At 40.5% G+C, this 60948-nt stretch overlaps 1 protein-coding gene across 5 annotated transcripts; it reads left to right on the top strand.

Moving 5' to 3' along the window:
* Positions 1-1615: 1615 nt before the first annotated feature.
* On the top strand, positions 1616-41129 carry CERK (ceramide kinase). Of its 5 annotated transcripts, XM_055808794.1 has the most exons (14): positions 1775-1905; positions 3171-3302; positions 11149-11262; positions 12428-12550; positions 14545-14670; positions 15201-15264; positions 19071-19216; positions 26368-26442; positions 26523-26675; positions 27484-27589; positions 30195-30265; positions 34742-34947; positions 37270-37478; positions 38413-41129. In XM_055808794.1, exons 2-14 carry the CDS (start codon positions 3287-3289, stop codon positions 38510-38512), a joined length of 1509 nt encoding a protein of 502 aa, XP_055664769.1. In that variant the 5' UTR covers positions 1775-1905; positions 3171-3286; the 3' UTR covers positions 38513-41129. The 5 variants fall into 5 exon arrangements, with proteins under 5 accessions (XP_055664768.1, XP_055664767.1, XP_055664769.1 ...); XM_055808793.1 differs by lacking the exon at positions 3171-3302 and having other exon boundaries at positions 1616-1905; positions 34745-34947; XM_055808792.1 differs by lacking the exon at positions 3171-3302 and having other exon boundaries at positions 1617-1905.
* The last annotated feature ends 19819 nt before the right edge of the window (positions 41130-60948 follow it).

Here is a 60948-nt window from a genome sequence, read left to right as displayed (position 1 = left end):
GAATTTTTACTTCTTCAGATAGCACGGATCACAGCATAAGAGTATTGATTCAGGTGACTGTGGGCTGTAAAAGATTAGATCTAATTTGCCCAGTGGAGAAATGATAAATAAGTACCCCTATGTAATATTTTTAAAATTACAGCTTTATATTAGCGATCCATTAGCTCCTGGAGCATGTCTGTGGAGGTGAACAGCAAAAGTCTCTGTTGCATTCTGAGTACAGCATTAGGCTGTGGTTTCCACACAGCTGTTCTGGCTTGCTGAAGTGGTTATGGATAGTGGAAATGAAATGTGCTAGATATGGTACAACCCGAAACAGAAAGGACGTTCCTGGCCCAGGGATCTTACCATCCAAGTGCAAGAGGGATGATAACAGATGATGTAGCTGGCAAAATGCAAAGAACCAGTGAGATGCTAATGACTGCTCAGCAGTGGATTTGGCAGACTAATGTTCACAGCAGACTTTTGCAACGAACAAACTTTAGCCTCAGACACTTTACAGGTGCTTGTGGAGGGAAGGATGAAAAAATGTAACAACCGACAGAAACAAAATGTTCCTTGAAATTGTGAAAGTGTGGCATATTTAGGTACTTTCAACAATAAAGGGGGGCAATGGCATGTCTCTCAAAGCCAGAGGAAAGGATGTTGCAGTAATTGAGATAGACCGTGACAAGCATTCGTGGATACATAACTTTGTTGACAGTGCCTAGCTCATTTGTTTTCAGAAAATGAAATGTGAGTACATTACAAGGTTCAGAGCAGAGCTCATGTGCAGAAGCTTTCTAGACCTGCAGCGGCTCTGAGCAAAGCCAGCTGGAGTGTCTCTGGATGGTCCTCATGAAGCAGCGAACTGGCCCCGGGCTGCACCCCCATAACAGAGCAGTGACATTTTCCTCAAAACTCTATAGGAAATACTTAGCACCACGAGGCTTGGAGTATGGTCAGAGCAACTGCCACTGCCGCTGGCCTGTATTTTGGGTAGGATGCTGGCGGTTATTGTGGTAAGGTTCAGGCACACCCTGGAGGAAAGACAGCAAAGAATTAAGTGTTTCATTATAGTGAAGTATCTTTTAAGTGAGACCCAAAATGTTCTCATGGGAAAGGCGGCAAGGTTAGATGGAGAGGTTTGCGGTACCAGACGTTTGTGGCAGATATACTCATTGCCTTTGCACTGCCTTGATAAGGACTCGTGCACCGTCACTGCGGTAGGTGCTTGAGCCTCCCGCACAAAAAAAAAACAAAAACACGAAAACAGCCCAACCACGTTAGGGTGCGAACCCCGCTTTCTTCGGGGAGCCGTGCCCGCGGCCTCGCTATTTCCCCCGCGCCGGCCGCTCCCGGGGCTTCGGGCCGGCCCAGCCCCCGCCGCAGCGGCCGCGCACGTGGCTCCCGGCGGCGGGGCGAGGACACAAAGCGGGCGGCGCGGCGGGGTGCGGAGGGTCCGCCGCCCCCCCAGCGCCCCGGGCAGCCCGCCCGCGGGGGCCGGCGAGGGTGGTCGCTGCCCCGGCGCCGCCAGCGCCCCGCCGACCCGGCGCCGTGCGCGCCGCCGTGCCGGGGAGCCGTGCCCGGGAGCCGTGTCCCCGCAGGCCCCGCCCCGGCGGCGCTGGCGTAGGCGCTGACGCCGCGGCCCGCCCCGGCCGGCGGACAGGCCGGCTAGCGGCGGGCGAGGGGCGCCGTTAGCTGCCGGGCTCCCCCCGCGGCGGCCGCCCGCCCCGCTAGGCCATGCGGTAGCGGGCTGCGGCGGGCCCGCGCTCTCGGCGGCCATGGAGGAGCTCCCGGGAGGCCGGCGGCCCCGGCTGGTTTCCACGCTGGGGCTGGGGCAGCGCTCCTGGGAGGTCACCTTAGACGCGGAGCGGGGGTGGCTGGCCTGGCGGGACCCCCGCCCGCCGCGCCGCCGCGGCGGCGGTGAGTGGAGCGGCGGGCCGGGCTGTGGCGGGCGGGCGGCCGTTAGCGCACCTGCCGCGGCCTGGCGGGGGCCGGGGCCGCCTGAGGGGCTGCCTCCCCTCCGCGGCGGGGCAAGGGCGTTCGCGACGTCCCCGGCGGCGTGGGGCAGCGCCCAGGGCGGCTTCGGGCGCGGGCGCCGGCGGGGACGGCCTGCACCGGCCCTGCCTGCTGGAGCCGGGTCCCACGGCGGCGGCGTGCCGCGCCGGGTGCGCTCAGCCTTCGGCGCCGAGTGTTTCCTGTACTTGGGCGCCTTTTCGCCCTGCGAAGGGCGGGCGGCAGTGGGCGGCAGCCGGTGCCCGCAGCAGCAGCCGCCTCCGGGGTTCAGAGTCCGACGGTGAAAGAGGACGGGTCCGGGCCGGGCGGTGCGGGAGCGGGGCAGATGCAGCCGTGACAGGACTGTCACCGGCGGCCGGGCGGCCGTGCTGAAGGGCTCGGGCGATTAATCGGCTTGCGCGTTTCGAAACGAAGCGGAAAGCTGCTCGCCGTGAGCCGCAGATGCTGCGTGCCCCCGCAGCAAGGTCCCTGTCGGACGGGGAAGGCAGCTCCGGCGTCCGCTCGGGAGCGGGGCCGGTGACCGAGGGGGGAGCGCCGGCCGGGAGGGCGGGGGCGTCAGCCGGACCCCGCTGCTTCTCGGCGCTGTGAGCAGGGAGCAGCGCGTACTTTGTAATCCCGTATTTAAAACAATGGGAGCAGGACATGAGAGACTTGCAGAACTCTAAAAGCAACTTTTTTTAGTTACATGACCTAGTTGTGGCTAAAAAACTCTTTCATACTGAGGCAGTGTTTCAGGCGATTGTTATTTTTCAAGTAAATTGGGTTTTTTGTTTTGTTTTTTTTTTAAAGCTCTTTCTAAATGGCTTCATGGAAATTTCCAACGGAGATGTAACTTTTTCAAGTTACGGTTTTGGAAATATTTAATATAAGCCAATAGTTTGTAGTGGGGTAACAATGCTGTTGATAGTTCCCCTTTTGTGCAGTTAGAATAGTGCTGACCGACAAAACTGCAGCTGGGAGGTGTTACTGGTGAAAATACCTGACAAAATTTCAAGATAACTTCAGAAAAAGTCTGTATATGCAGTATCTCAAGCTTTCTACTACACTTTAGGTGGTATTTTATCAGTCTTTGGCCTTGGTTTTTTTATATAGTAATTATTCCCATTATTAATATAGCCCTATTAGCACGATACGCGAACATCTGAAAATGTGTGATGTCCTTCTTTTCACAGCAGCTGCCGTAGAGTGGAGAACTGCTGTCATCCCCATTTTAGAGGTTGGAGGAACTGAAACAAACTAATAATAGAAAGGTTGACTGGAAGTTTAGCTGAGGAAAGTTTGAATATAGATGTCTCCAGCCCCAGGCAAGTTCCCAAACTTAAACAGTTAAATAATTTTTCCCTTCTTACCATGTACCTTAAATATTCTCCTAATTTTATCATACTATCTTATTGGCCTAAGACCTTTTGAAAAAAGGTGAGGGGGAAAAGGAGGACAACTCAACAAGAATTGTAAGAATTTGATGTTGTAGTTTACATAACTGAGAACTGGTCATGTTTAAGTACATCGCTTATTATTCATGATAACATAAAAATAGTTTGTTATCTTTCCCCTGCTATTGTATGGATACAATTTGATACGATCTAGTTTTTATCAGCACTACTGCTGAAAAAAGTATTTGAAAACTCCTGAACTTACCTCAAGAAATCTTGAGCTAAATGAGCTTAAGACTTTGAACACCAATTAGTTCTGTAATTCTGCCAAGCTTAATATATTGTTGTGAAAAATAAGCTACATGCTTTTAAAAATGAAATAAAATTAATCTAGAGAAATGTGGATCTTAAATTATAAACTTTCAAAACCTTTTGGTACAGTTGCTCTCAGTAGGTAAACTAGCTCCTGCTTTAGAGAGAATTTTGTTGAATTGGGTAAAATCCTTCTAAAAATGCTTTTGCAAAATTAATAGTTGACTGATCTGTAGGACAGAGCAAGTTCAATGGGAACGCCGCCATTCTACTCTGTGATGGCTTCTTTTAGACCGTGCAAGTGACGCAAAATCACGCTAGATCTCTTACTAACACTCCAAAGTTTCCAACTGCTTACAGTTGTAAGTTGTTGTAAATTTTTTATAACTTTTTAAGTTGTAAATTTTTTTGCCTTACTCCTGGTAGGCCAAACTGGGTGTGAACCTGACCATCGAAGATTGTTCCAAAGTGGATGTCAGAATGCTGGGAATGATGCAAGGAGGGCAGGATGGATAAAGTAGACTCTTTTTGAGGCAGTTTCTAAAGCAGTACTCAGAGATTCCGCAGGAGGCAAGTCTGGTTACTGAGTGTGGCTTCTGTCCTGTAGTATAGCTATTTACAAGTTTTTGAAAAATATGATGTGGACTCAGAACAGAAAAGCGAGGGTGGCAGAAGAAAAAGAAATGTCTAAGTATTCTGGAGGCATAGGTATAATTTATGTAGAGAGCAATACAATAAGTTATGTACCTGCTCTTTTTAACACCCTGATTAATTCATGCGTTTCCTGCACATCACAGTTTTATATTATTGCTGCCCTGTTGTCTTTAAGTTCTTCTAGGACCTGGGATGGCTCATTGTGTTCTCTGCAATTATTTTCAAAATATGAGCAGCATACATGACTATATAAACACACTTTATAATAGGGAAGGTGGTTAGTTAGAAACATATAATTTCAGAGGAGTTGCTTCACCAAGATTGGTATCTTTCTACCATTTAGCCTTTGACTACGTGACTACTGTGCATTATGCCTATATACAGACTTAATTATGTAGTATAAAATTTGCTATATTTTTTGTTTTAATAGGTAGTTATTACAGTGAAACAGTTGTCTTTAAGCTGAAAAAACTCAGAGCTGCTTATTTTCTGAGTATTTGTTACTGTCTTGGATTTAGCTACATAAGTAAAAATGGTTGGTATATATTTTCCCAAGGTTTTCAGATTTTGGCAGGTAAGGAACTAGAGCCCTAGTTAGGTATATTGCAGAGGTGTTGAAATATCTGCCTCTCCCTGTTGCATCCAAATCGAGGAATGGATAGGAAACACCAAAGTGTTTGTGCTACTGTCCAGGAAAATATAGTTTTACAGAATATGGGGAAATTCTTGTGTTTTCTTATCTTTGTACAATGATATTAAAATACATGTATATTTTTGAACAGTGTTCTGTCAAAAGGCATTTTGGGAAGAAAGAAGTATTAATTCGGGATAATTATTTTTAATTCTATCTTTGAGAAGATACCAATAACAAAAAAAATGTTTGTTCAATTCATGGTATGTTTTTAAAACCTTAAATCCTAAATACTGTTTACTTTCCTTCTTACTGTTAGATCTTGTTTAACAGCCTCATACTTTCAAGTTTTGTCTTGAGTGTAATGAGGTCCCCGTTTCCTGTTCTTTGGTTGGACTTGTTTGAACTTAGAGGGAGAAGTTTCGTGTCAGATTTTTCATGTTTTCTCTGTTGCTTTTAGCTAGGCACCTTTTTTTTCCTAGGCATGCCTTCATCTTCAAATGTTCTGAAGAGTGTTATTTCTCAACCTTTTAACGTTTCTCCATGATATTTGCTTGTTAATGATAAATAGTGTATGCAAAGCTGGGCAGATAAGTCATTTTATTATTTCCTCATGTTGATGGCACAATCAGATTTTTCTCAAGTAACACATGATGAAATTTTGTGTACCAAATTGCGTAGCAGATTATATATTGCACGTATGTACTTACAGGTATTTTAGAAGTATTGGCTCAGACTGTATTGTGCCTGGTACTAAAACATTACAGATACAGAATGAGATCCTTTTGTCGTTTTCCTGTTTTTTTTTATTTTTAAGTACAAGCATGAAGGGGATGATCAGACTAGATACTGAACTGTATGCCTTCGTGCCTTCACTTGTGTGCACTTTCTTTTAACCTTTCTATTTCTCTCTTCAGAATTCTCTCTCAGCATGTCTCTTTTCCAGCTTTCCCCCCACAACAACAACTTGAGGAAGCCTCAGTACTAGCATTCACAATACTGATGCCATTCTGATGTTGTGGATTCTAAAGAAAGCTCAGTTTCATAAACACAGTACTGAGACAGCAGAGGTGGGCCTGCTTGGAAATAAGGTCTGTCTGTCTGTCCAGCACCTGTAGTGTGTTGGCACATCCTTAGCAAGGTCATTTTTCATCGATTGTTTGCAGCTGGCAATGGGCACATATAGAAATCTGAACCATGTTTTTCTCTGGACAGTTCCACTGACTACATCGAACAGTACGATGTGGGGAATAATAGCTTTAGAAGGCATTGTTTCTTTGGAATGCATAATCTTCTGGAAGATACGTTATTCAAATATAGGTGCATACTATGTTAAACAATACATGTTTTTCAGCATACACCTTTTAGGTGTTTTTGGGGTTTTCTTCCCCTTAAGGTGTAGAAGTGCATCTTAACTCTTGCTTTACCATTTAAATATTCATAGTTGAGTTGAAAAGATTTCATTTGGAAACTAAAAAAATAATGGGAAAACATTCAGTAGTATGATTTTAAATATGCAAATTGATCCAAGTTCAAATTGCTGTGATTTGATTCAAATTCAGATACGTTGATGTGAAGCAGCAATGGTGTGTCTGATCGTAGTAGGACCTGATCTATTTTATGTTAGTTTACAAAGTACTTGAAGAATTATGTTGGGGAAAAAAAACCCAAACCAATTTCACTGTACATGGCTGTATGTTGTGAGATCATGTCCTTCAGATGTTTCCCTGACTCTTCTACAGTTTTAAATTAAATCGTTTAGTCATGAGGTCTGTTTTCTTCTCCCTCCCATAGGATGTGAATTCTCTGTGATTCTGTTCTGTAACCCTATCCACCATCTTCTCTTATTTTGGTCTTTGTTAGACTACAGCTTTCTGTAGTGCATGGGCAATATAATGCAATATAATTTCCTATAGAAAACATTCTTGTTTTCTTGCTTTTAGGTGAAGGCAAAGCTTAAACTTAGGGCAAGATATCTTACCATTCATGAGCTCTGTAACAGTAACTTAATTTTCAAAGTGACTGAAAAAATACTTTTTCCTTAAATCTGCACCCCAGCTTTCTATTTTTTTATATTTTTAAGTCACAAGAGTATACTAATACTTTAAGTAAATTGTGAATACCACTCTATAACTATGGGTGATGCTGTGATCAGTGACATTTTTATTCTTTTGCACATGTGTGTTGCTTTGAGCTAACATATTTCTGAGCGAGTGATCTGGCCTGTAGGATGCGTAGCTGGCAGTGACAAAAGAACAAATCTTGACTGTGTTTCTGAGTGAGTTTGTTTGTAAACTCAGGAAGTATTCTGTGGCAGCAGCAGACAGCAACAGCAATGATGCACCAAAAGGCCTTTCTTAACACAGAATAACACGCTTCACAACTGCCAGCTACTTTTTTTTTTTTTTGCAAAGAAAACCACTGTTATTGTGCTTACCTTGGGTATTTTCTCCCAGTTGCTTAATGTGGGCAAAAGTAGTATGCATCTAATGCAGTATTTTACTGATTAGTCAGTTTGCACTTCGAGAAAAGTTTCTGTTAAGACTGTAAGAGCGCTGTGACCCAGAATGAGTGATGACTGGCACAGCCAGCATGCTGGGAAGGCTGTCACCTGTACATTGGTGTTTTGTTTGGGTTTTTTAAAATTTCTTTTTCTTTCCATGCCCCTTCATCCAGCTGCTCTGGATGGATAACTCATTATTTTTAGTGTCATGTATGCTAGACGTTGAACAAGGTGAGACGTGAAAACATAGATGTGTAAAGATCTTTAAGCTTAAGAATTTGATACGTACTTCAGTATTTCTGAACTTGGAATTCAGTCTCTTGAGTTTAGATGTGTATGTTGAAAAAGTCATGGTATTTTGCCTGGAGTTTTGTCAAGGAACTGTTGTGTGCTACTTGGTTGAATATTGTATTGAGCCAAGTGAAATTCTTGGTTTGTTCAGTATGTTCTGAGCCTGTAGTTCAACTTTTTAAAGTAATGTTGATCTAGTAGTGCTGGTGTAAGTACCATCTTTTCTTTTCCTTTTTTTTTTTTTTTTTTAATGTGGCAATAAGATTTGCCATATTTTGGGAGAAATTCATATAGGTGAAGACCTAGACCTTTATGAGTGAACACAGTTATGCTAAATCAGTGAAAGAAGTGGCTCCTGCTACTTGGTAATAGGTAAATGCTACAAAAGTAGGTGTGGGAAAGGGCTTTGATTAGTACATATGTGAACCTTGTCAACCTCTCAAAAGAGGCGGGATGACCTTCTGCTTATTTTTATGTGGTGGGTTTTGGTGATTAAATGGCAGATGAGGGCATTGTGTTTATAGGAGAAGGACTGTACTGCTTGTACTGAAGGTCTCTGATTGCTTCCCACTGGAAACTTCTCCCTTCTGGGGAAAAGGAAGGGTGGGACTAAGTAGTTCATTTGCTTTCTGATTAAACAATATGCTGTATAACACTAAGTTGAATAGTGATAGTCATATTTGGGCTGATAAAAATTCTTGAACTCTATTCAAACACAAATGCCACTGCATTCAGATTTCTTTTTATAAGCTGTAGGGAGTGTTCTGAATAGTATGTTTATATTTGAGACAGCTTTGTATCTTTCTGGCTCTCTGTAATTGCAGTATCAGGTAGTGTGTGGTTTTGACTGTCTTGAGTATACTCGTCAGGGCAGTGGAGTTGCTTGATGCTTGTACAGTACTGAGGGCCACAGCTGGCATAGCTGGGTATTCATAGAATAGAAACTTCTCAGACTTTCACCAAACCCAAGGATTTACAGAGGGAAGGTGAGATGGAAGGTGCGATCGCTCTGTTCTTTGCTTTGTTTTTTTTCTCTGCTCTCCCCCCCCACACCCCCGCCTTGCTTTTCAGGAATCTGTTTTTTCAGATATGTGACTCTTGTGGTTTAAGATTAAAAAAAATGCGCATACATAACTAAAACATTTACTTTGTGCTTTTTGCCACATCTGTGAAGAGATTTTCTGGAAAAGTAGAACTTCCAGTCATGCAATTGTCAGGGAGAACACATCTGAAGAGTTAGGAGAGCTTAGTAGAAGTGGTTTCAAGGTCTAGGGTTGTTAATATAAGCTGTGTAATATGTGCTAAAATATGTACTCCAAAGTAATGCTTTGAGTGATACAGATTTGGCAATGCTTTTCAATTTGTTTGCTGTTTGTACAGTTGGGCAGCTTTATGTAATAGAAAAGTCCTAATAAAACAATGACTTTTGCTGCTGCTCCTAGCATATATGCTGATAAGGATCTAGTATGTAGAGCTGTTTCCCCCAATGTTAATTAAAGCAGTGTCATTTAAATTTTGAGCTACTTGTACTTTGTCAGTTTTGTAGCATATCCTTGAGCAACAACAAAATTAGTTACCACTTAACTGCAATCTTTGTAAATGCAACAAGCTTTCTTTCATATTCTGGTGTGTGGATAGGCGGCATAGCCATTAGGAAAATTACAACTAAAAGAAGTTCTGGGAAAGAAAGGTTAAAGAACATGCTCCCTTTCCTTAATTTATTGTTCCATCTCTGGTCTGTATTTTTTTAGTGTTGGATAAATGGATAATCTTATTGAGATCTCATAGCAGATCTTTTTTCTGAATGTTGGGAAGACCAATGAACTGTTACTATCCAATATTAAATAGTTGATACAGTCTTACATGTATATGTATGATATCTATATCTGTATACAAGTAAAGTGTTTTTAGCGACTTCATGTCTGCTGTTGGATCTTTTTAAAGACATTCGGTGACTGCTGCATTTCCCCATCATGCCTTAAATATAGTAAATGCAATTACTATAAGCTGAAATTTGTTTTGTAAGTAGTTAAAACATGTGAATACAGCCAGATTCCTGAAAGACTTCGGAGGCTACATTTCTTTAGTATCAAGCTAAAAACCTGTAGGAAGATAAAAATCTCTAAAGGAATACAAATAAAGTCAAATACTAAAACACATGGTAAAGGAAAACAAAAATCATGTGTGTAGTCCACAACATGTCAATAGAAATCACAATAGGTGACAGCACTGTTAACTAAAGGAAAGAAATAGGACAGGGGAGAAGAAAAACTGAGCTTGTGGCAGATGAATTGTAGTCACCACTGTGATAAGTTCAGGAAAATTTTTTGCTTATTTTACATTCCTCACAGTCACCACCATGGTACTTCTGCAGAACAGTGAGGAAGATGAAATGTAAGATAAACCCCAGTAACAACAGTATTAATTTCTGTATTTTGTGTTTAATGTATCTTTATATCTCTCTCTTCTCCCCACCCCCATTTGAGAGAAATAAGTATATTATACTTGTTACTATATAAGAGATTGTAACAGTAGAATATTATGTAATTGCTTTGCAGGTGTGTATCTATACACAGAGCACTTGCTTATCCATGAATACAATGCATTTTCAGTTCCACTTTTTTTTTCTAGATAAGGTAAAAGCAGAGAAATTTTGAAATCAGTAATGAAAATGAGACAAAATCCCCAGTTTGATGGGAATTAAGACTGAGAAGATACTGAGGGACTGCAAGTGAAAAAAGAGTGAAGGTGGAGGGCATAGTTTCATAGTGTAAGAGCAAGAAGCCTTTAATTCTGAAAAACACTAGTTTTGAATTTGATACAAGGGAAATATATTTAACAGTACATATAACATCTAGGATTTTCTTCTTAGGAGATCCTGAAGTTTTAAAGCTTAGTGGGATTTAAAGTCTTAAGAATTCATATGAGTGCCCTTCTTTCACAAGCCAGCTGCTTACTTGAGAATAACAAATAGCCTCAGTAGTCTCTCTGTGCTAGATTTAGTTGCACATTCTTTGAAATAGCTTGGGCTATTCACTGTCAAATATCTGGGCTAGGTGTCATTGAAAGGGCAATTTCATTACTCTGAAATCCATGTTGCTGGATTTTGGCTTCATGCAAAAATGGTCTTATACTCAGAATACTTAATTTTCTGAGAAACCAGACATTTAAAATATTATTTAAGGTAGTTCATAGGTGATTATGGGTTATGTGCTTTGACTAGAGGATAAAGGAAATTCAAAATATTCAGCAAATTTTTACTTATGCTCTTGGTTGTGCTTATTGAACAGCTACCTTAATTGTATGTCTATATCATATTATGTGTAGAAATAATCATTCTGCTGCTGTTTTAAGATGTTAATGTGTAGGATCTTGTGTTCATACAGAAAACTATTTTGTACCAACCTCTGAGATCATTGCTGTAGAAGAAACTGAACTTAATGAGAAACAGCGTAATATTGGCAGATGGCAAAAAATGGCAAAGCCACATGCTTTCACAGGTAAGACAAATACAGTCTCAGGATGCTTGTGCTAATTATTTTGTTGGAGGTACTTTAGGGCATACTCAAAATGAATCTTCAGATTCCTTTTAACATTTTAATTATGCATTTAAAAAACCCCAAAACATCCTCACCCTGCCAAAAAAAAAAAACACAACCCAAACCAAAACAACTCGGAAACAAAGGAACGAACAAAACTTAGCAAAAATCTGCCAGTTCACATTTAAAGATTCTTATTTTGGAAAATAAACCCCTTCCTTTAAGAACACATGCTGTGTTTAGTTATTTAATGAGGGCCTAACAAATGTCTTATGTTTCTGCAGCAAGACACTTGCTTTCTACTACGTGATAAGAAAGTCAAGGGAGAGGCTAGAAAAATGAGTCTTAAACGTTTGAGAGTTTAAAAAATTATCCCTAACCATCAGAATGTGTGCCTGTAAAGGTTCTTTGCATTATTGACTGCATTCTTAAAACAAAGTGCCAGAAATAAATTTCTGTTTGTTTTTGGGAAGAGTGGTGACTTCTGTGCCGCAAAGCTGGGGCAAATGCGATTGCTCCCATGCCAAAATTCTGCGTTGTGGAGTACTTTCCTCACATGTAGTCCTTCAGTAACAATGATTAGTGATATTGTAGGTGGAAAGGTAAGAGTGCTTCTTGTCTCACCAGCCTTGTCCTTAATGCACAAAAACCCTCAACCTCTTTTCTGAAATTTCAGCTTTATGAAATTGAATTCACCCTTGTTGGTTACATGGGAGCTGATGTGAGGGTTTGGTTTATCCTCTTAAGCTTACGGCATTTTATCTTATGTAGACATTGCAGACTTTCAATATGGATGAAATTATATATCAGCTCAGTGAACTTCTATGTAAGTACGTCTATAATCAGTTTGTGGAAAATGGATTCTATTTATTTTAAAAAGAAGCTTATGTTTGGGTATCTGCTGTAAGGTAAAGACCTAGAGCAAGTGTTTTCATTTTGACTTTCAACAAATGTCCTGTTCATATTCTCTGAATGGCTCTGTTTTTTGCAGAAATGTGTAGTGGGGGTGAAATACCACTTTTTTTTCCAAGGGTAGATATTTTGAAGATCTCTCTGAAATGCATTTGCTATTTCACAGGACTGTGTCATTGTGCCTTTTTATTTTTATTTTTTTTAATTTAAATAGTGTATTACGTGAAGAAAGACCGCAATCACCGCTGGCGGTGTGGTGACGTGACGTTTTCATGTGTTGATGAGTACTTGTATGATCAGTGGATGCAGGCGCTCAAACAATTACTTGAAATGCAGAGTAAGTCTGACTAAGCTACAAACATTTGCAGCATCATTTTACAGGCTTGTATACCAATTAATGCTGGTTTGATATATCTGCTTTTTTTAACTCTTCAGAGGAGCTTACATTCAAAAGTTGAGGGAGCTGAAAGCTGAAGTGTCTCTTCTTCACTAATTCTGTATCTCACATATTTGACAAGTTGTACCAAGTGTTTTACTGTATAATCAGTCAGGACTACAGGTGTCATAATTTTGCCCAGATGTAAATTATTTTCACAAAATATGAACACATTAGAAGCTTAGAAGAAGCTTTAAATGACTGTAGCTTGGGAGAAAGAAAAGAGCACATGTAAGCTCAGAGATATGAGGTACTTGGAGATCTGAGGACAAGGACTGCAGTGATCGTAGGATTTGTGTGTGGCTTTTTGTGTGTCTGTCTCGCCTTTCCAGTCTCTTTCATCAGCAACATGCCTTCTGTAGTAAGAGTTCCATTAATTGTTTCTAGGACTCTTGTACATCTATTTCTTGGAAGACTAAAAGCAGTTCTGCAGGAGTTATTCCTGAAAGAGATACCTTGACAGATGTCAGGGAGCGGCAGGAACAGAGCAACTCCATGGCAGAAGGGAGGTCAAGGATGACCATATCACAGGCAGTGTCCCCACCAACCAGGGTAAAGTCCCGCTGTATTTGAGGGGTGGGCAGAGTAGGGATGGGGTTAGCAGCAGGTTTGATTTACAGCTCAGATGAGCTCATCGGGTCTATCCAGGGAGGCCAGACAGGAGCAGCAGGAGATGGAGATGGAGGCGGAGGCAGGACTGGACATAAATTACCTATAGCATAGGTCTGAGGTCCATCTGAGACACCAAGCCAGAGAAGGGATTGGATACAAGTATACCTATGATGTGACTCAAGCAAATACTTAAGACTCACAGAATAAAAATGGCTATTTAACAAAAAATATTCTGAACAGGTATTGGAAGCATACATCTCACACGTACAAAACAAAAACGTTATTTACACAAGGTATGTGGCTTCCAGTAAAATATTTTGAAAAATGAGGTTTGTGCACATTCAGCACGCCTGTGAGAGATGTGACCTGGGCGGTTATCTTGATTTGAGTGCAGGTGTTCGTTCTATTGGTAACAATTTCAGAAAAGGTGTCAGACGTTCTTAGAGAGGGTGAATGGTGCTTTGGGTGAGTGGCAGCTTGAAACCATTCAAAAGGTGTAGCCTGGGTGCATTTATTATGCAAGTGTGCTGATTTAATAACTGTTTATTCTTTCATTTTGCCATCTGAGGAAGTACAAATCTTGTAACAGATCTCTCTGTTCTATACAAAAAAGGAAAGGTCTCCAGGTGCAGCAAGAAGTACTGTTTTGTGTATCTGTTAGTACAGAGGTGTAACAATTGTTTCATTGCTACCACCAATGTAAATCCATAACTATTTGAACAAACTTGAGATAGTGATATCAAAGGTATTTTCTGCGGGGAAGGAGTTATGCTATAGGACAAGCGCTTGTGCAGATATAGTTCTGTGAGGTATTCTTACTGTATCTTTATCACAAAAAGGAAATACATTTTAACTATGTTACCAAAGCAAGAACATTGTTTAAATAAATTAATGTAAAAGTATTTCTATATGTGCTTTCACTCATAAGTGCCTTTCCTATTGCTGCCCTTGGTTTGTCTTTTGTCGTTTATGCCTGTGATACTAATGCAATTTAGTGGGAAGGTACTGCAAGAATAGTACGCTCAAGAATGAGACATGGGGTCTGATGAAATGATTCTGAATTTCATCTGCTATCTTATTACCAATTTGTTCAATACTGCCAGTATCCTCAGTATAATAAAGAGGACAGATGAAAACAGGGTTTTATAGCTCTTTCAGAAGGAGTTATAAAAGGCTTACATGCTGTGTTCTCTTTGATGTTTACATGTTTGGTTTTGTATAGCTTGTTGAATTTTTGTTTTGTGTAAAAAAAGTAGTAAACAAGAAATTTTTCTTTACTGCAGGGTCTAGACCAAAGCACTTGCTTGTGTATATTAATCCTTATGGAGGAAAACGACAAGGGAAGAGGATTTATGAGCAGAAAGTTGCTCCGCTTTTTAGTCTGGCTTCTATCTCCACTGATGTTGTTAGTGAGTAATGAACATTTTCCTTTCTTAATAAATGTAATATGAGCTCTTTAAAACATATCTGAGTATCTTAAAGTTTTTTCTGTTAGTTTCATTTTCTCAGTAAGAAAAGGTATGTAAGTGGTAGAGAAGGAGTGTTTTCTAATTAAAGCATAGGTGGCCATAAAATGGCAACCTAATATCAATTTTCTGCTTACTAAACTAAAACGTCTGGTACTTCTGAGCTATTTGAGCTCTTCATTTATAAGATACTGCCTTTTTTATTTCTTTCAGTTTTACTGTTAAAACCAGTTGTTCATTTGCACAATTTTTTAGTGAAATATTTTTCCGTATGTACTGCAGTGCATGTTTCTTTCAATTCTTTCCTTGGCATAAAATTTTTTTGAAACACATTTTATGGGCAGGCTGTTTATGGTCACATTGTTAATAGAATTGTGGTTATTAATCAATTAATAACACTTTTATAATCATATTTATATACAATTTTCTAATAATATTTTTATAATAGTAATTTTTAATGTGTTTATTCATAGTAACTGAATATGCTAACCATGCTAAGGACAATTTATTTGAAGTTAATATTAATAAATATGATGGGTAAGTAACTTCATTTGCCTTTTTAAAATTCTTTCTCTAGCTTTCTGTAATTTGTCTGTTCTTGTCTCTAACTTGAGTAGCCTTCATTGCTGATATGTTTATTGCCACATCTGAAAGTTCTGGGGCATATTCCTTTGCATAGGAGATCCTATTTAGGAGTATCAAATTAAAACTAAACTGTTTCAGTAAACCAGTTCAACACACGATACGTTCAAGTGTAGTATAACAATATTTGCATGAGATCTGTGTTGAAAAGGTGAATGTAAGATTAATTCTGCTCGTCCAGATGTTGAGCATTCTATAATGGCTCGGAAGCTACCCTGAAGTGTTTTGTGGTATAGGTGTTCTTGACACATACATCAGTCCAGAACACTGCAACAGTGGCATTCAGGCTGTGTGTAAAACCCATGAACTGTTTAGAAATGTTTGAGAGGTCCTCTTGCTACAGGACTGTTCAAATAATGGCTACATCATTTGGCTTTATTTGTGTTTGTTCTGTTGTGGAATTGCTATTTTAAAAGAAGACCTAACTGAATGGTGAAATTGCATTCAATTATTAAATCTGCTGTAGAAGCAGAATATTTTAATAAATAAGTTAGTCATTCCAGTTTCCAGTTCATGACATGAGACAAGTTACATGACTCAAAATCATGAAAATGTATGTGGTACCGATGCAGATAAACTCTCATAGCTATAGTATTTTAAAATAGTATGTTGTTGTGCTTGTTGCCATTTAAACTGGTAAGCTGCAAAAATAAAACACTTTCTGTCTTTTCAGAGTACTTTTGCTAGGCGAGCAGATCTGTATGCATTGTGTAAGTCAAGTGAGGCCATGACGTTGACAAATCGTGGTAGTAAGAACCTACATTCACAGGCTGAGCTCCTAGACTTCACCTGCCTTAAAATGAGTTGAATTTAAATAAGCAGTTTTGACTATTCTAGGATTTTTCTTAACAATGCAGAAATGCAAGGAAGGGAAACTTGAGATCCTAGAAAAACCTAGTTAGTCAAATCAAATGAAAAGGAAAAATCTGAAGTGATTTGAAATAGATAGTACTGGTAGTTGATGAAATCCCAGTACAGAGCAGAAAAGGAAAGCAAGTGAGCCCATGTCCACTCCTACCAAACTGTTTTTTACAACAAGAGGCAGTGACCAGTTGTAGTTGTACTTGAAGTGTTTTGGCAGATTCAAAGTCTTTTATTGCAGGTTTTTTTTTTTTTATTATTTTTATTTTGGTTTGGTGGGTTTTTTTCGGTTTTCTCTCTAACATGACTGAGCTAAAAATTTGGCCAGTGCTGCATCTTTTTAGAATCTCATGATTCTTCTATTCCCATTCTGGGCCTGAAGGGCGGTTATCTTGGGAACTACAACCTATCTTTCCAAGCCTGATTTTTGTCCATCATGTACAGGTCTGTTTCTGTTGTGAACAGTGATGTTAGTATCAATATAAGAGCTCCTTCCTACTTTTTAAATAAAAGATCACGTGGTTATAGGGAAAGAAGATTTTTAAAATGGTTGAACCGCATGCATGTATGTATTTCTTAAAGACTGACTTTTCTCATGTACAGGAAAAGCTTCTTTGGATTCCTACATCAAATTGTTGTTCACCGGTTCTCTTAGACTGGTTCTAATGAGTGGCTTTCCCTTCGTTCAGTGATGGGTTTCTTCATTTAATCTCCAGATTCCCTATTTGGCAAAGCTATACCTGTAATTTTGGAACTAGATGCAGGATTTTTAATAACTGCTTCGCTGCTTTCCAAGTGTATTTACTTGAGACAGCTTATTTAAACTTCTTACGCATGTTTCCTGTTCTTGCTGTTTTCCCTTATAAGAATTTCTGATGGTGGGTTTTCTAATGTAACAGCTCAGTGGTAGAACAGCTTCCCTATAAAGACAGTTAGAATATAACAGGTTTTTGTACGTCATTGTGCAGAACAACTAGAGCATGCTGTAACATTGTGCAGGTAATGACCGTGTTCAGAATAAGTCTGACATGTATGAATAGCTCTGCTTCCTTATCCATATGCCTGTTGCACAAGCCTTTGTAAAACTGTTTCAGGTTGTTTTCCTAGTTCTTGAGTTAGTTCACAGTATGGCTGAGATTAGAAGGGACCGTAGTTCTTTTAAAACTCATTTGTCTTGTGGACTTGCTTCTCCTGAAGTCCTTTAGCGTATGTAGTTAACTGCTGTCATCTGTCTGAAAAGTGAAATGCTTGTCCATTAGAAAAATAAACCCAAAATGTAAGAATCACTCTAAGGTGATCTCTTACAAGTAGTTCTTCACTAGGGGCCTTCACACATGTGACTTGCACATTGTTGATCTGATGTGTCCAATGAATTTGGTCATGCTGATATTGTGTATGTAAAGTTCTTTATCTGTCAGTAGTTACTTTTGATTTGTATAGACGTTCATATCATTGTCATCTCTGAGCCTGGACGTATTATTTGTTATAAATAGAATACTACTGAGACAACATTGACCTTGAACTGATATGGAAATTTTTGTCCACTTAACCACTTTCTTAGAGTCTGCAGAGAAAGATGAGGCACACTAAAGTTGAGGAATAACGTAGTTAAGCTATGAGAAGAAAAATTAATTATAAAAATTAAAAACAAACATCCTTTTCGTCCTTCTCTCCCAGTTTCTTAGGTCTTGACTTAGAGTTGGACAGTGTGTACTTTTAAGACTGTCCTCTCCATTCATGAAAAAATGACTGGGTTTTTTCAAGCTTTCCTTCTGCTGAAAATACAATAATAAGTGCATTTTAATCATCAATACTTAAAAATTAAATAAACTAACTTTTCCTATGGAAAAAAGTGCTCATTCTGCAATATCTGTTGCTCGGTATGTGGAAGAGTAAGTATTAGTTTATGCATTAGCAATGATTGCTATAGATAACAGTAAACATTCCTAAACATGCATGCTGGGGACTACATACATAACTTTGGATTTGTCATGTGTTTCTTTTAAAGTGTATTTCAATTAGTGTTTCAGTTAAAGAATGTTTATGCTTTTAGAGTTCAGGGTGTGCATTTGATTATTGCGCATGAAATGTATACTGCTGTAAAATAGTCTTTTACTTCCTAGTATTTGCTTGGCTGTGGACTCTCTGCTGAGCTTTAACATATTGAGGATCTGTGTAGCTGCTGCACCAGCTCTGACCTGAATTAAATTTGCAAAACAAAGTTTTGCATCTGGTAACATTTAGAACTCTGTGTTTTATTATGAATGGTTATGTAGAGATACATGACTTCTGTCTGTTTGATGGGCTTTCAGCATGTTCAGAAGAGCATGCAAGCATGCACTTTTCTGTTTTTTGACTTTCATATAATGTATATACCTATTAAATTAATAGTGTAAAATATGATTCTGCCTGAAGTCATGAATATTAACTTAATTTTCCCTTTTTAGTAAAGGTACCCTATTTCCATTTTATTTACTTAGAAAGCTGTATGTACAGTCCTGTTCAGTGTTTTCCTTGTATAGTGAATTTCCACTGATACTTGTCTGTCTGCGCACAGCAATAGAGGATAAAGATATTTTTATTTTTTTTAGGTTTCATTCCAACTTTTTTTTTTCTAACATGACAGACGTGTCTAGGTGCATTTGCAGTTGTGTAGCTTGATTTTTTTTTTTCTGCTTTTTGTTAATTGCCAAGTTGACTGTGGGCTACTATATCCTGTAAAGATGGAGGAGGAGAATAGAACAACTATTTTTGATGTGTCCAGTGCATGCCCTAAGTAGAACACTTGCCGTGTTGTTTATTGACTGTTAGTGTGCATTCTAATTTGTGTTTCCTGGCAGTGTTGTTTGTGTTGGTGGGGACGGCATGTTCAGTGAAGTGATGCATGGTCTCATTGGAAGAATGCAGAAGGACTCTGGCATAGACCAAAATAATCCCAAAGCACCATTAGTCCAGTGCAATATAAGGATTGGCATAATTCCTGCTGGTAAGAAAGGGTTAACTTTCAGTCTACTTTATCCATTTATTCTTGAAATTTCTTTGCAGTCAGAACTTACTGAACATAGGCTGAAGTGTAAGATATGAGCAATGATATTGCATAAAGACACCTAGCTAAAGCTGTTTATATCCTGGTATAATCATTGATCACATGCAACTTTATTTGGGAAGGATACTTTGTAAAGGAAATCAAATCTTAATGTTCAACTTTAGAATTTAATTACTACTTTCTTTTTTTTTTGGTGGCTTATTGTGTGGTAATACAATATAAGATGTTGAAAATAATACCTTTGTCCATCTGAACACATTAATTTATGAAATTTACTGAACAGAGACTGACTTAAATATTTTTCCAGTTCCAAATGCTCTACAAATGTAGTTAGAATTGTAATGAGAACCTCCCACTGGTCTGGCAAACTCCAAACAAATGCTAAGATTTCTCCTTTTCCACTCCCCCCACCTTCCCTTTAGTTGTCATCACAGAAAGCATGAATCAACTACAGCTGAGGAACAGTCCTCGGGTTCCAGGCCAAGTTGCAGGGTTTGCCCCTTTTTAGAGGTGCTGTACCTTCACAGTTCTCACTTTTTCAGGCAGTCCTGACTACTGTCTTTGAGAGACAGTAGTCTTTGTCTACTTTGAGAGACATTTGAGAAAACTCATTCTTGGAATTCAGATCTTTGGTGATAACATAGTTTTTTGTTGGCTATAGGTACTCTTTGGATCAATCTCGCTGTTAAGTCTAGTGTCCTGGGTTTTACCTCACCCTGCCCAGTTGGTCCCCAAGGTTCCTTCAAAAGTGGACTTACAAGATGACCCTCTCTTCCAGGACTGGCTTCAGTGTTACAACTCTTTTTAATAGCATCTGCAATTTTAAGGACTCTGTGGAAAGACAAATGGACAATTTGGTGTCTTTTCTATGCTGTTCGCTTTTTCTTGTCAGATGCTTGAGCTCTGAATTAAAGAACTGGGATATGAAATAAACATTATGAGCTTCTGAGTAGAACTAAACCACAGATGTTATGAGAAGATTTAGCACAGGTTGTAAAAATACACCAATGTAAATAGTGTATTTGTACCCTCAGGATTTAGGTGACTAATTTTATATTCCTTATATCTTTGTTAAGAAAGTATTCAAACCCAAATGGTCTGAATTGTTGCTTGGAAGAAGCTTGGCTCTTTCTGCTTGCAGTACTATAAGGGTTAGATATGTAAAAGTTGCAGTGTGAATACCCCCTTACAGATTTTCCTTCTCCTTGTTAGTTAGCACATTAAGGGTTCTGTATAACAATTATGATATTCAAGTATATTCTAATTTTATTTGTTAAAGCTTTGTATTAAAATCAGTTTGTATAGTACATTTAACAAGAATGGAGTTTGAAGTGTTCCACCCTTTGCTTCCTTTATTTGGGCAAATTTCTTGAACTAAAGGTTTTTGCTTATATGGCTGGTTTCAGGAGATTTTGCCTACTGGTGATACTAATGACAATAGAACATAGAATAGAAAAACCAGAATCTCTTCAGAACTATTTCTTTGTCCTTAGGAAATTAACTATAAGCATGTTAAAATTGAAAGATTAACCTTGCTTTTTCAACAATTTCTTAATGCATTTTTTCCAATTGCAACCCGAAAGTATGATCTTCACCGATATTTTCATATTGCTAACATGTATCAAGTCACTTTCTTCTCTTAAATACTGCAGTGTTTTGTTTGTTTTGTTTTGTCCATTGTAGCTGTTTGCTATTTGTATGTATACTGCATGCTCTATTCCTTGAACTAACTTGAGGTACAGCCTTGTAATCAGTACTATGATTCAAATATTTTCTCCAAGTTATTACTCAGATCCCTCAAAAATTATTTGTAATGGTGTATAAGGAAGCTGGCCTTTCAAAATTCTATTGATTTAGGTTTTGGAAGTACAGAGTATAATACATATCTTGGTCTGTTGTATATTGTACAATATTTAAAACAATCCATTACTAAAAATATGGACAAGTGCTTATTTACTGGAAAAGGGGGTCAAATCACTGAGCAAATCGTAACCCTTTCTTAACAGATCTAGCCATCACAGGGACCTTAAATTGTGTATGAATTAGACAAACCCACGCACTGCAAGATGGTCAGGAAGGCAGCAAGAGGGTGGGTTTTTTTTCCAGCCCTTGGTGAAGCTTTGTTCATCTTTGCTTGATGTAATGGAGCTCTGACCGTGACCTCAACAGATCCTCTAGTTCCAAAACTAGTGTAAGAAGTCTGTTCCAAAATAAGTAAGATACTTAAAAACTTTCTCTTTTTTTAAATGACAGTCCTAGAATACAGCAACTCAAGAGGAATAATGAAATATAAATCATGCATCTAGAAGAACATCCATGGTGCTCTCCTTAGTTCTTTATAACCAACCTTTTTCTCAACATCCTAAGAACTCACAGATATCAAAACCAAACACTACCCAGAGTTTAGAGGTTAAGTTCTAAAGCTCTGTGTTTTCTGGTACATGGAGACAGTGTACTCTGTTAGGACAAGAGCTTGTGCTAGGGCAACGCTGAATCAGTGTTTTACCCTTTTTTATCATTTAGTTCCTAATGTCAAGCTGTGATAACAGAAACATGGCAGGTTGTGGTTTGTGGTTGTGACTAAACAGTGCCTGTATTCAAACTAATGCTGAGTTCAGCACACTTAATCTTTGCTTAGAAACAGTCAATTTAATTGTACAAAGGTTTGAAATAACAAATGAAACAGATTTAATGCTAAAACACTCTCATCTATGTGGCCATGTTTGAGTAATTTAGCTTTATCTCATAGGCAGAATCCCATTATGCAGGCTGGTTTTTGTAATGTTTGATGCTACTTGCAAATCTTTTTGCAGAAAGCCCCTTCTTGGCTCGTCTGGTTTTTTTGATCAGATGTGTCTCTTTCCAGGTAGTCTCCTTTCTTAGTGTGTCTTCTGGTTAAAAAATATCACTTATTCTTATGCTTTATGGTACATTTTTATGAAATAACTTGGGTTTTTATTCACATGAATAAAAGCTAAAGGCTTTACTCAAGTGGCAGTTGTAACTTCTGAATTTCTCTTAATTGCAGCCATTCTTCAAATCCGGCAGTGTAAATTGACTGATTGCTGTTGTAAACACATTTGCTTTTAAGAGTGCTTGGAGGTTGTAGCAACCTGACAAAGTTTTGCACTGCAATGTGCTAACTACAAGTCTGCACACCTACGAAAACTTCTGTTTAATTATTACTTCTAGTGCCATCTAGCCTTAAAAAGTGTGTTCAGCCACGGTTTCTCGCTGTATTCAGAGTGGTATTATGCTGCTATAGAACTTAAGAACAGAGAAACATTTCTCTTATGACATGTGGCACTGAGGTTTCATCCACATGTTTTAGTGTTAAAATACTCCCTCCAGAGTAAGTCAGAGTAATTAGTTCTTCTTCCTAAACCTGGTGTAGAACAGGAGGATAAAGCTGTCAACTGTTGTTGGAGGACTCTTTAGTAAAAGACAATGGATTAGATTAAATACTCTTGTGATCTCAGCAGGTAGAGAAAAAAAAATCCTACATCACTCTGTGCTGTGGTGTGTTAACAATACATTCATTTTTCCAAAACACAAGTCTGCCAACCTAACCGGGGGATAGGGTAGAAATCTTCCAAGTACTAGGGAAGACAGGGTAAAGTGTAGATACAAAGTGTTAGTTGCTACAGTGATTTAAGTTTCTAGTGTATCCAGATCCCTCTCATTTTTGTTGTAGCCAAGGTATGCACTCTGTGATATCTAGGATTGAAGCATGCAGTATGATTATAATCAGCTTGTTGATGTGTAGCTGTAGAAGAATGCTGAAGACAGTACAGGCTTCCTGTGTGCAGGTAGTATAGAAAAATGTGGGAGGATTCGTTCACAAACAGATGCAAGTAGAATCATAAGGCATGACTGGACTCTCATACTACTGTCATCTAGGTTGTAAAATTTCTTTTTGAAAAGGTATTAAAGCATAGCATAAAAAGCTACCTAATTCTTTTTTTTTTTTTTAAATGACTCGAAGTGATGTGTCCACAGCCTTCTCTGTTACAATATTAGTAATATTTAATTATATTTGCAGTTTAGTATGCATCTCATTTCAAGGTTCCGTATGTCCTGTTTGAAATCTGAAGTGCAATGTTTTGTGTTCCTCCTTCAGCATTTTGAATCTGTTGTGCTTCTAGAAATTACAGTCTTAGAGCTAAATACTGCATTTAACATGGTGGGGGCTTCTCTGTGATGTTAATTTCATCTCTTAAATTTACCATTATTGTATTAATCCTTTTTTGTTGTACTGTGGTACTGAACTTCTGCTGAAGTGATTATGTACCAAAAAACCAAAGTCCTGCTGAACTGTTCCATTTTAAGCCAGTCTGTCATTTTGCGGATGTTAAACTTGATCTCTTGGTTTCTGGATGCAGAAAGGAAGTTGTATAAAACCTTGAGTAAGAACGTGACTGTATGCCCAGGCCATTAATTTCTCTCTGTAACAATAGCTTCTCCCCTTGCTTTTAAATGCATCAAATCAGACTGTTGCCCTTTAAAATCCCCAAAGAAAATCTGGCAGAGTATGTATGTAATTTTTCTGTTGGTTTAACCAGAACAAACAAGATCCACCACCTAACATGAGTCAAGAGTCATGCTCTGTGAAAACTTCTTGGCCAAATTAAGTGCTCTGGAAATCCTAAACTATTAATCAAGGGATATTAGTCAAGCTATATTCTAATCCTGCTTTCTGTATCAGATTTGTACTGATGAAATAACCCAGACTTTGGTGGGGTGTGGTATGCATCTATTCAGCGTGCTGTTTCAGCGGTAATAGATTCTAAATCTATTCACGAGCCACCTAGAGGTCTAGAATTCTTGTTTGGTTATGAAGTATTCAAAGAGATTCAAATCCTTAGTCGTCATGAATATTTTTGTGACCTTTAAACTAGTACCATTAGGTTCATGCATGGTGTGGTGTTACGACTATGTATATTGTCTTGGTATGTAAGTAAGGCATGATAGTGGTTTTGTTGCTCCGTACTACTGGCTCTGATAGGAAAAAAACCAAACCCAGTGATATTTTACTGTTTGTAGTTGGTACTCCACTGGCATTTCTCAGAAGGAGGGAGGATTGGACAGTTGATAAACACTGGTGTCTTTGCCAGTCTCCCATTTTAGAATCTCAGAATTAATTTCAGACTTCAGATTTCAGATCTCCCTTGCTACTTAATGAATAGAAATGAAAATAAGTTCTGTAGAATTACCCAACAGATAAGTTTGAGTATAGGGAGGTAAGTCTCCAGTGTTAGACTGTAGCTTGTATCAATTCCCCTCTTCTCCTCCCACCTATAGTGTAAGACTGCTTGGGAGCTCTGTTTACATCAAGACAAACATAGCTAAGGTAATTCTAGCAGCCAAATGCAAACAGATCCTGAAGAAATGAGAACGGTTGGATGAAATGCTAGGCTTGTACATTTAGCAGTAAAAGCTCACATCAGATATTTTAGTGGCGCTTTTTTTTTTGGTGCTTGGTTTTCTTTTCAAAAGTAGTAATTTTCTTTTTTGCTTAGCTGAGTATAGGAGGCAAAATGAAACTGAAAAAATTTGGCAGTAAAACATACCTTTAGTATCTGAACTTTACTTAATATTTTCTGCTGTAAAACTCCAAATGTGGCATGATAATGTCGTCTACCTTGCCTGTTACGATACTGAAACTGGAGTCCTGTTTCCTGTGCAATGGCATTTCCTTGTGATGGTACACTTGCACCATCTTGAACCTCAGCCTTTAGAGACAGATCTCTTTAGTCACACTGTTTCTTTTGTTCTGCAGTTTGTTATATTTCTAGTCTCTTCAGTCAGCTCCTAGAGCTGCTTCTTACTCACTGTGGCAGGGTTCTGCACAGCGTTTACTTGATAGAAGATCCTCTTATGCCCTTCACTGGTAGGAAATGGTGTCCATTTCCTGGGAAGTGAGTTGGATGAGAAAGGATTTGCTTTGCTCTTATTCATAATTGTATATGACCTTACTGTTTTCAAAGTGATAAAGAGCCAAAAGTGGATTTTAAACATTGATAGCTCACTCTTCCATTTTTAATTTTCTATTTCAATACAATTAGGCCTCAGAAATTAAATGCATTAGATACAGTGTATCTGAGCTTCTCTATATCAGTAGCAAATCTGAGAATGTATATGTGGACAAAATAAGTTTTTGTTTTCAGATATCCAGACTTGATTTTAAAGGAATTTAATTTCAGGGAATGGATGGGAGAAACTACCAAATAAATTTGGGGTTAGGGGCTGCAACAAATATGCTTCAGTACATCTGGCCCTGACTTCCAATTCCCTGCTGCAGAGTAGAAATCGGAACCCTACATTTAGGCTTTTAGATTGTTTTTTATAGGGATTGGGGAGAATTGCTTATCTCTAAACAGCACCTAAAATACTGAACAGACATAGTGACTGAGGAGGGCCTAAAGGTAGTTAGGAACAAAGAATATGGGTGAAAGCTAAGGCTTCTCCCTTTCTGCTTGTAGGTATTTTGCTCAAAACTGCAAAGGCACATCTCTGTCCACTTTGCTCCCCTGTCTATGAACTAATTCCTGAAAACAGTTAATGACTAACCTTAAAATAATAGGACTAAGCAGGAGTTTCTGGTTTAAGGTGCAACTGGAGGACGAGAGGATGTTGACAGCTTAGGATTTAGATCAGTCCCCCAAAAAACAAGAGACTGGTCAATGTCTCTCTTTTTTTCATGAGATCTCAGTGAGTAAGAAATCTTAAGCAATGGAGAATCAATGTATGCCTGCCTTCCTCTCCATCCTTAATTGATACAAAAGCCGTAATGTACTCCTGAAGTTTTTCATGTGACTTACGCTTCACTAACTGCTATTTATTTATTGCTTAAATAGTGAAAATCTTCATATGGAGAGAAAGACATTCTACTTATTGGGGGTGGGGGGTGGGGGGGGTGGCAGCATTTGCAATTTAAATCATAGTATTTGTATCCTTGTATTATTTACTTTGTTCCATAAAATAGAAAGAGGCAAGCCAAAGGAGCATTTATTTGGAGGACCATGCCAATAATACATGTTTTCAAAAGATATGAATTAATCTCTAGTGGGTTGTTGTTGGTTTTTTTTCAGGATCAACAGATTGCATATGCTATTCCACTGTTGGCATTTCTGATCCAGTAACATCAGCTCTTCATATTATTGTAGGTGGGTGGTCACAGTTCACAGTTTTGTTATGAAAATAGCCAAACAAAATAAGCCTTAATAGAACCTTCTAATCTTCACAGGTGACTGTCAGCCTCTGGATGTGTCTTCTGTACATCATAACAACACGTTTTTGAAGTACTCTGTATCATTGCTGGGTTATGGTTTTTATGGAGATACATTAAAAGATAGTGAAAAGAAGCGGTGGATGGGTCCGATGCGATATGACTACTCAGGTAACTTGTGTAACCGTTACATTCTTTTGTCAACATGGAAATGTATTGGAGCAGTTGATGTACTGTCTCCAAACCAATCATCTCTGAAGTTTTTAAACATCAGAAACAAACTGAACCTGATTTTAAACTCCTTGTAGTACCCAGTAGATTGCACAACATTATGTAAAGTTCTGTAACTTTGGGCATAACATTAATGGTGTGCTTATTAAAGTTGTGGTGAATATATGTCACTTAGTGATAGCTTCCTAAAAGGTAGTGACTCTTCTGTGCTGATCATTTTGACTTTTTTTTTTTTCCAATCAGTTAGAGCTCCTCTGTCTTGGATGTTCATCTGACTGAACGAATTGTTAATTTTGTCCTTTTTCTAGCACTGATTGTAAAGAGATGAGTGGCTTAGCCTAGTTAGCTGATATTTGGATAAATTCTATGCTACTGGAAAGTATTTTTTGACACCTTTGTTTTGTCTTGTGTTAGGGAAAGAGGATGCAAAAGCAGAATTTAAGTAATGTAGACCGATTTTAAGATTAAGGAGTGATATATAGCTAATATTTTTAGTTGACTTTTAAAGATGTCAAGCAAAGTAATGGCTCTATTGGCAAATGTTAAAAAGTTGGATGGCAGGGGGTGGTATTTCGTTGTCCTTTACAGTCTAAAACATCATAATACCGAGCTATGAGCTTGGGGAGGGCAACTACTGTTTTGCAGTCTTTAAAAAAGGAAACAGATGAACAGTCAAGGTATGTGTGGAGAGATTTTTGCAATGTGAATTTGTAATGACTTAATGCTGCTTAATACCTTTTTTATGTAGGCTTGAAGACTTTTCTTTCACATCATTACTATGAAGGAACAATTTCTTTTCAACCAGCAAAACATACGCTGGGATCTCCACGAGATAAAGATAGCTGCAGAACAGGGTAGGCTAATGTTTATCTCTGGATATTTGACATGAACTATTTGAAAAGGCCTGTACATAAATAGAGGTCACCAAAATGTTGTTTTTAATATCAAAACACTTTCTCTGAAAGAGACAAGCCTGTAAAAAAGTTTATTGACTCATTAAAGAGAAAACCTCATTTTATCAGGTCAGTAAAACAGCACAATACCCAGTTATAAGATGCTGAGGGTGCTATGCTGTGTTACTGCTAACAAATGAAAAGTCTGGATGTCTCATAGCTTCTACAAATGGAAATAAATATTCAAAAATTCTCAGATGTTCACATTGTAATTGGATCTAGCAATTTTAGTGATTGTTTTAGTGCCATGACAACAGCTGTCATGCTTGTCCTGAGGATATTTAGCCTTTTTTTATAGACTTTTATAGACTACAATGCTCTACGAATTCTGTGAGACATTTTTCAGTTGTTTCTCTAATCAAGGGTGCCGACCTTAATGTCCTGGTGTGCCTTCCTTTCTTTTTGCTTTCACCTGCTTGAAGTTACTCATTCATTATTTTTCTTTATACATGAATGTAGGTTTCAGAGATATTGTAGTTAGAGCAGCCAGTAGCACAGCATGATACAGAGGAGCCAGAAACTTTGGCCAGAAACTACACGGAACTTGTTGAGATTGTACTGTATTAGTGCTGTGACGTGCTACGGGGCATGGTCTCCAGTACTAGCTGGAGCAACTATCCTGATCCATCAGGTGCCTTAATACAGGGGAAACTGCAGAGAGAGAAAGCTGTCATCCAGGTTTTAGTCGGGGAGTAAAGAGTGCCTAGTGTCTCCTGAGGGATTTTATATATCCTCATAATTGCTGGAAGGGCAGTAGGTCTGGGCACAAGCAATTTGGGGGAACCCTCAAGTGTGGTGATGATCATCGTGCAGGTGATTGATAAGCTGAATAGGACAAATGCTCTGCTAGTCTTGTTACAGAAAAGGAAAGTGGGGGGTGTTACAGTTAAGGGCAGTCTTGACAGTGGTGACTGTGAGATTATAAAGTATAAAGTCCTAAGAGAAGCAAGCAAGACAAAAGTAGAACTGCAGCCCTGAACTTTAGGAGAGCAGATTCTGGTTTATTCTTATCTTGGCAAAATTCCATGGGAGACTACCCTGGAAGACAAAGAGGCCCAGGAGAGTTGGCTGGTACCTCCTCAAAGCACAAGAACTTGCGATATTAGAAACTTGAATAAGCGTGATGGAAAACCAGCATGGGTGAGCAAGGATCTGAGAAGTCAAGAGAAGTTGGAAGTGGAATGGGTTACTTTGGAAGAACACAGAGACATTGCCTAAATGTGCAGGGATGAAACTGAGAAAGCCAAAGCTCAGGTGGAGTTGAAATTGGTGAGGAATGTGAAGGGTGTTACCTCTTACAAAGAGCTTATAGAAGAATACCAATCATAACAAAAAGCTGAAGGAACCATGGGCCTGCTGCTTAGTGGTGCGAAGCACTAGTGATAAAAGATACGGAAAGGGCTGGAAAATTACTCCTTTGCCCTAGTTTTCACTGATGAAGTCTGCCCCCAGGCCTTATGGGTCCCCAGGCCCATGGATGAGGGGGAAATGGTGTTACATACCTTGACTTTAGCAAGGTCTTTGGTACTGTTTCCTGTAGTATTCCTAAAAACAAATTGATGAGTTATGGACTAACTCAGTGGATGGGTGGAAAAACTGGCTGGACTACTAGAAAGGTTGTGAGTACCTTGTCTAGCTGGCAGCCAATTACTAACCATGTCCCTCAGGAATCAGTACTGCGCTTAATACTGTGCAACTTCTTTATGAATGACTGCTGGGGGTGGCAGAGTCCACTCTCAGCACTTTTATGATGATATGAGATTGGGAGGAGTCGTTTACACGTTGGAAGTCAAGGCTGCTATTCAGAGGGATCTTGGTGGGCTGAAGAAATGGCTGATAGGAACCTCCTGAAGAAGTTCAGGAGAGGCAAACATTGTGTACCTGGGGTGGAATGGTCCCATGCAGCAGCACTGGCTGGAAGGCAGCTCTGCCAAAAAGAATTTCGGGATCCTGGTGGTTGATAGCTGTACCTGAGTTCACAGTGTGTCCGTGCAGCCAGGAAGGCCAACCTTATATTGAGCTTTCTAAGCAGAAGAGAAGCCAGCGGGTCAGGAGGAGTGATTCTTCCCCTGTACTCAGCACTTGTGAGGTGAAGGACTGGCTCCAGTATGTCAGTGTCTTTCACTGTGACAGTAGTCACATATTGGAGCAAGCTGCCCAGAAGTCTTGCGGACTCTACTCTTGCAAATACTCAAAACTTAACTGAACAAGACACTGAACATCCTGATCCTATAAGACCTGCTTTGAGCAGAGGTTTGGGCCACATCAGAGGTCCCTTCCAACCTATGTAATGCTATGGCTCTGTGATGCTGTTATTTCTGACATCCACTAATCTTCAACACTGTACTTAAGTACCTATACTGCCGGCAAGGCTATCAGGAGTCATGCCACATCAGGGCTGTCAGTGCCGTGCTGCATCTTGTGGTGTAATGATTGGACAAAGCAAAAAAAGTTGAAGTGAGTAATAGTTTTGTTTTCAGGAACTGAGTGGTATTTTTGTTTTCAGGTGTTACATTTGCAAGAAAAGTGAGCAACAGCTGGCAGAACAGCACAAGGAACGTGGGTTAAAACATGAAGGTAATTTGTCATAAAAAGTAAGATGGTGAAGTATCATACAAATTATTATTTTTCAGGATATATCAATTCACGAGTGTGTGTTTTGTTTTTTAAACATTGTGAGTCACTAGATAATCCATTGTTTAAGGAAAATCGATGTAAATATGCGAAAAATACATAAGGTGTCTCTCCACCCAAACATCAGACAATGCTGATAAAATTATACTTGTATATTTCAATCTGTTGGGTTTCTTTCCTTTAGGAAAGATGTGTTCTGTGAGCTAGGACTCTGATCTTTTTGTTAGAAGGATTTCACTTTAACACTTGTGGCACTGCTGGAGTAAGATATGCAGATTCAGTTGGCCAAGTTTCACCTCTGGTCTCAGTTTGTTGTCTTGGATAAAACCCCTCTTAAACAGCAGACAGCCTTCCCATGGGTGCTTGCTTCTGCGTTTAGTTTGGTTTGGGTTTTTTCCCCTTCCCCTTGTAAAGCCCAGTGCATAAAATCATAAAATTCTTACGCACACGTTGGTGCTTATGACCTAGATTATCTTGTAATTACAGTTAGTTTGCACAGTATCTGTGCCAGGTTCTAGACTTCTGTTAGCAAAAAGAGTATCATTTTACTGTAAGAGATGCACTGGTAGCATAAAGACTGTACGTGGATTCCTATGTCAGTTTGAATCCCTGTTACACATACTTATATATAATGCTTTCATCCCAGCTACTGCTTTCAGATCTTTGATGGCCAGATTGGAGTATTTCTCAAGTTGTTTTAGTGTACGCCCAGATTCAGTTAAAGAACTTGCTTTACATAATATTTGTTTAGGAGCTAAATCTGGTAATAGGTTTTTTGGTAAGGAAAAAAAAATCTGTCTTTTTGAGAAATAACTGTAGCTGGAAATTGCCAACCTTTTTTTCTGTGTTGTTTTTTTTTCATTTGGTTTGCGTTTGTGTGTGTGGGTTTTGTGGTTTTGTTTTGTTTTGGTTTTTTTTTAGTTTGGTGGTTTCGGTTTGTGTGGTTTTTCTCTATCTCTCTCTTTTATCTGCCATTTTGTTAGCTTTGATCCAGCAAAGCAACAAGACAGGTACAGGTTAGGGAGCAATCAAAACTGCTTTACCCAGCATTGCACAATATGTTAAGCATCTGATTATGCAGGATATTGTTTACTTAAATCCATTTTACTTCTGGTCACTTACTGTCTTTGCAGTCCAGTCTCTTCTCCCTGCAGTACTGGTAAGCAAACAATGACAGTCAGCTACTCCTGATTTGCAATAAAAAGGATTTTAAATTGCCGCCTCAGATAGGCTCTTTACTCAGCAGGGTGTATTGGCTGCCTCATTCTGCCTATTTGGTTTGTGTACAATTCAGGTGAGTTCAGAAAGATGTTTGCACTGACTGTCACTGAACGTATTTCTTTGTATTGAGCAGAAGTCTATGTATGTGCCGAGTAAACTTTTGAGCGTTTAGCACTTCACGCTGATTTCAGTAACTTGCAGTATATATACACAATAGACAGCTGAAGCGAGTGCTGTTTATGCTCTCCCTGCTTATGATTGCTCTGTTGCATGAAAGGTATTTTGGGAGAGTAATTGTGCTATTACAGTGATGCACCCTGCAGAATGGTTATGAAAGCAGTTGGTCATTCAAAATGTGATAAATACCCTGACTTTGTTCTTACTTGAACAGTCAATCTTTTTTTGAGTAACATGCTGAAATTTATGCTGAACAGTACTTTCACATCAGGTGAAAACAGTCTATTACAGTAACATATATAAGCGTTCTAAGTAATTTGAGACTTTTTATTAAGTAAGCGTACTTCAAAACTAAACACATACCTAGACACACTATAGAACAAATTATTAATGCTTCTTAGATAAAACCCAAAAAGGATGTGTCGCTAAAGGGTGGTGTTTTCATTTTGTTGTTTGTATGTCAGAAAATGCCTGGTTTACTTGTGAATAAGCACTTGTGTAGTTCTAGACACAGATGTTTCCAGTTCCAGTACTTTGTTCTGTTCGGTTACATTCATCTCAGAGCAAGGCCTCATCATTTGCCTACAGACTGACCGAAGTAATTCTGTAGTTTGATGTTTAAGTCTTTCTCATCTCTCTCAAGATACATATTTTTAATTTTAAAGTATTTCTTTCTGTAGTGTTCTGTTTGAAAGCAACATATAAAGAGGACAGTAAAGCAAGAAATACTAAAACCACTCTGGCAAATAATGCAAAAATGTTGAATGTAAGAGTTGCATTTTTTTCTTGCTATTACTGATTTGTTTATCAGGAAATAGTGAGGATAGTCTAGATAAAGGAAACTAAAAACATTATTCTTTTTCTAAGTCTTTTGTCTCATAATCCTAATTTGGTTTTCCTGGAATTCTGTTTTTCTGTTACTAAAGAGTGGATAGCAAGAAGTTCCAATGAATAAAAATTCAAGGGAGTAAGAAAAGTTCAAAGAGCAACTACAGGATACTTTCCAAACATTTTTTTTTCATGTTTATTTTAGTTCTTTTCCTGATCTATAAGCTTGGAAGAAGTCACTTCAATATAAATGCATCATAGACTGTAAAATTGCCTAGGTTGTCTTACATCTAATAATGATTCCCTAAAGTTAATGTGAAGCTCCTATAACTAACACAGTAAAGACTATCAGAATTTCAGGACATGAAATGTATAGCATAAATGTCATCTAAAGTCCCATCAAAGCAGAACCTTGAACATACGTATAAGTTAACCCAAATGTGGGGAACTGAATAATGTTAGATTTCTAAGTCCATACCAGTTAACATGCCTCAAAACTTGTACCTTGCTCTGGTTTGATGCTCAAACAAGCTTATATAAACAAACCTTTTTATCCCTTTTTGTTCATTCCTTAGTTTTACCTCTATCATCAGCAATGGCACTTCACTCCTGAACTGTCTGGAGCCCATGTGTATCTCCATAGACTATTCTGCAGTTGTTACTTCTGTGGAGTTGTTAATTTGAAATATCTCAGTCCACTTACCTTGGGAGGAGAAAAGGAGTGTTAGGGCTGCTTTATGGCTTTTTCTTACCGTAGTGAGGAAAGTGATGGTGTGATATAAAAATGCAAAGGCATTTTTAAATCTGTTTTTATCCGTATTCAAGAAAATACAGTTTAGAGGATAACTCTATGCAGTGCCTGTGTTGTGGTTTAACCCCAGCTGGCAACTAAGCCCCACACAGCCACTCACTCACTCCCCACCTGGTGGGATGGGGGAGAGAAACAGAATGGTAGCACCGAGAAAGCTTGTGGGTTGAGATAAAGACAGTTTAATAGGGAAAGCAAAAGCCCACGCACGCAAGCAAAGCAAAGCAAGGAATTTCAGCCATCTCCAGGAAGGCTAGGGCTGCATTACACCTCGTGGTGGTTTTGGAAGACAAATGCCATAATGCCAAATGTCCCATCCCCCCCTTCTTCCCCCAGCTTATATACTCACGACATGACACCATATGGTATGGAATATCCCTTGGGCTAGTTTGGGTCCGCTGTCCTGGCTGTGTCCCTTCCCAGTTTTCTTGTGCCCTCCAGCATTCTTGCAGGTAGGGCCTAAAACTGAAAAGTCCTTGACTTAGGGTAAGCATCATGTAGCAATAGCTAAAAACATCAGTATATTGTCATCATTGTTCTAACCCCAAATCCAAAACACAGCCCTGCACCAGCTACTAAGAAGAAAATTAAATCTATCCCAGCTGAAACCGGGACATCCTGCCAGTGTTTCTTCATTAACAGAAAATTCCTCTGCCTCTTGAGAGTATTGAGGCCATCGAACGTTTAAGCTGTCTAGGTCTAATCTCTTAACAGAACAGTTTCACAACAAAGTTGAAAGCAGACTTTTGTGGTGTTTTCCAGAAATCTCTGTTCAACTCCCTTGTAGTATTCATCTTCAGACATCTGGGCTTGGAGTTTGGGTGGAAACAGACTTCTGATCTGCTGCCTGCTGGTCCTTGCTAAACCCCGAGTCATCTCTTCCCTTTTTGTATTTTTTTTTTTAAATATAATTTGTGGCACTGAGGCAGAAGAGGAATATTGATTTAGACACCAAATACTAAACCACTGTCTTTGTGTCATTGTTTATTTAAGATGAACACGTGGGAGAGCAAGAATAAAATCTTTTAAAACTTAAAAATCCCTCTGAACTTTCACACTACAAGAATTTTAACTTGCCTCTGTCTTTTTCCCTGCCTAAGGCTTCATGGGTTTACCTTAACGGCATTGATCCTGAATTTGACATGCATCTATCAGAAATGGTGGGCAGTTTTAGTACATAATCGCAGTCTGTGAAGGGAGAAAGCAACTTTTTCTATTAGTGTATGAAAAATAGATCTTTTAAAATGCAATGTATTTTAAGTATTTATTGACAGTGCATGAATATGCCCAGTGAATACTTTTAAGTTGCCAAGAATGATTGTTTTTTAGTGTGCTTGTGAGTGGATCAAGTAACAGTCTATCTCTATGCCTTTAATATGTTTCAGAAGATGAAGAAGAATGGAAGGTTATTAAAGGGAAATTTCTAGCCATCAATTCAGTAAATATGAGCTGTTCCTGTCCACGAAGTCCAAAAGGTCTTTCACCAGCAGCTCATTTGGCAGACGGTTCAGCTGACCTCATTCTAGTTCGTAAATGCTCCAGACTGGATTTTTTACGGTATCTTGTCAGACATAGAAACCAACATGATCAGGTGTGTATTCCCTCTGACAACGAATTCTCCAGAGTCAGTCTAAGTTGTAAATATTGATATTCTTCTATGACAAAAAGAACCTCTACAAAGCAGGTGTTGTGTTTTTTTTTTGTTTTGGTTTGGGTTTTTTTTTGTTCTGTTCTGTTTAGTTGGTTCTTTCTGGATGACACAATCTCAACATGTGTACCATTTAAAAAAAAAATGAAATCATTTCAGCTAGGTCAAGTATTTGGCCATAGCATTCTAACAAAATTCCACTTTTGCTAATTGAATTCTGTTTCATAACATTTTCCATATATTTGCTCTTTGGACAATATTTGAAGTGATTTTATCACAACTGTGCCCCCACATATTTGTCATGAAACATTACACTGCTGTGAGCAGTTTATCTGAGATAGAAGGTATAGTGAAGAATAATAAATCACTTTTTGTAAACCGTATGAAAATATGGTTTAGAAGAAAGTTGCCAGAACTGCAATTTGATTGTAAACTGCAGACTTTTAGCAGGATTTTACTACATGCATGTGGCCAGCATATAAACTTTATGCATTCAGCTTCAAAGTTATTCCTTGCATATGTCGTAGCTGTCAGGATAGACTACAAGAGAAGATTCATCGCTGCTTTGGATTGTAGTATCTGCTGAAACCAGAGCTATGGCTGTGAATACACACATTTAATATTTGTCACAGCCCAATACTATTAATGTGTTCTGGAAATTATCTAGCAATGGACTAATGTTATACCTAGTTATAAAAGCAATAATAAATCTCACTTGTTTATGATGCTATTCTTCCTTCTCAGTTGAAGAATTAGTATAGATTGTCTCCTGCATTTCCTTATTACCACTCCCTGGGACATTGTGTATGTGTATCTGTATTCCTCCTTCCCGCTGTTTTCAGTCTCCTCTTCTTCCCTTCACTCCTTCCCACTTCTTCTCACTGTTCCCTTAATATTTTTGATTATTTGAAGCCTTCCCTGGCTACCTTTCTAGTGGCCTTCAACATTTGCCAAGAGACTACATTCTGCTTAGACTTGAAACATCCGAGCATTCATGGGGGGCTCTGCGAAGCTGTGGATACCAGGTTTTGCCACTAAGCTGTTCGGACTGGATTAGTGCTTAGTGAACTTTGTTGTGTCCGTGAGCCACTGCTTCCAAGTGCGGAGTTTGACAACTTCACAGTTTGTTTATGGTTATAAGCCAAGGGAACTTAAGACCTAGGAGGTCCCTTCAACTCTGATGCTTTTTGTGATTGCCACTGTGGCCGTTTGCCTTCCAGTGCTTCCCCGCTGTTCTCTCTGGGGTATGTTGGTTTTGCAGTGTAGATTAAATGCAGGGTTGTACGTATGTCCTCACTTCAGGTTAGTGCCTACGATAATAGTGGGAAACCCTGTTTGAAAGCTTAATATAAAAAGAAAAAGGAAGACAAGGGTGACTGTATATTAATACAGACTGGTTTATGAGTAAGCTGTTTCTTTGTTCACTTTTGCTTCCTTGCCATTCCCTTCCTATAGATGCACGCAGACATACTCTGTTGCTTTTACTAAATTACATGCCTGTATTTATTATAGCTTGCTAAATGTTTAATTCCGTATCATTTAAATTGCTTTCGGGGTGTGTGGGGGCACCCTTTAATTTGATTGTTCCTTTAATTTGCAAAGCCTAATTTAAAGCATGTGTACAATATTGTAGTGTAAATCCACAACCTCTATTATAAGAGCAATTTCTTAATTGTCCTACTTTTTCTAGCTGAATTAACTAGTTTAAACTATTTTTATTTTGTTGGAATGTAATAACATTGTCCTCTAATTTTCACATACACCCAGCTCTGTGGTGTGTGATCAGACCACCACAGGGATTCTTACCTCAGAGCATTGTTCCAAATGCAGAAGCAGAAGGATTTCAGAAAAGCCTTCTTTGTGTCTTAAGAACTGAAGTTGAAAAGGTCCTGAGGATGGTACAAAGATCCAATCCAAACCTTTTTGACTTTGATTCCACGTTATTATAGCTTTTATAGATTATTTTTCATAGTTTTTATACCCCATTTACTCATAATCTGAGAACGTGTTACCTGACTATAAAGTGGCAATATTGCAGCTGCTTGAAGAGGACCAGTGAAAAGTAAGGTTCCATTTTGGCTATATTGTTTCTGACTTGTGCAGTTTTTTAAAAACAAAAATTGCTGTATGCCTCAGGTAAGCTTGTCTAGAAAATTGGAGTGGGCAGACTCTCTCAGATGCAAAATGCTGCATGCTGAGATTTTTACATGTCAAATGTATTTAACTAACTGTAATTGCCTGTTTTGATTTATTTTTTCTTTGTAGTTTGACTTCTCATTTGTAGATGTTTATCGGGTGAAGAGTTTTCAATTTACATCAAAGCTTTCGGAAGATAACGAAAGCAATGTCACAGTCATAGGAAAGAAACGTTTTGGCCAGTTCTGCAGAGATCATCCAGCCTGTTGCTGTAATATTGCTAATAGCACCTGGAATTGTGATGGAGAAACTCTGGACAGTTCAGCAATTGAAGTGAGGTAAGCATTGATTTTTCTGTCCATATACTAGAAAACCTTAAGCCCTTTCATTGTTTTTAAAGAAGCTCATATATACATCCAAAAAAAGGTGCCTCTGTATACCAAATTTGAGACTTCTGATAATAAACTTAATTATTTTTGTTACTTTTTTGGGTCCTTTCCAGAGAGTACTCCAACCATGTATATTGTAAGGGATCACTCGAGTGGCTGTACCTTTGAAGCCATACTTACTTCTTGGGAACTGGTATTATGTGCTTTGAAGTACTGAAGGTGAAGGTAGTGTTGGGAGGATTCCTATTAAATGAGTGGAGTACCTCACTACTCTGAGCAGTAGCTTTTCCTATTAAACTTAAGCCTTAGTAAGCTGCTTTGTCTTACAGAAATTCTGAGTGTGTCCCATACTTTGTGGGTTTTGACACACAGCACAGAATCTTATCTCCAGCCTTGGCATACAGAGAAAGAAGTTTGCAATTGTGCAGATAATCAAATTAGGAAGGGAATAGAGATCTATGAAACTTGAAGGTCTTTTTTTCTTTTTTTGTTTGGGATTTTTTTTTTTTTGGTGGATTGTTTTTGGTTTTTGTTTTTAGAACAAAGGGAACCAAAACCACAATATGAAATATTTACATGCAAATGTTCCATTAAACCATAATTACTTAGCAGTCCAGCCTGATTTTTATAGATATTGTGTATCATATAAGATTAGCTTATCTAAGTGCCTCATAGAACTTTTTGTGTGGAAAAGAGGAGTAACAGGGGTGATGGATGCATGAAAGCATCCAGCCGCCTTTGCAGGGCAGGATTGTAGCAAGAATGAGACAGTGGTTTCTGTAGTCTGGAGCAAGGAACTTTGCACAACTGCTGGAAATTAATGGATTATGAGAACTGAATATGCTGTACCCATTTATTTCTTACTGTTTTCCATATTTTTCAGGGTTCACTGCCAGTTAATGAAACTGTTTGCAAGGGGAATTGAGAAAAACTGTAATGATGAAGCTGCCTACAGCCAGAGTAGTGTTGAACAATCACTATAGACATTGTTCCTCCAGTGGGGAGAAGAAAACATAAAAGCTCAAGGAAATTGAGTAAATATGCATTTTAGTCAAATTGACAAGTATTTTAAAATTTTAGATTTTTTTTTTTAATGGCTTCATAATAATTTCAGGCATCTTACTGCATTTTGTCATTTTTTAAAAAAAACATTGTAATAATGAAAATAAATCTTGGAGCAATGTAATCTAAGTTACGTTAGAAAAGAGAGGATTGGTGTATATATACGTATTTATGATGACTGATGAATTCTCTGTGCTTTTCTAGAGAGCTAATTTAGGAGTTGTGTTGCAGTAATATATAAATGTTATAAAACATTGGTCTTTCCATTGTCATCAAACCAATATATCAAGACAAGGTATTTTCAGTGTCTAAGAAGGCATTTCCTGATGGGAGCATTATGTAGTTCCATGTGGCTTAAATGCTGGACAACAAAAGTGTTTTTTTATAAGTAAAACCTTTCATTTTGTAATTCTGACTATACCTTGCAACTTATCAATGCAATTCAAAAACACATTCCTGGCTTTAAGTAATAACAATAATGGTTTAGGAATACTTCGAAAAATAAAAGCACATCTGTATACAGATGGTACCTTATCTATATATTCTATTTACAAAGGCTTCTTTGCATGATGCTTTTTGGGATTAGAAAAGGTTTTATGATGTCTTGGATGATACCAAATAGTACACACTGCAACTGAAATGTCTTGCAAGCAACTTGCAGGGATAGTTATATAATAACGGGAAGGAACAGGCTAAGGAGAAAATATCTTCTGAAACACCAGCAAGTTTTAGGTTTTTTAAAATATCTAAAATTAACATATGTGAAAAGATTCCCACTTCAGTTCACAATTCTTTGGAGATTCTACTACATATGTTAAAATGTCTTTGCAAAATAAGATGTTTGAATGTTAAGTTTAAAAATATGATTTGATGCTTGAAAGTGTTTTTTAGTAATTTTTATTTAAATATGCAATAATTTGTTTTGTGAAGTCAAGGGAGGAAACTGGCATCTGATAAATCACAAATTCACTGTGCTGATTTGTTTTTATAGCAAAAACCCATTAGACTATCAGATGTAGCTATGGAGAGATTATTTAATTTGTGTATGGATTTGTGTATTGTGCCACATACATGTTCTGTGTGTAGGCTTGGGGCTAAACTTTGCTGCTGTTGTGCAAATTTATTCCTGTTTGAGGATCAGAAGTTAGCCCCTGCTCTCTTCTATCTGAAGTGTGTAGTTCTCTTTAAAAATTGTATTTTTTTTTTTTTGTCTGAAGAGCTAATGATTCTCTATTCATGTGTATTTGTTGGCACTTCTGTCATTCAGCTTGTATTAGTTTCATGTCTCTTGTGTATTTGGTCTGTGTAAGCCATAGTGATTGGTCATTTTATTACTGAAGCACTTGAAAATTGTTATAAATGGCAATTTTTTCTATTGAAATTACTTGCATTCCATTTTTGTGTAGTATCAAAATGGTGTGCTACACCTTTGCTACAAAGTATTAGTCATACTGCTCTATATGACAAAAAGCACTTGCAAATTATATTTGCTTAAAATGTAGTCAAACAAAGTTTAGGAGCTGTTCTTTGTTTATATAGTATTTCAGAGAAATACTATAATATCTTTCCAAAAGTACTGCTGTTTACTTTCCTTGTTAACGCAATGGGTTGAAACGTTCATTAATCCAATGCTTTTCAGACATCTGTAATATGTGTTATGTATACTGTATTTTTAAAGCCATGTTTAATAAGTGAAATAGTACTTTTGAACCAAGAACCCCATTTAAAATGAGATTATGCGGTTCTTAAAATGCAAATATTTTTGGAAAGTGTCATTTGTTTTAAAAGTTCTGCGGTTATTGGGGTCTACCCATGAATATTGTGAGAGAACACAGACTTCAAGTTACTGTAATTCTTGTGCAGGATGTGATGGCGCACGCTCAGCTTACCAACGGAGGAGGGCATTTATGAGGCATTACAGCTATCCAGATCATGTTTTCGTAAACGAGAACGGGAGTAAATACTAACCAGCTCTTTCCATTGGTTTATTAGCAAGTTGTGAGGCCCTTACTTGAAAAACGGAGGCTTAATCTCATTGTGAATGTATATTGAAATGCTCTGAATATTTTTAATATCTGGAACAGAGTGCTTGGTGTTTCCAAAGAAAGCTGCCGTGAAAAGCCCTCTTCTGAGAAGCAAGCCACCAGAAAAGGAAGAGGAAAGATCATTCTGTAGTATAGTAATGAAGTGTGAAGTAAATAATAAAGGCATTGCAATGAAAACATCTTAGGAAATAGAAAAGCTGCATAGCTGCGTTTGAATAATTCTATTTGTAGCATATTGTACTAGCAAAGTACCGTATGTGAGTTGTGTGACATGTCCAGCTTATTTTTAAGAAGAGGGCCACATAAGTAATGTTTTAATTCTAGGTTTTTTTCTCTGAATGTAGCCTCAGTATGGAAACTATGTATAGGAAAACCAAGTTCAAGGTCGGTGGGTTTTTTTCCCAATCTTGCTGGCTTCAAGATTAGAAAATGTGTTCAGTTGTATGACATTAGGGCATTTCATTGAAAAAATAAAGTATGTCATACAGCAATACAGTGTGGTTTTTTTTTTTCTTTTCACAACTTCATTTGAAAAATATCTACCTTTCTTCAGCAGAAACCTGGCTGAAGTGTGCTCAGTGTAACCAGTGTGGGCAGATGAAACTAGGTGGAGAGTAATCCATAAGTTTTCATCTGGGTTGACCACAGCTCTGTAGCAAGTGTGAGTGTGGACAAACACTGAGGGAAGGAAAGCCACTAGTGAAGCTGGACTTACACTAAAACTAAGCAACTCTACCAAGGTAAACTAAAGATTGAAGCGGGGAGAAAAAACTTATAATGCAAGTATTTAGAGTTGCTTCTTATGGAAAAATCTAAACTACAAGAAGTGAAAGAAAACTACTGTTCTGAGCATCAAATACACGTTATACGATAAAGAATATATAGTAAATAGGTTATTTTTAGAATTACATTGCAATAATTATTACAGAGGCAGCACGTATTCTAATAGGTAAAACATGTTCAACGTTTTTGATGATGATGAACATCATGCGCAGAGGGAAAGCGTGGTTTTCAGAGGTAGAGACTTCTGTTTAAGTGTGTTGCGTTTATGTGGCAAGGTTTTGCTAGCGGGGGGGCTGCATGGGTGGCTTCTGTGCGAAGACGCCAGGAGCTGCCCCCATGTCAGACAGGGTCAGTTCCAGCCCGCTCCAAGGTGAGCCTGCTGCTGGCCCAAGCTGAGCTGATGGGTGATGTTGGTAGCACTTCTGTGACAGCATATTTAAGAAAAGGTAAAAAACGCTGCACAGCAGCTGTAAAAGGACTGAGGGGGAAATAAAAAAAAAACCAAACCCAGCCCTGCAGCCATCCCCGTCAGTGCAGAAGGAGGGCAGGAGGTGCTCCAGGCACCGAAAGAGATTCCCCTGCAGCCTGCGGTGGCAAAGACCTGGTGAGGCAGGCTGTCCCCCTGCAGCCCACAGAGATCCACGGTGGAGCAGATCCCCACCTGCAGCCCATGTCGGACCCCATGTCGGGGCAGGTGGATGTGTCCTGAAGGAAGCTGCAGCCCGTGGAGAGCCCGTGCTGGAGCAAGTTTCCTGGCAGGAGCTGCAGATGTGGAGAGGAGCAAATACACGAGCAGCTTTTCTGGCAGGAACTGTGGGGGACCTGGGTGGGAGAAGTTCAGGAAGGATGAAGGAGCAGGAGAGATGAAGTGTTACCAATTGACCCCAGCCCTCATTTCTCATCCCCCTGCACTGCTCAAGGTGAGGGGAGGAGGTAGAAGAGTCAGAAGTGAAGCTGAGCCTGGGAAGAAGGCAGGGAGGGAAGAGGGGATAAGGTGGTTTTGGTTTTGGGTTTATTTGTTATTTCTGGCTATCTGTTACTAATTGGCGATAAATTAAACTAAACTCTCCCCAAGTTAAGTCTGTTTTGCCTCTGTCTGTAGTTGCTGAGTGATCTCTGTGTCCTTATCACGACCCACGGGCTTCCAGTCGTATTCTGTCACCTTGTCCTGCTGAGGAGGGAGAGGGACAGAGCAGCTGGGCAGGCGCCTGACCGGCAGCCAAGGTCAACACACCACATGCAGTTATGCAATGAGGCAATGTTTGCAGGGAAGACAGTATGTAAAATCAGAAATTTCTGTGTCTTGCAATTCCAGTATTTCCCTAGAACTCCTGCCTTAATCCCTATGAAGTACATGAGTGATGTGAATTCATCGTTTTTATTCTCATTAGTCACATTGCTCTTATTTTGAATTTTCAACAGGATAGTTAAACACCGGTTAGAATCTGTTAAATTTACTTAAGTTGCAGTAAATGAATTCTGTCCATAATGAAGCAAGTCTCCCCAGACTTCTGTCTTACCAACTGACATGCACGTGATGTACATCTTGCAAAGGCTTATGCATGTTCTTAATTAATGTGTGACTAGTCCTATTAATTAGAAGGGGGTGGGGCATTCACTCTGCAATCAGTCATGCCTTTCAAATCCTCTGCAATGAGAGGATTAACAAATTTTTTATTATTCTGTTTCCTACTGTTGAGAAATAATATGTGCCTACCAATATTGCCAGCGAGAAGTTGTCTTCCAAAAAGATGTTTGCTCCTTTAAGACTTAGATGTCTGAAAGGGTGACTTGCTCTTGTTGGTAGCTATTTCACCTAAAGTGCAATTTTGTGCCGTATTTCATAGTAATCCTCCAGCAATAAATAAAATGAATAGGTTTTTTTCTCTTTTTTTGTTATGTACGGAAGACTTCGATAGCATAGAACAGGGAAAAAATAGAAGGGGAAAAATAATTATTCATAAAGGAAAAATACTGAAATGATAACAGAGGTGATGCAAATTAAAAAATCCATGGAGAACACATTCTGGAAAGGATGAGAGAGAACAAATGCAAAACAAATTTTAAAAAGAAGAGGAATGAAAAAAGAAATAGGAAACCAAAATACAGATACATTTATTTATTTTGCTGGAAAGCACTGCCCAGGCACGTGTACTATAACTGCACAGTAAAGCTAGCACTAAAGGTTTGAGTGGATTGCTAGAAGTTTGACTGTTTACAACTAGTAGACAGAATAAAAGGTTTATCACTGTTGTGAAGACATATGTTTAAAAAAAATGTTGTGTCATGCTCTGTATCTCCGCTCACAAACTTTACCAAAATAGCGGCAGCGCTAGAAGAGGTGTTAGAGGAGAGCAGCTTCTTGTAGCAATGTGCTGCATTCTGAAATGACTGTTCAGTCGAATCTGCCAAATATTTATTTTCCATGTTAATATTTAGCAGCTGTATTTAGGGAAGGGGAGATTGTACAGCAAGAAGAAATGCGAGGTTAGTACTTCAGTGCTGCTGAGGTTAAGGCGGTGGGTTAGCAACTCACACCAGCTAAGGGTCTGCTCCATAGACCCTGTAACATCAAGGAGTTCCCCACGGAAAATGATTGCAAACAGAAATACCTGTGCTATTCCTGGTGCATGTTTGTGTAACCTATTCTTCTGAGCTTTCAGTGATGTATATTCTGCAAGTCAGTTTAGCCATCACAATAGATTGCTTAAATATTTTTAAAGTTAGATAACTTTGGTTTCTTATTTAACTGAATCTCCCTTGCTGTACATAAAGCATGCTTGCTCTGTCCTCGGTGGGCACAGAGAATGGCTCGTTGCCTTCAGGGGAACCTCTTACCTATGCTGTTGTGTTCCCTCTCAGTCTTTTGTTCTTTGTCTAAACAGTATTAATATTCTGACAGAGAAGGGAAAAAAACCCGTCAATATTCGAGCACATATTGATGTCAAGAAAAACTGTTTGAAGCTGATTTCTGTTTACCACCAGAGAAGGGAGTCTATAGCAAGAGAGCTGGTATTGACAGGGTTGCTCTGAGAAAGGAACGAGCATCTGCATAAAGTCTTCAATCAAATCAGCCACTGTTAGTTCCTAGCTATGTTTTCACAGAGTGCTGTCTGAAGCTCTGATGGGTGCATTTAGAGTAGATACCTCCCCCCAGCAATACCTATCATATAGATAACTACTCTGAGGGTTACACTGCTGGTAGGTGCTGCCCTGCTCCTAGCCCAAGAAGCATCGACCCAATAAAATAAGTAGATCTCGGGTGGCTGGAGCTTTCCATTTCCATTTCATCTCATAATGCTGGGATCTTCTAGGGAAAACAAGCATAACCTGAACACCCAGGTGTTGCTGTGGTTGCAATTTCCTACTAAAGGCTTTCAGAAAATCCTCACCAGATTGGTAGCAGAATCAGGAGTAAACGTAGGTGTATTCCCTCACCACAACAGCAGGTTCTGTTGTTTGTTCTCCTCTGAGCATAGGCAAAACTTAGAGCTAACAAGAACTTGCATTTTTTCCTGCATAAAAGAGTTTACAGGCTCGGTGGAGGAAGGTGAGGTGAGGAGGAGCAGTCCTGCTGCTGTCTGTGCTCAGAGGAGTCCATCCTGAGGCTGTTACGGTGGGAACAGCAGGCAGTAATGCTTCCTCTGGATGGACTCGTGTGGAATGGATGAGGCGAGCAGGAAGATCAAAAGATCTGTGGCTGTGCAGACTCAGCACTCCAAACTCACCCTCCCAGCCAACAAAATGTTGCACTGCGCCTGTGTAAATTGCTCAGGTTTTGGCACTGAAGGCCATTGTTGTCTGCCTTGCCTTCATTTGTGCGAGGAAATTTCACTGGTCTGGGATAAATCTGTCCTGTAATACTGCTGTGAAAAAGCACGGCAGGAATTTATTAGCAGAGTAGACTGTGTTCAGTTTTTTCACTGGAGCTAAAAGAAAGGAAAAAGGAGGTGATGAAAGGGTTGTTGATTCACCCTGTCCCTTACTGAAGGAACCTGACACAATGCATCTTAAATTACATGCACAAGGGGAGTTGGGAGGCTACTGCTACTCGAATTGATTTCTACCAGAGTTCCTGATTTTCACCTTCCAACAAAGGCTACCGAGATACCAGAATTCCTTTCTCCACTTGGCATGGGTGGGGGCTAAGGAAATTAAGGCTATACCCATCTAAAGGCAGAAATAGTTGTATTTTAATTCCCTTCAGTCCCAGGACACAGCATACATCCCTCAGTGGTGACAGCCAGAGCTTCCTGTGGAGAGGAAAATGCCTCCCCGTGCTCTTAGTGCAGGGCAGCGGTGACAGGATCTACAGTTACTGTGGTTTTAATGTTTCTCTTAAAGCCACTTGCGTGGGAATGCCTCTCTGCTGTCTTCATAAAGAGTGAGAAACACACATCAGGTCATGATGACCCCTGCAAGTGCCCTTTCTGCTGGCACCCACTGATGTCTTAGTACCAGCAGGCCGTGGGCCATGTGAAGGTGAAATCAGAAGACATCCACCAGGAAACAAAGTAGCCATTACCTTTGAGCTAAGGCCACAGACATTTTAGCAGAAGAGGAGGTACTGTTGCCAGCGATGCAGTTTTTGTCTCTCACGCGTGTTGAAATGTGTGCTGGGAAATGCTGGTATGTACCAGGAGAAAGGCGTGGGTATCCTCCACAGCTGTGCAGCCCATACTGATAAGCAGGAGTGGCCTGTACTCACCGGGAGCACTGATGTGCAAAGGACCTCAGGCTAGGATGTGCTTCTCATGGATGGTGCTGATACAAGCCACGCTCTGCCTCCAGAACACTGAATTGACATTGGGAGCAACAAACAACAGGGAGAACCAGGTTATACAAAATAGAGGAGATGATGGAGATCGTATTAATGCTGTCTGTAAGAGACTTTGCAGACTGTGAACTGCTGTGCGGCAGAGTTGCAGGGGCTGAGCACGGCCAGCTCACTGAAGGCAATGCCCACTCACCTAGCTGAGGGTGGGGGCCAGGAAACAAGTGCGCTGGCACTCCAGATCTTATGGCAGCCTTTGGCCAAAGATCTAAAAATTAACCACTTGTAGGTAGTTATGTAGTGCCAGGGAAGTTGAGAGGTTCTGTTGCAAGTCCCAGATCTCTAAGGCATAGCAGGTCTGATCTCATGAGTGGTGACCCCCAGCTGAGCCATCCCCCCTTGTTTAAATAATGGCTAAGGCAGCATGACTCCCGAGATGCACTGGGACACAGTGTGGTGGCTTTCCTACCTAAAGCTCTCTTCAGCCTCCTGTTTGCTCTTTTGCCCCTCTCTGCTTGCACCAGTACCAGCCTGTTGGCAGCTACCAATAAGCAGGAAGAACATCAACGCTGAGAGGTTACCACCTCGGAACCTTTTATACAGGGCAGAGGCATCTGTGGTGCAGAACAGTTCAGATGGAGGAGCTGAGTCTTGTCCTTTGGGTTTGTGGCCCACGCCAGGTGGCATGGATGTGGCGTGGAGGGCCCCACTGCTGTGAAGCAGCCCTCAGGAGTGACCACAGAGCAGCCCTACTGCTGCTGCCCCAGCGTCACAGCATATTTGTGATTGTGGGTATTTGGGAGCAGTTTGACATGATGAATTAATTGTGAGAAAGGTGTATTTCTTTTAGGTGGGTCTGCTGGAGGATATGCTCAACTCTAAATAAAAATTCAGGCACATCGTTGGATGAAGTCCGAGACCTGTAAATAACATCGGATATTTTGTTGTAACCTCAATTTTCCTCTGTTCAGGCACCTGTCAAGGTCTTGTTTTTCTGTCTTGGCTGACACTGCCGGCACAGTGGTGTCAGTACAGAGAAGGCTTACCAACACTGAGCGATGCTCAACATCTGTAAACGACAGTGTTTCAAACATCACTAACTGGCCTACCTTGGCAGAGCAGTGTCGAGAGGGAAAAGGCTCTGCATGTTGAGTCTAAAGGATAATGCTTGAAAATGACACATCTAGGGAAAATTGCACACGCACAAGATTTGCCTTTGGGTAGAAGTAGATTATTTTGCATACAAATACGAGGGGATGGAGACAGCACAGATAACTCTGCCTATTGCACGTTGATTCAATCTCTGAACCTGCAGTCTACAGTTACCCTGTTAGAAATATTGCCACTAACTTCCAATAAGGAAAGAAATATAGCTTTGTTTTGGTTTTGGCGTCTTTGTATCACAAATCAGTGCCTATAATCCAGGAAAAGAGAAGATTATTTTTCAGTAAAACGTCGAACAATGCCTTTACATGCAGTTATATACGTCACTTGCTTTCTCCGCACCCTAAGCTGCAGTGGAGAGTTCTAAAGTTTAAATCATTTTATGACAATAAACTCTCTGGTACACTGTTTAATAATTCTGCATGTTAATGTAAATACTTTTTTATCTACCTTACTGCAGTGGCTGCTATTCAGCGTTTTCAATCTAACTTGGTCCTACAGCTCCCTCTACTGAAATTTATTTCCCTTGAAAATAACGACATTTCAAAACACAGCAGTCATTTTTAAGGTAGTCTGGCAAATCCGTTTCCTACAGTTCCCTATGGATGAGATCTGCAGTAACATGCTTCGGTTCAAATTATGTGTTGCTTCACACCAGTAATTTCTACTTTTATTTCTTTTTTTGCAGGATTCAGTATGATCAAATAGTGACAGATGCTGCACATCTTTTGTCCCAGACAACTGAATGATTTGAACAATGTCTTCATTAAAAAAGAGCAGAAATATAGGTTAAATAGGGGAAAAGTATAATTGTAAACGTTAGCATCTGCGACCCTTAGATTCTTGTTTATATACCAGCTTTCTCAGCTCAGGAGAATTTGCATATGCTGCAAGTGTGTTGGGCACACTATTGAAGATGACTTAAATATTTGTTTCCACCAAATCTCAGGTAGTTCTAGTGCTCAGTGAAGGGAGAGTTCACTGTGCTGTGCCCTGAGCAAAAGTGGAAGAATGTCATAAAGAAAGAAAATAAGCTGACAGCCTGCAAGGGCAAACCACGTAATGCATCATTTTCGGTCAGTGCCATGGGGTGTAGGAGAGGCCGGGGCAAACCTGACTACATCTGGTGCTGCTTTTCCTCTCCCTGCCAGTTCCTGGCTCTTGGGCTCAGCCCCATTTGCTCCTTTCATGGCTGTAGCAGCATTTCTGAGTGTTCCTGGTCTCCTCCAGCTTTTCCTCTTCCTCACTGCTATCCTGACCTTTCACTACCCTCGCTGCTTTTGTTTACAGGCTCCTTCTGGAGTTCAAGTACGGTACTGTAGTACAGGCCCGATGAAATTTCTCTCTGTTCCTTTGACCTCCTTTGCTCTGCCTTTGGTACTCACTCTGGCTGGCTGCCCACTGCTCCTGCACATGGGCTATCAAGCTCTCCTCTATGTTATTTCTGTTCTGGAACTTTTCTGTTTAATTTTGTGATGCAGACTTACACCTGAAACAAGGGACTTACTCGTACATCTCTGAGAAGAGATGTTTGACATCTGGACACGTCCTTGGGCACCCAAGTGTTTTACACTATAGCATACCCAAGCCATACTGATCAGCTTTGAGTTTGTGGTTTTGTGAGTGTTTTTCTGGCTGCATATTTGAAAATTCTCCAAAAGTCCTCTTACCAAGGGGAAATACTGATGCATAATAAATGAATGACAATAGCAATAGGAAATTATTATTCGTTATGTGGAATTCGACTACAAATAAGTGCATATTCTCCAAGGAAGCATTTAAAAGCAGAGTATCGCTGACATAAGGCTATGTAACATCACCATCGGAGTAAGACAGTGCTATAGTCATATTTCTTTCCGGTTAAAAAAAGCACGTAGCTGTGAACAGTGAGCTTTTCTTACTTATTTCTACATTAAAAGGAATCTCCAAGGAAACAGAAGTACTCTGTGGCACTGCTAAGATGTTTGTTCCCTCTCTTAACCTTACAACAGCCATCTTTATTGAAAGCCTTTAAAAAAATAATGATTTCTTTAGCATGCTCAAGTATGGACAATATAAATGTCAATATTTATGCTCTACATATTTTCTCCTGTATAGCAGAGCAATGATGTATGTGTAAAAGCAATTTTGCAGAAAATAGGATAGAGTGATTTCAGCTCAAATGTTCCTAGCATTTCTTGCTATGAGCTGGCTTGTTTACAATGGGATCCGTAATCCACACAACACTTGATTGAAGTGCATCCTAATGTTTGTAACTGGATTTCATCACGAACCATAAGCTGTAAAAAGGAAAAAGGCTGTTCCTACGGCCAAAAGGGCTGTGCAGTCTGTGCTGCGTGTGAACGTCTTTTAAATTCAGGAGTATCAAGATCCCTGGGGCCTGTAGTGGAAAATGATGAGAGAGAACACAACGCTATCAAAAAGGTAGCAGGAGAAGTACCAATCCCTCTGCCCTGGGGGGAGCAGTAGGGGAACGATACATAGCAGAGAAAAGCTCAAACTGAAGCCAGACCTCTGTGTGTATATCCCAGGTCGTGTTGAAGGCTCAGCCAGTGGCATGTTGATTACAACATCCAAAGTGACTGTACTTTGGAGCCTTTGGCATGTGACCATTCCTCTTCAATAGCCTTACAGAAATGTTTTGAAATTCAGTTGCTCCTCAACAGGGCTTTGGAGGTAAGCACTATGCTGGACGCCAGAGGGTTTCCTCCTCTTCTGAAGGGCAAAGGGACAAGACATGAGCGTACACGTACATCTCAGCAGATGAAAATCAGCTCCTTTGAGTTTTAATAGAGCTAACCAGTTTACCGCAGGTGAAGATCTGGTGCTCTGCTTAGCTGATATACATGCTTAATCCAAGCACATGTCAGGAGCTATTGCACCAAAACTAAGAACAGACTTTGCATCTGTGCTGGGACCTCTAGAATTGTGTTCTATCGGCTCTGACAAAAAAGTAACTTCTTATAGTACTTCAGTATACCCTGAACCGGAGGAACTAGAGTAATAGGAGGGTTAGGTTCATTTCCAGCTGGGTCTTGAGTAAGGCAAATTTGCATTTTCTATTGAATACACAAGCCCATCTAAACAGAGGCAAGGAGAAGACAGTCTATTGACATTATGTAAAGGCGGCATATCAGTTTAAAGGGTTCTGTTTGCCTAGAAGAGTGTGAAGGAGACTATTTAATTACCTGTCTAGGGTTGACAAAGATAAACACCCTGTTATTATTCTATGTATTTGCTTGTAACTCAATTAAGGATGTGTACTTAATTGTATCACCAATATGAAGAAATAAGTGTTAAGGTGTTTGAAAGCTAGAGGAAATGAGATGTCCCTCAAGAAACATGAAAGGTCAGGGAGCAGAGAAAGCAAGGAAGCATAAAATTATGGCATTGGTATTCAACTAAGATCAGAAGTGAAGGGCTGTGTTCTCTGAATTCCCAATTGTAAGGTTGAATTGAGGAGTTAACAGAAAAAGTGCAGACTTACAAAGCAGAGCGACACAGCACAGCAGCATGAACTAAATCAAACACGTCTAGCTGTTCTGTCAGTGCTGAAGGAGAGCTTATGTTCTCAAGTTATTTCAGTTACACTGAATCATGCCTGACATATCTACAATATTTGCTGTCTTCTGTGTACAACACTCTCAAACGATAACATTTAATGCATGGCACTAAGTGGTCAGCCTATTTCATTTTTCTGTTTCCCTATATTAATTTTGCCATTAAAAATACAGAAACATCAAAGGACGTGAGTTCTTAAGTCTTTTTTAAATTTAAAATTAATGCACAGGGCTGTCTGATCATCTCCCTACGTGTCCCTTTTAACGTGCTGTGTCTGTAGTGTGGATTACGGTGGTATTATGTCATATAAACTAAATAGGTTAGCAAACCCGAAGGTTTTTCATAGCAAGCGGAGGGGAACGCGGGGAGGTGCGCTCTGTAACGCTGCCCCTCGGACACCGGCTGCTCCTGCCAGCATCAGCGCAGTGAGGTGACCCCAGCCCCTCAGCACCAGGGCAGTGAGAGGAGGAGTGGTACGACATGACAGCAGAGCACAGCTGTACGATGCCCCTGTTACGTGGCCCCGCAGCAGGACAGCCAGTGCGGGCTGATGTCCCATAACGGCACCCAGAGTTGTCACTTTAGGAGCAAACTCAGGAGAGTAAGTCATGAGGTGTCTTACCGTTCCTGACTATTTTCCCTCTTTCTGTGGAATCAAGTGTTCTCATCGGTGCAAGTCTGAGGGGGGCAGAAAGCAGGCAGGGGGTGTCACTTGGCCATGCTGGGTGAGAGGTGGCACTTCTGGGATGCTGTGACAGCACAGCACTGAGGGAAAGGATCTTCCCTGCTTTTCCCCTGCCATTACGATTCCTCCATCTAAACTTCCTTTTGACACACCTGACAATATAAACATTTTCTTTGCAACTACAGGAGACTTCCCCGCTGCAATTTATCATTGACACAGTTTGATTAAATTTAGTTTTGCTCTTTATGATTTTATTTCTTAAATTATCTCAGCAGTTTCAGAAGAAACTTTTTTTTTTTAAATCCATCTGACAGCTGATTGTTTTGAGGTTTTTTTACAGCATCTGACACAGCTGACACCACTGTTCTTACCATAAATATCTGCCACATTAGTTTAAAGCTGTGATCAAAGCTGCTTTGCATTCTGCTGGCAAGGCAGCTGGACCTGCACAAATTACGATAATAACCACAGAAGCTCCTTCCTGAGAAGAGTGCTGTTTCTGTAGCCATGTCAGACAAGCGCTGCCTTTTAAGAATGATTGCTCAGCTCTAAATGACATTTTGGCTTTCTTTTAGAAAAGTAAGTTATTTATTTTCCTGTGATTTTAACTAAAGAACACTATCATCCCTAGAGAACAATTCTGTTTTTCAGCACTGAAGCAATTACTTTCAGCTGTATCAAGCGTCTGATGTTAAAAGTCTGTGTGCTTTCATGGGTTTGAAAAATGCCTTTTCTTAAGGATTCCTAAGCTAGTTTCTCTGTGGCTCTCACCAGTCCCACAACATCAGAAGAAGACAGCTGCATATCACCTGGTCAGCACTGCCTGACCCTTTGCCATTCGTGAGAAAATATGTATGTACCAGGAAATGGTTACACTCAAAGCTGAAGCAGGAGACAAATGTATAGGGTTATGATGCCATCATTAAGATGATCAAAAGATCATCTGATCCAACTTTTTGTAGGAAAGGGAGCCTGGATGATATTATCTAGCATCCTGTCCAGCCGCATGTTGAAAACCTCTCATGATGGGGACTCTACCATGTCCTTGGGGAGTTTGTTCCAGTGAGTGGTTGTTCTCACTGTAAAAAATTTCTTTCTTATGTTGAGATAAAACCTCTCCTGGTGCAACTTGGAGCTGTTGTCCCTTGTCTTCTCCATGTGGCTTCTTGTAAAAAGAGAGAAGAGCCTCTGTCCTCTTTGTAGCAGTCGTTTAACTACTGGAATACTGTGATGAGGTCCACCCTGAGCCTTCTCTTCTCTGGGGACTAAAACCTTAACTCCTTCAATCAGTCCTCAAAGGGCAGGTTCACCAGCTCTTTGATCATCTTCATGGCCCTCCTTGGGACCCTATCCAGTCTGTCCACAACTTTCTTGAATTGTGGGGACCAGAAGTGGATGCAGGGTGGCCTAACAAGTGCTGGGGGGTGTCACAGAGCCCACAGGAGGACAGAAAATGGAGAAATTACAAGTTCAGCAAGAACTGAAGAGCCTTGATAGCAGTTTGTCTTTCTGAGAAGCAATATCTCCCACTTCTCGCCTCTGCCAAATTTCTGCCAGCCAGCTTCCCCTGCACTTGGGAAGGCTGCTGGGGGACCACTGAGCTGCCAGGACTCTGGCAGGTCTGGGAGAGCTCACACACTTTCTAAGCAGAGAGTGATGGCACCAGGTCCCCTCCCAGCAGCTGGCACAAGCTTTAGTGCTGCACTGCCCAGAGCAAGGAGGAAACAATGAGACCTTCAGGGGCTGTGTCATGCATGGCCATGGCCACTATATAGGTAGCACGTATGTTCCTCAATAGGGCTGGTCCCTGACAGTGGAGCAAGGAGAGCAGGACCTGAAGGAGCTGAAGGGAAAAACCCCTGTCAATGGCAGAGCATGCACCTGCACTGATAGTTGATTTCTGACATGAATCAGGATCGTATTGACAAACAATCCACCAAGAAAAAGTCTTAAAAGCGCAACTCATAACAACAAAATACGTATATATCCAGATCAATCTATAATTCATACTTACCACAGGCATTTTAACACTCAATTCTTGCCACACTGAATAATTAATATATTTTTTTGTGCTAGAAGTAAATAACGTACATGAAACATATCATCCACAAAATAATATTAAATGCATAAAACCATGCTATTGCCATCTTCTCCTGCCAGCATCTAAAAGAAAAAACACAACCCCCAAAACCAGAGCGGTAAATAATGACAAAGCAAAACACAGTGATACTTTTAATCTGGGTTGTTCTTAGGTTCTTACAGGTTTTCAGGCAAAACACATGGTCAGCAGCTAGAGCCAACACTCGTGGCTTTCATTCTGTGGCAAATCAATTTGTTGTCATGTCTTCCCACCCTTCAGCAGCACCCCCCTTCGGTGTCTGCCCCCCAGCGCTACGCAGCCTGGTGGCCCCGACGGGTCACCCCGGTGGGCTCCACAGCACTGGAGCTCACAGCTCTGGCCATAGCAGCTGCTTTGGGTCCTGTGCTCAGCTGAAAGCTCAGCCATCACTGTGCTGGTCTGTTTAGATCACTCGGATTAGAAAGTATTAGAGAGGAAAATATAGCGATGAATGTTTTGAGCAAATTAAATCAGTTAGGTTGGTGATAAGCTGGTTGCATGTGCTGACGGGGATTCATTGTGTTGGGAGAGCACGAAGGGTGGGGGGCAGGGCGGGGGTGTATGGTCTGTGTGGGGCTGGCGTGGGAGGGGTGGCGACCTGGGCTGGGGAGCAGAAGGAGGGCACTGTACATGGAGACACACACGGTGGGAGACAAAAGGCAGGTCCTGAATACAAGCTGCCATACTTGGCCTGGTGCATTTATCACTAGTTACCGCTCAGAGGATCTAAAGGAGCGCACTTGGGCCTGGCGGGAGACTGTCTGATTGCTAAATCTTCTGACTCTTATCTGCGATCCAGCTTTCGGGTCTCAGGGACGAGGTCCGCATGAAAAACCTCAGGCCAAGCAGGGCATGTGCATTATGCAATGTCTTTGCAACGGCCTTTAGACAGGCTGTCAGCAAAATTACTGTCACCACCTCTCCTGAGACATCTGTGAAACCTCCGGTAAGTATTCTGGCCGCTGGCTCTTTTCCGTGCATGCCCAGGCTGATGACTAGTATCAGTTAGTGTGTAGTCTCAGGAAATTTGTGAACGTGCTCTGCAAGTAAATCAAGAAATTAATTTGTTAGCATACCTTCTAATATAAGGCCAAAGTTATACCATGAGATCCTTGTCACACCATTAACCTGGGGCTGAGGGATAGAAAGGACTCGTAGGTGAGCCGGCCCCATGGTCTTCTTTCCACCTTTAGACACCATCCAGCAATGGCCGGCTGCCGTGAGCAGTGGTACTGCACACAGGCACTTACACCACGTTCCTGCTGATGCCTCCTGTCCTTCTGTGGCAGGCAGTCCCAGCCCGCTGTCACTGAGTCAGCCTGAGTGCCAGCCACGACTTCTTTTTCTTCTCCTCCATGAGCTCCTTCCACAGGTACCCTCTCCGTCCTTGGCTCCTCACCTGCTCCAAGCTCTTCGACACGGTGCCCACTGCTTGCTGTGGACCCAGGCAGGCTGGCTCACATGTGGGTGAGCGCCTCTGAGCACAGGGCAAGGCAAGCTGACCGTCTCCCATGAATTCTGGCCTGCAGGGATCCACGGGCTGTGCAGGTGGCTTGTTTGTGTGCCTAAAAAGTCAAATGCATGGGAGCTTCTGCCAAGAGGGGAAAAAGATCCAGTGTGGCCTATAATAGCGGAATATTTCACGACATAACAGGGGTGGGGGAAGGCTTGCTAGAGATGCAGCTGGGTTGGGGTATGAAGCTCCTATGTGACTCTCTGATGCATCTGGGGATGCTGCTCAGGAGGACTTCTGCCTACCTGGGTTCTTCTATGGGCCGCACCTGTGAGGAGTGGGGAGCTGACTATGGGAAACTTTATTTCCTCCATAACTTCCAAATGTCCTCCATATTTCCCTCCTTCTCTTGGCCCTGACTGACTCCAGGAAAGTCAAAGCTCACAGCGTGCGCACATTCTCATCTTTTTCCAGCAGTAGCCTGAAAACACAGAAATTACAACAGGGATGAAGGATGGGGTCCCAGTGAGCCAAGATGGAACGCGTGCGGTGAGGACGGCTCGCCTCTCCAGACACTGGTGCTGGAGTAGCACTTGCAGCTGGGGAAGGCAGCTTGCCAGGCCACCCCATCCTTAATCAGGCTTTCCAGCAGACGGAGAGCTGTGGCAGGGCTTTCAGGTCTGTGGCCAACCCTTTCTGTCCACACTGTGCGCCTGCACTGCCTGCGGGGCACCTGCGATACGCAGGAGCGGGTCTGTGCATGGCGCTGGGGGAAGGCAGGGGTGAGAGTGCCGGGTGATGGACGGCATCTTGCAATCACCTCTCAGGCGTGAGGGTGCTAGCTAGCAAATGAGCCTAAATGGGGCTGAGCTGCTGGAAATGAGTGCCTAGACAGCTGGGGTGTTATTGGCAATCCAGGGGAATGAGATCTGTGGTCTGGGGCGATTGCATCGTAACTGAACATAGGCTCATACCCAGAGGCAGAAGTTTACTTTACTTTGGGAGCCTAAACTAGGGCAGGTGAAACTCAGTTGCTGGGTCTATATACAATTAATAATACTCTCAGTAAATTTAGGTCATTTTTCAATTTGTCATTTATTCCGGAACAGACACTCTTTATTATAATTGCATTAATTTCCTTGTATTACTTAAAAAAGTAATTCACGTACAGAGTAGACTGCTGGTGATGTTTTTTCACTGCCAATACGGCTTGATGAAATGGCTACGGAGCGCGAAGGGCCGCGTGAGGCCGAACGATGCACTCAGAGGTGCTGCCTGCCCCAGCCGCAGCATGGGAAGGAACCGGCGTCAGCCTGCTGCGTACCTAGCCTGGGGCCGAATTCTACCCTTAGGAGGAACACAGCAGAATTCTATCCTCTCAAAAATATTACAGATATCACTGGCTTTCATTGATTCTGTGACTTCTTATAAATCGGGCAAATAATTCTGTTTCTAATAGAGTCTACGATGTCTTGAGGGGACTGGGCCATTTAAAGGCAAAAGGGTCAGGATTTTGCTTCTTGTTTTGGGGTATATTATGTCACTTCAGCTCATCAATTTTCGCTGCTTTGCCCCTGTTCTTAAAACGCATTTCATGTGGGTGCTTTGACCTCACAAACCAGACGTCTGTATAACTAACTCCCTGCAGCTTTACAGGGGGGTGGAGGGCTGCCGTTTTCTGTGATTATTATGGGACTTTATGACTTGAGCACAGTTCGTGGCAGGCTAACACACATTTTCTCCACAGCCATCACTTTCAAAGCATCTTTTAGATTTGTTCCCCTTCCTCAAGCCCTGTGCTCAAAGGTTTCTATTTGTGCTTTCTGTCTCCCATTGGCTCTGCAGGCCAGTTCTCAGAATGAAGACAAGCACTTCACTGGACATAGGCTGCACTGGACATACAGGTGTACAGCTGTGGGCTGTGTTGTGTAAGAACCATCATTTGAATAGCCAAGAAAACAGGAAAATGCATCATCATTCTTTTTTTTCTTGTTGTTCTTTCCAAACACATCCAAGCAACAGGTCATGGACTAAAGCAGTAATTACAAAATTACAAACTATTATAATAACAAAGCAATGCATATTTATAATTAATTAGAAGTAACAAAGGAAGGATTAGGATATAGGAGTCATCTCAAACAACAGCGGAGATGCTGTCTGCAGCAGCTGGATGTGGTGCGCTGCTCCTCTCCCAGCGTGAGATCTTCAGAGTGTGCTGCGGTGCGGATTGCAAGTCCCCCTCTGTGCTGTGCTCTGGGAGGGGGAAATTAAATATGTTGCCAGACACAACTAAAAACAGCAAATGTTTATGCTTCTTAATTAGACTGTAGAACACTTATCTCCAACCTCCCCCAATGCTTGCTGTTGAAAGCAAATTATTCCGAGAGCATTTTTAATGCAAATTTTTTGCATCTTGCTGAAATCCTTACTTCTTCCTTGGTACAGCTGATGGCTTCAGACTGATCAATAGACCCCAGCAATGGAAGAAAACTCACATAGAGTATAAAACCTAGACAAGCAGCAAAAGTATTTCAAAGAAAGCAATGGCCCTGAGCTGGCTTCAACCCACACACTCCTCCTTGGTGATTGGGAACGTCCCCCTATTGTGGCAGTGAGCATGTTATAGAGACTGGTGATGCAATTGAACTGTGTATGGCGATTGCCATATTTTGCTAAATGCATTTTACATTTGTATTGTGTTTTCCGTGTATTTTATATCACTCTGCTAAATCAGAAATCCCATGTAACACCTTCAAACAAGTAACTTTGACATTAAGTGTTATGTACCTGTGGCATATCCAAAAGAAGCTGGTCTGAGAGTATTGGCCTCCAGCATGGCTTCCAATAATAAGACTATTTTGTAATTATGTTGTTCATAAATTTACATGGCTTTGACTTTTTTTCAGATAGTTTCTCATCAAGAAACTTCCTTAACTAAATGCTAGCAGCAATGACAACTGGCAACTCTAATTACACTTGACAGAGTACAAGACAGTCTTTTTTTCTTCCTACCAGATGCTTCCAGCGCTGCGGGCTCCCTCGTCTACTAATTCCTGCCCCCGGTAGAACTTATTAAGACACGCACCTGTCATTTGGGACATCACAAATATCTGGCAAGACATGTAAAGTGTAGCAACGTGCAGCAGAAGTGCCAGCATAAACAGCCTCTCCCTGTCACAGAAGACTACCTTCAGCAAGTGAGGAGTTACATAGGGTAGACGCTTGTCACTAAGGTGAAATGATGGTTTCAGCAGAGGAAGCAGTTGGGGGGGGGGGGGGGCGGGGGGCGGGTGTCGCATTCGAAAAGGTAACAGGGTGCCTCCCTGTCCAAGCGCTTTAGGGCTGATGTGCTCCTCTGATCTCCACGCAGTCATTTCTGCGCCTTAACTGCCCAAGTGGTCTCGCAGACTCATGCTTGATTAACTAGCAGAGGCAGACAGGATGATCTGACAACTGCTGTGGTATGATACCGCAAGGTAGACTGGCTCGATGTTTCTATGCCAGATAAATCACAACGTAACAATCTGTCAGCATGCACAGATACATTTTACCATTTTTCTTTAATGTATGAATTTTTTTAAATATCACATTAGTTGGCCTCCGGTGTGTAGAAGGAACTGACGTAATTTTTGCTGCTGGGCACAGGGCAGGCAGGCAAAGGTGTTCTGTGGGAGCAAGGAAACACAGCATATTCCAAAGATCCTGGAATAATGTTCCCAATGTGAGGCAAGACCCTAAGAACAAGAAATGGCTGTATACTGATGAGGAGGTTTGTAGCGAGACACTGGCAAGTTAAAATGTCACATTATTAGGAAAACCCCAAGCAACACCTCACCAGCTAATTGATTCATCTGTGATTCTGTTTAACATACACCATTGTGAAACATTTTCCACTCGTCCCAACTGCTGTCTACTGGTAGTGTTTACCAGTGAATTCTGGAAAGCACTGAGACATGCAGATCTTTAAAGCAAGTTTGTTTGCCTGGTTTGTCTGAGTACAAATTCACTGTGATCTAATTGGGGAAGAGGCACGTGCTGGTGGAGAGGCAATATTCCCTTACTTTCATTCCTTCTTCCTAATAAACCTGCCCCGAACTATACTCACAATGCAAAAAATGAAACTGAATTTAAAATTATGGGCTGTTATTTGTTCCACTTTATATGGAATGAGAATTTGAGAAGTCTAGAAGAACAGGTCAGCAATTTTGTGCCTTCTGGGGAAGCCACATCAGTGCTTCTTCTCTTATTTATGTACTGCAGGCAAAAATCAGGAGGTTCCTCCTCAGTTTTGTTCCTGTGGTAGTGAGATCTGTCGGTCCACGAGCTTGTTACAGAGAAACAACCAACCAACAAGAAAGTAAAATAAAAATAACCTACTGAGAAACTTTTGGAGAGATTTTGATAGTCTAGAAGGTATATTTTTCATATCTTCCCATTTCAAAACCCAAGAGCTTTCACGATTACTAGTCCAGATATTTTGAGCCGAGCAGTAGCAGTAACATTTCAAAAATAGGTTTTATATGCTTAAAAATAATTCATACTTTAATGGTCAGATATCTTAAAGCCTTCTAGACTTGGGATACCGGGAATTTTTCCTTTCCATTGGCATAAAGGTTTCCATTTCTAGTCATATCCAATATAGTGTATATGGGGCGTTAAACCTCTGACATTTCTAGGCAAAGAAAATTTGTCACCATTGTAGCACTGGTTTTTACCTTTCTAATAGCTCACACAGGTGTCATTTTAGGACAAACTCCATGTCCGAAATGAAAAAATATTAGCTATAGGGAGCTGTTCCTATTTGGAGAGTGCTGAAATAAATCCTAGGTGATCGGGTTTGAGAAGCAGATAAAAGTGGTCAAAGGCGTACGATAAATTCAAAAATAATGTATCGTTGTAATTTAACACCCCGTCTCAAAATGTGCCACTGTGTATCATCAGTCAGAGATCTGTGTGTGAGCTCTGCTGACTGACTCTGGAAGGACCGAGAGAGGCAGCAAACACAAAATTTGACAGAGGACAATTATGGGCAGATGAATCTAAAGCAGCTGGGCAGGAGGTCCTCCTTCCTCCTTGCCCACGCCCTCGCCAGCCAAGCAGCCGAAGCGATGCTGGACTGGCAGGGTGCAGAGCCAGGGCTGTGCCGGTGCTCGCTTTGTCCCCTCAGCATGCCAGCCCCCGCGCACCCAGCCAAGCACGCTGGCCTTCCACAACACCCCCTTTCTTCCTCCAGCCACTAGCTTCTGCTAATAGCCTCAGCAGGCAGGCAGGGTTTGAGTAACTATTAATTACCCATTACAGCAGTGCCAAATGGGTTTCACTGGTCAGGACTTTGTGAGGCTGGACAACACAATCCCTGCCCCGAATCTCACCCGAGAGAGCTCGGTGGCTGTACTGATTATACTGATTATTTGTTTACCCTGCCAGTACATGCTTCCAGTGTGGAGGTGAGGAGGAAGGTCATACATATGGGCTTTCGTACTTGTCAGCTGATGCAGATTCCCAGGGATGGCCTGGGTAAAATGGGGAGAAATTATTTTTTTTGTGATAGCTTCCCCCCCCCCCCCCCCCCCCCCGTGCTAAATGCATACAGAATATATCTAGGTTTCTGATTCTGGGTAATTAGATTACTAAATTGCTATGATATCCAAAAAAATTAAACAGGTAGAAAGTAAGCATATAATATTGAACACACATGTCTCCAGACTTTTTACACATTTAAATACAGCCCAGCCCTCAGAACCTTTACTTTATCTACATGAACATACTGCTT

Source organism: Falco peregrinus, chromosome 6 (assembly GCF_023634155.1).
Source record: "Falco peregrinus isolate bFalPer1 chromosome 6, bFalPer1.pri, whole genome shotgun sequence".
NCBI lineage: Eukaryota > Metazoa > Chordata > Aves > Falconiformes > Falconidae > Falco > Falco peregrinus.
This window is presented reverse-complemented; position numbering and strand designations above follow the sequence as displayed.

What these genes read in the sequence shown, in the direction of transcription:
- CERK (XM_055808792.1), top strand. Translation starts at nt 1,764, where the DNA reads ATGGAGGAGCTCCCGGGAGGCCGGCGGCCCCGGCTGGTTTCCACGCTG. An exon ending in AAAGCCACATGCTTTCACAG is followed by an intron (nt 11,263 to 12,427) that starts GTAAGACAAATA and finishes TAATTTAAATAG; the next exon opens with TGTATTACGTGAAGAAAGAC. An exon ending in ACAATTACTTGAAATGCAGA is followed by an intron (nt 12,551 to 14,544) that starts GTAAGTCTGACT and finishes TCTTTACTGCAG; the next exon opens with GGTCTAGACCAAAGCACTTG.